Genomic DNA, 72,089 nt, shown 5'->3' with positions numbered 1-72,089 from the left:
GATTAAAAAAAGAGACTGGTTTAAAGTCTTACAATTGAGGCTGAATTTAAGTGTTTATTTGGAAAGAGTGGGTTTGGTATTTTGTGGGTGTTGTTTTTGTTTTTTGGTGTGTGTGTGTGTGTGTGTGTGTGTTTATTCATGACTTGCAGTTCAGGTTGTTAAGTTTCCAAGCAGGAATCAGCTTAAAATGCATGGATTCTATTATATGTACAATTTAATCACAAGGTATTTAAAATAGACATTTCCATCTAACATCCAATCAGAAATCAACACAATTCCTCCAGGCATTAGATGATCATCTCAATTTTGCATTTGTAAACTGGGAGAAATAAATGTGACTTGTGGATACCAAGAGGTCAAGTACGGCTGCTCAAATATTTTTCTTACAAAATGACGGATTTATTAGACAAATAAGTAGCCGGGCTGATGCAAAACCCCCAGTGATTGAATTTTGACGTTAAGTCAACAACAACTCGAACTACAGCAGTGCTTCAAGATTTAGTTATGATGGTAGAGATTACTGAACAAATAAGAGCCAGAAATGAATACAGATTTCTGAGGATCTGCCCCTGGCACCCTCTTCTTGACATTCTCCTCCATATGCTCCCCCTATTCACACTGCATTATAATTAAAGATTTGCCTATGCCTCACGATTGGAAAAGAACTTTAAAATAATTAGGCATATTTTTCTCTGTGTGTTTCTGTAATCTTTTTTTTCTTTTAAGGACAGGCTCAGGGAAAAAAGCCAATTGAGTTTCATTATAAATTCCTTCGTGGCCTGAAAGTCAAGTCATCCACCATTAAGGGAGGGAGCCTACAGTGGGTGTTTAGTTTAGTTTTGTTTTTTAAAGATCTTACTTTCATTAAGAGTTTTTGATAACTTACTTTCCTACCTTTCCCCTCTTTCCTTTAAAGGAAAGATTTGAGGACTTTGTAAAAGATTTGAGGACTTTTGGCCAACTTAGGATCCCACTCGCGATGCGGATCCACTGCTAAATAATTAAAGCTCACATAAGATTTCAGAAGTATTTAGATTTCACCTTTCCTGAGTCACAGGCTACCCTCCTCCCACTGGCAACCCCATCCACCCTCTGCGGAGCTGGCCGTGGTGCTGAAAACCCAGCGTGATCTTTTGGGAAGGGAGGGCACCACTCATGGAGACTTTGGCTCCTCATAAATGGGGGCTTAAATAATTGAGATTACACTTAAGCACAAAGCAGTTCGTTTCTCATCTTTGCATGGATAAAGGGGAGAACCTGCTCCTAGTGTGCCTTTATTTATGCTGTGTGACTTCCTTATTGTAGTGGAATTGGTGACTCAGTTTCCATTTGTCTTTTTGAACCAGCCAAGAACTCATTCTTTCCACGTTCGTCTCTTAGTCCTTATTTTCAGCTTTAGTTCAGTTGCCCCTAGTCTATGAAAATATTTATTTTGCAAGGACAAATCTATATTTGATTTTAAGGCTTTATCTGTTCAAGGGCTTGACACAGTTTCTCTTTGTAGCTAGAAATTTACTTTCTGGGTTTCCAGGCACAGACCACTAGAGGCAATAAACTGGTACTAGATTTTCATCCCAGATTTTATTTAAATGTAGTATAATTGCACTCTGTAAATTAAGTTGCCCATCCCGGCTTCTCTCCCAATTTCTCATATTCCCATCTCATGTATGCATATACCCATAATTTCTATAGATGTTTTCAACATGCTGGCTTTTAAATCATCCGTTGTATTAGTTGTTTTCCTGAGTAAATAAACCTGAAAATACAAAACTGCTAATCTTAAAATAAATAATATAACTGATAAGTAGAAAGGGATGTTTCATAATTTTTGCCACTCCCCAGGATTAAATAGTAAGTTGTGCAATTGAAGCCCTTCTACCAGGGACAGGGGTGTAGTCCTCTATTCCTTTTCCTTTTAAAATATTGAACAGTACTCTCAGTCCAACAATGCATCTGTTTACAGTTTGCCTAAATTTGTTTCTGGATTTATATTTCAGTGTGCTCTTTAGGATGCAAAATTCCTGTCAAATTAAAGAGTGTTCAGGTCTTGCCCGCTTCCAGCAAATCACTCGCAGCACCTAATAAATCCAGCTGGGGTTCCTTCCATAGCCCGATGCTGCTGAAATCATTATTGTCCTGCCTTGTTTCATGTCAGAGGCCTCTTCGCCTCATCTGTCATGAAACCAATTTCACTTTATTTACATCCATTTGCTAGTTTAATTACTGTGCTGATGAATAGCCTGAAGGAATTAAGTTACGAGTCTTTGGAAACCCAAAGCGACAGATATATGGGCTACCTTTTAACTACAGGGGAAGAAATGAAGGCCAGTGTGTGGCATGCACAAAAATTTAAAGATAATAAGTGTTTCTCTTTACCCAGCTACTCTTGAAATTCAGGATGATCCTATCTTTATGCATTCATCATCTCCTGGATGAAATATAGTGCATTAGGACCCCTCATATTTACAGATTGACTGCAGTTCTCTACAATACAATATAGTTCTCCATTTTTAAAAAGCATTTTGCATTACTAAAAGAGTGCCTGATGATCTTCTAGCCAAACCAAATAATCTAATGTACTGATGTTTTTAATGACAGGCACCTATAAATGTTAACCTTTCCTTGTAACTGAGAACTATATACACACAAATAGATGTTTTTGTGAAATGAAAGAATATCTAATACAACTAATCTAATATACAGTACAAAGTACTCCACTTATATACTATAAATAATGTAACAAAAGTCAGTTATATAAATTTTGTTTATCATTGAGCACAGTTTCACAATGATCTCTTTTTAATATATTTTTTTTTTTATTATTGATAGTATTACAGATGTCTCCCCTTCCCTCCCCGCTTTACCCCCCTCCTCCCACCTGCTACCCACCCACCCCCAGGTCTTCACCCCATTCCTGCATCCATGGGCTATGCATATAAGTATATAAGATCTTTGGTTTATCTTCTTTAATGTATTTTTAAAACATAAACAAGAACATTCTGAAGCCTCTTCTACAAGTCCAACATAACAGAGTACTGTGAATCCATGTTAATGACAGAGGGTTTGTGGTGTGTTTGAATAATCTGTGCTCTCAAATATACATAAGTAGTCAATCATTTGCATATATTTTTAAAAACCTAACATTAATAAACTTCAGTCATTCCTTTATTCTATAAATTAGCTACTGTGGTGTAAGCCTATTAGTCATGACACTATTAAAATCATGCCTAATATACTATCATTTTCAAATTTCCTAAATGTTATCATTAATGTTAGACTTTAAACTGAACATTGATAATCCAGAAATTAAGTCTTTATATGGTTCATCATCACTGAGTGCCGATTAAAACAACAATAAACCTAACTTGACATTAATTTCATATTTTCTCTCTCCCCAGGTAGCATCACACAAGAAAAGAATGCAACTTTAAAATCTAATGCCTATATATTTTCCTTTCTTTGCTCTGTTTCTGAGAGTTTTGACATTTTAAAATCAGTACTTTCATTTTATTTCTCTAAAAATGATTATTTTAAGGCACATAACAAATACATTCAGCATTTCAAGAAAGAATCTAAATTTTTTTTTCTTGTAGACTTAACATACTTACTTATACCATCTCCATATTGTGCACATAATTACTTCTAAGGTTGTGCAAACTTTCTAAACTATTATATATTGGAATATTTTTAAACATTCATGGAATGGCAAGAAATACTTCTAAACAAAACAGAAATGAGGAAAATGAAGGTTTTTAATGTTTTCTCATTTCCTCTCCTCCTAAAAGAATTAAAAATTTTGTGCCCGTAGACTCTGCAGTGTGGTTTATTACAAAGCCAGCTTTAAGAAAAGGATATGAATATAAGCACTTTACATTTACTATCAGAAGATCTGAAAGTGCTGAAAACTCTACTATCTATGTACCTATATTAATAAATTATATATTCATTACAAATCCTCCAGCCCCCCTTATATCCTCTAAAAATACGCTTGCCCCATTCTTCCTCTCCCACGACTTTTAATAAAGCTCACTGACAAACAACCTACATTACCAAAACTAGTTTTTTGTGTATCAAAGAATCTTGCTTATAAAAGTTTTGCAATAAAGGAACCCTAAACAGGACCCTACAGGTAAAATTTTCCTCTATTTTAACAGAACCAGATATTATTCCATTTTTTAGTAGAGATTTATGAACAGTCTTCAACTTGACAGAATGGAAACCTGTATTGGTTGAGTCTCTTTACCTATTTTTCTTCATTTTTTAAATAAAAAAAGTGAGAATGGTGGGGATTTAAAATGCTTTTTCTTTCTCCCTCCTCCTCCCCCATCACTCTCCTTCTCCCCCTTTCTAAGACCTCCTTCTCCCTCTCCAGCTCTTTTTGATTAATAGATCCATGTGGCTAACGGCCTGACATATGGTGTGCGAAGCAGCTTGAGATGGTACCTTAGGCATCCCCTACGGCCATTAACATATTAGGGGCTTATGTGCAGTCAGACAGACCTCATCCAGAGCCTGCATTTTCAGAAAGGCTGCACCCCAGAGCTGTTTGATAGAGGGTTTCAATAATGCACCACTCTTCAATTTTAAGGGAGTTGCTTCTGGTACTGAAACACTGAAACAGAACCGGAATAGAGTTTAAAAAGACTCAGTTACATGGGCAATGGTAAACATTGTGCTCACATCTATTTGTATATGGAGGCACACCTTCAAACTCACAAACATGCACCAGCTTCTAAGTATTATTGGTAAACAGCCTAATGTCAGCTGCCTAGATTTTGTTTAAAATTGTATTTTGTTTTAAAGTCCTCTTTATGCAGGGAATACTAGCAGTAAAGTTACTAATAAAGATTATTCAAAAGCAAAAACAAAATACAGCATAACATTTAAGAAACTACTCTGAGTCATATTGCTTTTCCCTAATAAAAGAAAGTAAGTGAATGTTTACGTCTGTAGCCTAAAAATAAGGGGGAAAAGAGGAAGAAAAGTTTAACTTTAAAAGATTGTATCACATTTTAGATACATTGACAGATCAAATCCCTGGAGAGGTAACTATTCTTGTTCTGCAGAACCTGAAAGTTTACAAACAAATAAAAGTCTGACAACAACTCAGAACGGTGGGGAAAGCCTCTAGTGTACGTGCATATATGTCTATATATACATGTAACATATACATGTATGTATGTATAAAATTTTGGAGAGAGAAATAATAATTCAAAATCAAAGCAGACATTCCACTTGAAGCTTATTTAGTTCACTTTAACGTCGTGACTGAAGCTTGAAATCCTTTTTGCCCTACGTCCTTCTCTTCCAGCCTCCTGCTGATAAACCACTGTACCTCCTTTTGAACTGTACTCTGGCTGTTTGCTTGGCAAATAAATGCTGTTCCGCCCTATTAAACCTTTTAGGTAGTTTCATCTTCGGATTTCTCAAATACAGAGCTAATAAGGAGGTGCTTTGATGCTGTTTTACTTTCAAACTATAGCCTCCAGGCGTTAAAACGCGCAAAAGGTAAGCGAAAAAGTAAACTGCCGCGAGCAAGGCGCACCCTCCCTTTCAAAATCCGCCCGACCCTCTGTGGTGCACGGCGTGGCAGCCGAAAATCGCCTGTTCCCTGCGCAGCCTCTCGGGTGCTGAGCCGGTGCCACGTTACCAGGGGGAGGAGGAGAGAGGAGGCACTTTTAAGTTTAAAGCCCTGGGATCCCTTGGGGAAGTGTAAAGATGGAAGCCAGAAAAGGCGAAGGTTCCAAAAAGTTCATTCTAGGCAAACAAACATCAGATGGGAAGTGAAGATTAAGAAATGGCAACTTGTTTAAGCAGCCAGTAATAAAACTTTTGCATAAGGCGTGGCGGCGGTAGGAGAGAGCCTGCTCCCAAACTCAAGGCTGGTTTTAAACCTCAGGCTCAGGTTACACCTTTGGAGGGAAGACCCTGGCGGGCACTCCTGCCTCCCGCACACGGGAAACCCCGGCCCACCCTCCCACCCTCAGTTGAATATAAGCAAATGGAACTATTGAAACATAACTGTTTTCTTTAAAATTGGGATGAGTCTCCCGCTCAAAGGCGTCCAGGCTCCTCTCATGTAGGTATATTTTCAGAAGAAATGGAAGACCCGGGGAGATACCTCTGCTAGCATCAAATGGATCCTACCTGCTTTTTAAAAATGCCCGTATTGCCATTGCTAACTCATAAAACGCTTTTTAAGTAGGCTAGTTGAGCTCCAAGCTCAGCCTCGGAGCTCCTTGTCACATTCTGCTTCTCTTTCTTTCCCTTTCCATCAGAACGCTTTGGGAAAGTCGCATAAGTGATCAAAATTAACATAAATCATTATTAGTTATTAGGATTTGCTCTAAATTACACTGTGAATATCGCACCAGCCCCATCTGCCGCCCCAGCTCTCGCAGCAATAGATTGCAGATAAAATAAATGTCCTTACCCCATTAGAAGGTTCCTGTCTCTGTAGCCAAAAGCCAAACAAAAGCAATAAATACCGGGCTTTTCCTCTCCACCATTCAGCTGTGACTCTTTTCATCAGCTCTTCCTCTAGAAAAGCTCCATAGCTGCCTGAAAATATTGCATTTTATATCACCAAAGGGCGATTAATATTGCATTAACTGTATTTAACATTTTTAAGCGCGAATAATCTACAATGAGTTTGTTTCTGTTATTAAGATCAGGGGGTAGGAGAACTGCTGCGGACCACTTAAGATAGCTGTATAACCCTATTATTTGTCTCACACTTTGTATTTTTTATATAATGTTGGCGTTAGCGCGCGCGCTGTGTTTGAAGTGGAACAAGTATTCTGGCACTGACTGGAGACGTCCAGGTCCCTGCCTTCATTAAATGTTTATTGTCAACACTGGGGGAGAGGGATGGCGGGGGTAGAGACTGGTGTAAGTGAATTTCCACGGCTAGAAACTGTCAACACTTCGTTTAATTCAAATCCGTGCCCACAAAAGTTTGTTTACGTTATGCTGCCTTGAAGTCAGGAGTCGCTTATCAAACTTTTGTTTGCAATTCGTTTTGCCTAATCAATGCAAGGAATCTGTTTCTCTTCCTCCCCCACCCCCCTTTTTTTCCGCTGCTCTTTCCAAGCACTCTTTCAGCTTCCCTTCTCCTCTTCCTAGCCCCTTTCTTTGCAACCTCCAGTGCCTTCGGGTTTGGGGCAGGGAATGGAGGCGGGCGCTTTTCTCCCACCCTTGGGTTTGCTGGTCTCACTACCTCTGCTTTTCTAGCTTCTCTCCGACCCACATTTTCAGTCTGGGTTTTGCGACCCAGCATTCTATGGACTTCTTCGGGAGGAAAGCCCTGTGGTCAGCCCTCCTCTCGTCCCGAGTAAAAACCCTTGCCTAATAAATTCAAATCCGTAACAGGGCTTTGGTGGTGAGCACCTTAACAACAAAACAAAAGCCAAGGTATTATTGCTCCCAATTCTTTTTGAGAAAAAAAAAATGTAAACCAGTTTTGAAAGTTTTGTGGTGTTTGGGGCGTCTGTTTGCTTAGGCAAACTGTGGGGAGGGGGGTGTTTTTAACCTCTGTGCGACCCTGGTCCCTTCCCTTTCAGGACGGACTCCGAGGCGCTTGCAGAAAGGGCGAGGACCTCCGGGAGCGCCTCGTTAGCGGCCGCCGAACCCCGCTCACCTCTCCGACGGACTCGGCGCACCTAACGCGCATGCGCGGGCTCGGCGCGCTCCCCGCTCTCCGTGCGCGCCCCCTCCGCCCCGCGCGCCCCGCGCGCCCCGCGGCCCACGCCCCGCCCGCCACACCTGCGCACGCGCCCGGAAAGCCGGGCCTCGGGCTGTTGCCCAGCTCAGGTCCTCCCGGGCCTGGTCAGGTCCCGGCCGGAGCCCGCACGCCTGTGGCCGTCTCGCCAACTGTGAGGAGCTGCGGTGGCAGCGGCAGCTCTAAGCCTCGGCGGGGCCGCGAATCTCGGGGCGACGGCGGAGAGGCGCACCCCGAGCACCCCGCTGTCGCTCGGCCAAGGCTCGAGCTCTTGGGATCTGGGATTTCCTGCGTGGACGGCCCCGAATGGGTGGGTGTTCCCACGGCAGAGAAATCACCCTGTACGGGTTGAGGGAGGGCGGGTCCCCCTCCTGGCTGCAAATTTTGACCCAATCAGCTCTGCCGGTGGTTTGAAAAGGCACCCGCCAACCCAACCGCCCCAGAGTCCGAAGTCGCGCTGGGGAGAGGGGCGATCTACGGACGGCGGCGGCTAGAGGGAAAGCAGCAGCCCCCCGAGGCTGCACCCGCAATAGCTCCGGGAGTCTGAGTTTCCCAGACCCTTCCCAGCCAGAGCCCGGCCCTGCAGGTCCACCAGATTTCTGGGAGGCGGGGAGGGAGGGCTGCCTGTGCCCCATCAAGCTGACTTGGAAACAATTAGGAAAGTTTTTAATTAGCTCCTTGTTATCATTCATTATATTAATTTCCAGAAGTCTCAGGCCATGAATTATTCAAAAGCAAACCAGCGCCAGGGCTGCGGCCGCGCGCGCCCCCGCTGCGGATGCCCGGCCGGCCCGGGCCGCCGCCTGCCCGCTGCCCCGAGGGGTGAGCCAGCCCCGCGCGCCAGCCACGGTGGCGCTAAGGTTTGATCAAATATTAAATAACGTAATTATTGAGACAAGGCTTATCTCGCAGGTGGAAACAGTGCCCAACTCCCGTGAGAATAAGAATTTGACTGCTATTTTTAAAAAATCAATTAAGCTTGCGGGCTCTTTTGAAACCGCCCTCGAGGACCGAGTGGCTCCCATCGTGGGGCTGAGTCCGCTGCAGCAATAATAACACAGACAAGCAGAACCAGACGGGGTAATCATTGTCGGCATCACCTTTACCACCCCGCTGGCCACCACGGCCCTTTGAATGGGGTGGGGAACGCTGCATTAGTCAGGGTCAGAAGTCACAATTCCAGCTTCACAGCCCAGATTATAAAAACCGGTCCACGTGAAAGATGGAGCAGGAATGCTTCGCTGCAGGGTTGGCGGGAGAGGCCCGGGCGACAGAGCCTGGGGCCAAGGGCGGGAGCTGCTCAGGTGAGTCCTACGGTGAGGGCGGCGCCCTGTCCTCTCTAGGCATAGCCACTTGTAGGAACAGGACCAGAATAGTTTTTCTCAAGAAAGTAAAAAAAAAAAAAATCAATACAATCACGGCAGCGGTTGCCTACGGTTTAATTATGAGAGTGTAATAGAAATTGAGAGCAATTTCAGAACACGCATTAAACAAAAATGTATCCAGAAGTTAGTTAGTGTGTCTTGAGGACATTTCTCAGACCTACAGAAGGAAAGGAGCAGGACCCGGACCTAGGACTGGGGAAGAGAGAAAATTCCAAACCGAAGGGTTGGCACAAACATGGCAGGTGCATTTTATGCTTATTTTTCTTTTGCCTTTCCTACTCCTCCACCACCTGGATTTCCTGAGAAGCCCAACGGAGAACAATTCCCCACTCTCTCCAACTTATTTAGAGATTGTTCTTTAAAAGAACCGAAGTATTTCCACCTGACTGGTGCCTTTAATGCGTTTAGAGTAAAATTCCGCTCTTCAGAACCAGAAAACTTTGAAAGGCCAACTATTGCTGCCTGCCAAACCTTTGCATTTCCTTCAGGCGGACATTTGTTTGTTTGTTTGTTTCTTCACGAACTGACAGTTAAACTTGTCTTATTATTCCTGCCGGCGGTACACAGAATCACTCGCCAGATAGCAAAGCATATCTTGTTTTGCACAGTTTCCTACTACAGAAAATAGGAAACTCTGCAAAGCATGTATTTTCATAATCTGTTTTATTAACATAATATTGTCTTCTTTTCATTTGGTGAGGGTTTTACTTAATACAAAACAAATGCTTAAGTTCTTATTACATACATTGGTCATCATTATATAATACAAATGTATTTGCAACATTTCGTTTGGGGCAGATTTTTTTAAAGCAGCCTTTGTAAATCTTTTCATCTGTTCATTCCTGGTTCTCCAACAATGAAATCGGTCATACTTTTCTATAAAATAACATGTTTTCTTTACAAATGCATTTTATTAAAAACTTTGATGACATTTCAAGTCAATAACAGAAAAAGATCAGTTTTGATGGAAGAGATCTATTTTTAAAAATACCTCTAAGTGCTTTTTTAAAACATTAGCAACTTTAAAATCACAGCTTTTTCAATGTACTATTCTTTGTTGAACATCAAATGCTTTGTTTCACAGATTTGCCGGTGAAATTAAAAAGATTTGGCTAAAGTAGGATGACTTCAGAAGATATAACCCCAGCTATTAAGAAACTTTGTACATTTGGCATCTGATCTAGTCCCAGGTCACCAAAAAATAAAGAATCTCTGGTTCCTCTGGAGCAGTAGGTGGCACACTAAATGTTCCAAATGAACAGAGGCATTTGTCATGAGGGTGGGACAGATCACTGGATGGTTTTTGTATTAACTTCCTAAAAAGGTCATTTAGTTACAATACCTTTAAAGAAATGTTTTTAGGCTAGAACAAAACATATAAACCTCCAAATGCCTCTGTCCCTGAACCTTGATTTAAATATTTTGGGGGTGTTTGGATATTTATTAGCTTCCACCACTCTGAAGGGGGGCGGGCTGTGGTTTAAGAATTTCTGTAAAGAAAACTTTGATAAACACAGGCAACTAATATAGAATTCATTTTATTCAGAGCACCACTTTTCACATGAGTTGTCTGAAAGTGAATTCTGATTCAGCAGAAAAATACATCATTCTCACCCTTTCCCCTGTATTTTTGGTTGAATTGAGTTTCATTTGCTGACCGGCTCTACCAGGATTTGGCCTAGTATAGACACAAAAATGCACCCAAATCATAAAACTGCTCTTCTTTCAGTTATGTTTTATTTGTAAGTGTACTGGGACACATCCCCCTGTTGTATTTTGGCGCACATAAATGGTTCTGATAGAAGTGGGAAGGAGAAACGGTAAGAGAGCAGACATAACCAAGGAGAAAGCTCAGCAGACATACATGGACAGGTATAACACTGGCAGTCTGTAACCACGGTGTGAGTGTGTGCATTAAAGAAAATATTTACAATAATCTTCCTGTTTTACCTTTTTTTCTAAATACAAGAATACGACAAGAATGCTGTGTTTTCGGTGAAAACAGGCAGTAGACTGTGAAATCACACTATCCACAAAACGGTCTATCAGAAAGCTAGCCCAGTTTAGTGCTCAGTTTCAAATGCATAGAATGTTTGCGCTGCAAACAATGATATACAATGTAATTAAATAAATAATGCCTAACCAGAGTGAGACCTAATTGTGTTTCTTTCTGCACTTTTCAGGTCATGCATGATTTCAGTCTTGTTAAATGGCAGGGTTTTTTGTTTTTTTTTTTCCTTTTCTTTCCACATTTGTTTTCAATTTTTTAAGTTCTTGTTAAAGGATGGTCATAAACCATCCCCACATGAGATCAAAAGAGTATCTTGTGCACCAAGCAAGCATTTTACCTAACCACCTTCAACTGTCTTTCTCATTTTTTAATCCATCAGCAGTTCATAAAGTACCTTGATTATAACTATGAAATACTATACACGGTTTTCTATTTGGGAGACTGGTAGTGCAAATTAAAGTTCTTGCTACCCAACATTTATCCCCAGCAATAAATTACTTTTGAATAATAATAATAATGAAACACAGTTGTTCTGCTTCCCCCCCTCCCAACATGCAGACCCTTTTGAAACAAATGGAGGACTTTAACTCTGTCTTCCTCTGGGATTTAGTTGATTTTTCCCCACAGCCAAGTCCTGCTCCAACCGAAAGCAAAAACTTCTCAATATTTCAACCATTTCATGTTCTCCAAGAGAGAAGAAAAGGGTACCTAGAAGAGCTAGATGAGTCTTGTTCTGTGGAGTAAAAGGGACACAATATCTCTCCTATTGTTTTCCATCCCATTAATCTATTTGAATCAATAGGAAATAAAATTCAGTAGGTAGTTTTAAATAAACTACACTCAGAAAAATAAGTGAAAGTGAAAGGGCAAGCAAGCAAGTTCTATGGAGGGGGGTGGCACTGATTTTGAAATAATCTGTTTCTAGATCTTAGATATAAGAGCAAAAATGAAAAGGAAAAGAACTTGTCAAAATTGTTTTATTCTTCTAGAACAAAATATTTCTTTCGGAGCTCCATAAATTCTGCCTTTTAGTCAGCTCAAATACTGCCTCTCTCTCCCTAAACACCCCCACCCGAATGGGCCCAGGCCACAGGAATACAGGCTAAGTCAGTGGAAAACTTGGACTCCACCTAAACAGGCCATAATCCCCCCCCCCCCCCCGCCCCCTTTAGCTGTTCCCCCTCTCACTTTCTGGCAATGGAGAGCAGCCATCCAGTCTCTTTGGAACGCAAAAAATAATCAAAGAGAACGTGGGTGGGGTAGAGGTGAGACTGAGAGGGGAAAATTAAATTAAATACACAGAACAACTCGCTTAGCTACCCGCAGTCTCACCTTCCAGTGCATCTGGCTTTCGCTTTGCAGTTCATTTGTGAGGGTGGGTCAGTGGTAATAATGGTGGTGCTCTTGTTTTCTCTTCCTTAGGGGGGTTGAAGCTGCAGAGTATGGCTCCCTGGAGCTAAATTTCTAACGCATATTTTATTTGCTTTTGTTCTGCTTTGTTTTAGTTTGCTTTTATTTGTTTAGGTGTTTTTGTTTTTTGATTTTTTTTTTTTTGGTGGTTGGTAGGTTTGTTTTTGTACATAGTTCCTTGGTCCCCAGGAGATTTTGATAAATGTCTCTGGTCCGAAACAGTCCATTTCTCTACCCTTCCAGTCTCCCCCCACCCTAACCCCCAGAACCATCCTGCTCCTCAAAACCCCTCCTCCAGGCTCCGCTTTCTTTCCCCCTCAGCTACCAGCTCACCCCAATGCTCCCTCTCCGACGTCCACACCCAGCACCCCAGTGCTCGGGGCTGGGGGAGGGGGAGGGCCAGGAGAGCATGAGGGAAGGAGGGGGCGAAAGAGAGCGCTGGAGGACGGATTCGCCAAACGCAGGCAGGATAACGGACACGCCAGATCCGGGGGGAAGAGGCCCGGCCCGGGGAAAGCCCGAAAGGCCCCTTCAGCTCCCTGCTCGGCCCCTCCTCCCGCGCCCACCCGCCCCACCCCCCTCAGTAAGTGGCGGAGAATTTCATCCGCTTCTGCTTCTGTCTCTGGTTGCAAAACCACACCCGCACCACGTTCTTTTTGAGGTCCAGTTTCTCGGCGATGGCGGCGATCTTCTCCGAGGAGGGCCGCGGCTGCACGGCGAAGTAGGCCTCGAGGGAGCGCTTCTCGGGCGCGGCGATGGAAGTCCGCTTGCGCTTCTTCTCGCCTCCGTTGAAGAGCTCGGGCTTGTTCATTTTCTCGCGCTGCGCGCCCTCGGCCTCCTCGAGCCACGCCTGGAGGATGGGCTTGAGCGCGATCATGTTGTTGTGGGAGAGCGTGAGCGACTCGAACCTGCAGATGGTGCTCTGGCTGAGCGAGCCCACGCCCGGGATCTTGAGGTTGGCCAGCGCCGAGCCCACGTCGGCCTGCGTCACGCCCAGCTTGATGCGCCGCTGCTTGAAGCGCTCCGCGAACGCCTCGAGCTCGCGCGGGTCCGTGTCCGAGTCGCAGATGGACGCCAGGCCGGCCGCGCCCACCACGGCCGCCGCCGCGGACGCCGCCGCCACCTGCCCCGCCGCCGCCGCCGCTGCCGCCGCCGCGGCGCCGTGGTGCGCCGCCGCCGCCACCAGCCCGGGGTGCGGCAGCCCCGACGGCATGTTCATGGCGGCCGCAGCCGCCGGGTGCGACAGGTGGCCCAGGCCGTGCATGTGCGGGTGCGGGTGTGCGGAGCCGCCCAACAGCCCGCCGCCCGGGCCGCCGCCTCCGCCCCCCGGGCCGCCGCCGCCGCCGCCCCCGGGGCCGCCGCCGCCGGGGCCGCCGCCGCCCCCCGGACCGCCGCCCCCCGGACCGTCGTGGGCGCCACCACCGCCGCCCGCAGAGCCCGCGCCGCCCGCGCCGGCCATGAGCGCAAGCGACGGGGAGGAGATGTGGTCCAGCAGGTCCCCGGGCTCGAGCGCCTGGTGGTGGTGGTGGTGGTGGTGGTGGTGCGCCAGCGGCACGGTGGACGTGGACGTGCATGGCACGCTGTTCATCGTGTGGTACGTGGCGTCCGGCTTGAACGGGTGGCTCTTGCCCTGGGACACGGCGATGTCCACAGCCGCCAGCGCCTCGGCCCGCGCCAGCAGCGTTTCGTCGAGGCTGGCGAAGAGGTTGCTCTGCAGCTGCAGGCGACACAAACCAAACCAAAAAAACCACAAAACCAAAAAAGCAAAACAAAACAAAACCACACACAAACCAGACGGCACAACAAGCAAAGAACAAACACAAAGCAACCAAAATAACAACAACAGGGGCGGGGAGAGTGGAGACCGGGGAAAACGGAATGGGGACGTGTTGGAGATGGGACCGGGGACGGAGGAGAAGGGTTGAGAGTGTCGGGAGGAGAACAGATGTAGGGAGAGGAGAACACAGGAGCACATTGCGGGAAAGAGAGTGAGAGACGAAAAAGGAGAGGGGAAAGAAGAAGAAACGGAGATGTAACTCGCAGCTGGGACCCGTGTCGCGCACCGAACACGCAGAGATCGCCTTTCCGAGGCGTGACATTAACAGCGACAGTGGAGCAAAGTCGAGAGTGCTGGCCCCACCGATCCCCACTCTGATCGCAAGCGCCCGACATGAAGGCAGGGGCGACAGAAACATGACATTAAGTGCCACTGTACAAAATGTACCAAGCAACGGGATTTCTCTTTAAAAAGAATCCCTGCCCTCAAATCCCCGCACCGGGACCTTTGCACACACCAGCACCCGACATGCAGCGTCTCGGAGACCGGGAGGGGACGAGTGCGCGGGCTGGGACCGCGGGCGTGGGGCGCTTACCGGCGGCGTGGGCAGGCAGGCCCGCCGGATGGCCTCGGAGCTGGAGTGCAGCGATGGGTACTTGTGCTCAGGGAGGGTGGGATGCATGGCAAAGTGAGGCTGCTTGCTGTTCATGGACATCATCTTGATGGCTGGGCATGTAAATCCACAAACACTCCGAAAGTCCGCGGGAAAGTCCGCACCCCGGTTCCCCTGGCCTCCCTTCGGAGGCTGCAGCCTTGGCGGCTGGCGGCGCGGAGGCGGCGGCCACGCGGGGGGCTGCTGCTGCTGCTCCTGCGGCCGCCGCTGCCGCCCGGCGCTCCCTGGGACCGCGCAGAGCGCCGCGCACCGAGCCCACTTCTCCAAGAGCTCTAGCCCCGCGCGCGGACGGGATGCACTCCTCTTACACCTGAGTCCCACTTCTCGCGGCCGGCCCGGGGAGCTCTCGCGAGAGCTCGCGGCCCCGCCGCGCTGACAGTCATCAGCTGTCTCGGTCTGTCTGACGCGCGCACTCCTACTCCGAGGCGCCTTGCGACTGCGCGCGCGCGCGCGCTCGCCGGGCAGCGACCGGCGCGTGGGAGCCACTCTTATAGTGACCACCAGCAAGGACAGCGCAGGTGTTGTACCTGTAGCTGACCAGGCATGCGCACTGCACACCTCACCTTTCCCACCTCGGGTCTGAAAAGATCAAAAGGGCCAGCTATTGTCTGAGGGTAGGCACCTTTTAAGCAGAGAAAACCACGGTGTTCATTCGCTGCCCACGGTTTCCCCTCTTCTCTCAACCCCCGCCCCAGCGCAAGCCCAGAATATATGCGCATTACTTAGGCACACCTCCTCGCTGGGATGTCTAACAAGCTGTTATATAATGTATAGAGCTGGGCATTTGTATGTTAAATTATGCCCGCGCATTCCTCTGTATACAGTATAAATAACAACACAGAAATGCAGAAGGTGCTGTCCTGTGCTGCAAGAACCTGTTTCTTTCAAGGTTTATAAATAGCTTCCTGGAGAATAATCGCGGTGACAGACATTCGTTTGAAGCAGTCAGACGCTATTGATTTCCTTATAATTTAATTTCCTCCGCATACTTTTGTTGTTGTTTTTGTGAATATAACTGTGTCAGGCACCAACAGTGACAGCCACTTAGAAGCCACAAGGAGCGTGTGCTTTCTACTCCGGGAATGGCTGTTGAAATGAAATTGTGCCTTTCTCTTATTGTTTGTCTCCTTTAACTGTGTACAAACCCACATTTCAAACGAGCTCCGGGTGATCTGAGGCTTCTAGTAAACAAAAGGAAAGATAGTTAACAGGGTGTAGTTGGGATCCTTTCCTTCCCTCAGCGCGCGCACGCGCGCGCGCGCGCACACACACACACACACACACACACACACACACACTTTATCCTGGAAACTCCAGGAAAAGGAAATCACCTCGGAGAAAAGGGAATAAGATGTTGGAAAGAGAACTTTCTTTTCCTCCCATCGTGTTGGCTTCTTCACCATGTATATTTTTTTCTTCCATAGGAGACAGGATTAAGCCAGTTTATTAAAAAATGTAATTAAAATATTAACCCAAACCAATTTGAAAGAACGGGCCCAAGCTCTGACCTGGCTTTTACAATATTTATTTTTGTTACTGTAAAATCTAAACCTAAAAAGAAGAATAAATCAATTACCCGACCTATTGTATGGCCCTTTTCTGGAGGGCAAATCCAGGGCCTCACAGGGGACCACAGTTCAGGTGCCTGAGTCCCCAAGGAGCAGCGCTAGCCCGGAGTGATAATAGCCCAGATGTTATCACATCTGGGACGAGAGAGCTGGAGAGCCGCAAAGGGCTGCTTATGGGAGGCAGAGATCAGATAAATAATTTTCCTGGTCTCTCCCACACCAAAGGGATCTGCATTTCCACCAATGAGCAGATCTCATTTCTACAAACCTACATTTGCATTCGCGTTTGATTTTATCTTTTCTTTGGACAATCGCCTGTGTATTTAGCATACTCAGTCACTACTCAAATTCTAAGAGGAGCCCACAGGCATCACCGTAGCTTTCCTTTCTTTCTTTTATTTTCTCTCTGCCCCCACCCCCACCTCCAACCCGCCCCTTGCAGCCAAGAAGGGAGTAAGAGGAATGTTCATTTGCTGGTGCGAGAAGGAGCCGCGTTTCCATCCATTACACGGTCCCCTGGGAGTGCTAAATGTAACTTTATCTCTACGAGAAATGGACGATGAGCAGGACAGCGCTGGAGGGAGCGAGAGTCCCACGCAGTGGTCGCAGCGGGTGTCCAGGTTTAACCTAATCCCTTCTGTTACCCTTCGCGGCGTTCTCTGAGCTCTTCCTCGAGGGAAAGAAGGGCCCCGCTGCGGGCGAGCGCTGGGATACTAGCACCCACCCAAGCAAAACGCTGACATTTAGGGGCCGTGAAGGGTTCAGGGAGACAGAAACGCAAACAGCGAGCAAGGCTAACCCTAGAGTACCCAAAGCTTGGAGGGCACCAGTACGCCCAGTGAGTGGAGAGGCACCTGGATTAAGGTCAGGAATTCAATGCCTTACCTCTTTGGACACCGGATCCCTTCTTACCTGGAGGGGGCAGGGGTCAGACCTTTGCCCAGAATATCTTGCTTTTCCAGGGGCTAGAAATATGAGGACTGTGGGCACAGTTCTCAACCCACTCCCCAACCAATTGATTGGAAGTCCATTTAAGGCACATCTTTGTCCACGGTGGCGCTTAGCAAGGTGCTTGAACAGAGTAAAAATGCCCCATACAACAATACCCGTGAATAGGAGGGAAGAGGAGGCAGATGGGGAGGGCCAGGATTAAAGCCGGAGAGGCTTCACCAAGCCAGGGCTACTGGGGGGCAAGCAGGAGGATCACAGACAGGTCTCTTTTTTCCCTAAAAAGGAGATGGAGACTGGCCAGAGGGGTGTGCTGTCCTCACACAGAGCTGTACATCTTGACTTTAGACGTTCTATTTCCAAAATCAATTATTTCATCCCTCTCTCATTTATTTTCTACCTTACCTTCCTTCCTCAGATGCTTGCTGGGCACCAGTCTGGGCCAAGGCAAGACACTGGAGATCAACTGAGTTGTAAAATATGGGTATCTGACCTCCAGGAGGTGGCAATCTCTGACAGCGAGGCAGCTACAGGTGAAGGAAGAGGTGTTTATGGTACAGGTGTGACAGGTGCAATGTGAGGTAGAGAAATACGGGGTGTGGGGTGTGGGTGATGGTTGGAGAATGACCCTGCCATATCCCTGCTGGGCATTAGCCCCAGGCTAGCGAGTGGGGCACAGTGGTGGATCTAGAAGCAGGTGTGCCTTAGACCTTATCAAGCCTTCCCCTACTTACCCCAAGGCAGTGAAAGGAAAGGGTGATGGACCAGAGCTCAGCCCAGGGATATGTCACTGTTTTCCCAGTTTGGCAAGTGCAGTAACTAGTTGCCCCCTGCCTGTACTACAGATGCCCACGTGGGGCTGAGCCTTGGCATAGATTCCTGAGCAGGTCCCCACCACCACCCCCTCCTCCTTTTTTAAAGACCAACACAGACTACCCCTCCCCCATCTCATAGCTTTGCATTTTATCAAGGGGCGGATAATGAATGCACAGCTATTGATTTCCAAGGAATTTCCGCCCCCGGGGAAAGGGAGTCTATCATCTGGATCAGAGACACATTTCTTTCCCTCATTAATTAATTTTCTCCTCCTCCTTTGGCAGGCCCCACTTAACATTTCCTTTGGCAGAGCCTCTTTCCCAAGCTCAGGGAGCAGACATTCCTTGGTTCCAGTGAGGACCCGCGACAGAGGCGCTGGGTGGGAGCCCGCACTGTTGGGGGTGACTTCTCCTCGCCTTTGACTGTCCTACGCGCCCGTTTCCCTCTCGCCCCCCACCCCCCTCACCCAACACACACGCACACCAACTTCAGGAGAGCGTGCCTGACAGCTGCGGCTGCCTTTCTCCTTCCAAAGGGGCTTGGGGGACGTTAGCGCTAGCCTCAGGAACCGCTACCTGCATACTCCCTCTCCCTCCATTCGTTGCAGTTATTTGTCCAGATTCAGACAGTTTTTTGGCCGTTTGAAATGTTCACTTAAGTGCGCGGAGGTTGTGTGGGCACAGGAGAAGGGGATAGGGACCCACGTTCTTGCCCAAACCCGGGGATCGGGCCCTACCCACAGGCGGGGCCACCTCAGGTTCCGGTGGCCCAAGGGGGAGCTCTGCTCCCAGACTCGGGACCCCAGGTGTCCCTCCGGCAGTTGTACAGGTTGAAACTGGGCATTCACCGCGTGCAGGGGAAGCCCCCAGAGTCCAGGGTCAGCCCGTTTCAGATGAGGCTTGGGTTGTATTGGGCAGTGGGAAGAGGCAGGCATAGAGAAGCCGGCCTGTGGTCGTGGTGGTGGTGGTGGGGGGGGGGTGTTTCTCGGAAGAGGGGTTGCACTAGGGCGGTCCTCACACGCCCCAGCTCGGACACTGTCCCAAGGGTGAGCTAGAGGAGGGACTGACAAGGTGCTTTCCACTTCGACTCCGGTTCGCCTCCTCAGGGCCACGCCTGGGCTGTTTTGATCCTTTGATCCTTCGGCTCTCAGCGCTACCCTCCCGCATTCCGACTCGGTCCCTACCCAGGCAAGAAGTCTGGGCTCCTCGCCGGCCCTGCCAAAGGCCCTCGGACCGACCACCACAGCCCGCAAGGCCTGGGCGCCCACCTCTGCCACCTGCAGGGCCCAGCTCAGCCCCAGGCGCGCGACCAGAAAGAGTCGCGTTCTTGCAGGCTGGGGCTTGGAGGCTTCCAGGAGGCCTCTGTCCTTCCTTTCTACCCCTCCCGGTCCGCACCCGGGGCCGCTGGTCTCGGTCCGCCCCAAGGTCAGGGGCGAGGGCATGAGTTATTGGCACCGGTGGTGATCTCTAGTAAGGCTCTCAGCCCCGCATCCAGACTGGGTTCCAGCTGGGATTCGCGGAATATTTTTTGGAGTAATCCAGTGGAAAATCCACTATTTTGTTTCTTCTGTCCGTTTAATTCAAATGCAACTTCCCCTTGGAAACATTTTCGTGGATGTTGACTCCTCCTCCCCCCACCCCCTCCAGATGTCCATGATGCTCTTGCAGCAGGAGTGATGATGCGTCCCAGTAAACTTCACTGCGGGTCATTATCACTCTCGGCGCTACCTAAGTAGGGATCTATGTGCAGGGCTGGGCAAATGTAGGTTTACAGTTGTGAGTATGCGAAACAGAGTTTATCCGTGTATTTTTATTTATTAATTATTGTATTCTTTTTATATGAACAACTGTAAAACAGTTTGCCCACCCCTGTATATATCTCCAGCCTAATCTCTCAGTGGACTTAAAAGCCACCCACCTTGTGAAAGCCCTAGGGGTGACACAAGACAACTACATCTCCGACCCAACAGGGGCACGCCTTCCCCGCCCGCTAGTTGCCAGAACCAGTTTGGTTGCCCAAGTGAGCAATGCGGTAGCACTAAGTATGGCCACAGGCCCCTGTGGGTTAGGCCCCAAGAGACGCAGAGCCGCCCCTGCCTCGACCAGGCAGCTTCAACACTGCAAGAGCGCGCTGGTTAGAGCCAGGGTTTCAAGTTCCCCAGGATAAAAACAACGAACAAACCAGCTCTGCCACGGACACGCCCGCCCAGGACCCCACGCGACGAGATCTTGCCCGGCGCTTGCCCGGCGCCTCGCCCGCAGCGGCGACCCGGACGCACGCGCGCCCTGGTTGGAGGGACTCCGCTGGCGCAGATCCACAGCAGCGGACTCCCTGCCCAGCCGCTAGCGCGGTTCCCGGGACCGGGAGGCGGGCTCCGTTGCCCTCCGCAGGCACAGCTCTGTCTGCAGGAGCGGGATCCCCGAAAGGTTCAGAAGCGGCGGCGGAAAGCGCGAAGCCGCGGGTCCCCACGCCGGAGTGAGAGCAGCTGGGTCCCGTCGCCCGGCTCCGACGCTCGCCGGCGCCGCCGCCCCTCCTCCCCGCCGCCCGCACAAATCAAAGCCCCTTGCGAGGGGCTGGGAAATAGTTGCCTTGTCATGTAACACATTGCCCTGATTTATTATAAAATTTTAACGAAATCATGCATATTTTAACAGCCTTTAATCACTGCATGAAAATTTAATTCATGGACTGTAGCGCGTTTAAATAAATGAAGTGTTAATTCATTAGGATTAATTAATTTGTTAAAGGATTGTGTGCAAGGTTAAGGTGGAAAGAAAACTCTTTGTTGGTTTGGCGTCTTAATCGCCAGGTTCGTGAGTGGCCATAAAATTAAAGGAAACCGCAGAGCCAGTCATTTCTGCGGGTGGGGACGGGGCGGGACCAACTGAGAGCGCCCTCCAAAGCGCTGGAAACTCCGGCCTGAGGGCCACCGGGCGTGTCCGCGCTCCCGGTAGACTCGTTCGGAGGAGGGGGGGGGGGGGAAGAGGTACTGGATGCGGGAATCCGGGAAGGCTGGGCTCGCTGGGACCACGGGGAGGAAAGGCGGCTCAGGGCCCGGTCGGCGGGCCAGCTCTCACCCGCCCCCAGCCACCCCCACCCCAGCACAAAGATGACCCTGTGAGTGAAGCGAGGTCGCGCCTTCCTGCCTTCGGAGCGCCAAGCCTCGGCTTAATGGACAGATGATGGGCCAGTCCAGCCACCTCCTGAGCCTTGCAGCGCCCAGGGAGTCACTGTCTCGCCATCAGGCGGCCGCCGGCCCTCGCGGGGGGCCGCGGGGGGGGGGGGGAGTCTCCGGGGGATGCTCCGAGGGAGAAGGCGGGGCAAAGACAAACTTGCAAGCTCAGGCTGGAGCATCTGGAAGCCTTTTTCAATCGGGAACCCTGACCTTAGAGAATGGTTCCTTCTGCACCTCTTCTAGGAGTAGGCTAAATAGGCGTCCCATCCAGCATAGTGGCCACGCAGGAAATGCCCTCTTCCACACTTAACTATTATTCATCCTTAAAGACCCAGTACAAATAGTACCAACGCGAAGCCATCTGGTTTCCTCTCTGCTCCACGCTCTCTCCAACAGGAGCACTTTTCCATTCACCCATGGATATGTTGTAAGAATGATAATGGAGAACTAGGTCCTCCCTCGTCACAGAAAGTCTCAGTAAACGCCTATGTAAAATTATTGTCCTTAGGGATTGGACCTTTCCACCCCCAAATTATGTGTCACGGATGGCCCATGATTCTACACACTTGCCTAATCCAACTAACATTTACTAGAGGAGGTCTGCTCCCTGTTAAAACACAGCAGACCCAGGAACCTACCATCTTTCAAGAAGTGTAGCTTCAATTCAGGGTATTCTAGCCTGCCTGTCATATAAAACAAAATCACCCTAGCCTGAGTTCCAGATGAGTTCTCAAAAGAAATCTGCATTTAACAGATGCTTCCTCGCTCAGAGCAGGGTTCCGAGAATTAGGCAATAAATGTTCACTGTGCACTCTGAGATCATTGCTTAAAAGGTTTTCTCTCTGCCAAGTATTATAAGGATCAGGTTACATCGTGATGGGCAAAGACTATGTTGTAGGACTCCCACAAATAGGAATGAAAGACCTTCTTAGGAGGCTTTGGGAAACCCCTCTAATCTAATAGGCTACGTTCAATAAAGTTAAACTGTTAATCTGATGTTCTCAAATATTCACCGGGTCAAAAGCAAAGGGAAAAAAAAAAAAATCTAGTGCATATATTTGAAAAACTGAAAGCACTGAGGTATTACAGAAACGAGTTCCTGAAACACCTTAGGGTTCAAGATCCAAGTTCTACCCCTTTTCAGTGTTACCTATAGTTGTTTCAAACCAAGGTAAATGAAAAAGAGATTAGAGGAAAACAAAGATTTGAAATTAAGGGTCTACCATTTTGAGTTTTGGTCTCAGTTGATCCATTAAAACAGGAAAAAGACTTGCTTTGGATGGGATGTAGATTTCTAAAGTTAAATGATGAAAGCTAAAGGTCATGTAAAAAAAAATCTAGCATGCATAGCATTTTAGAAAGATGAGCAGTCAACAGATGCTGTTTTTATAAAGACATGAACTAATAAGTGTCTGCTTCCTTTATCACTAGTGCATCTTTTTCTAACATAGCCTTAATGCTATCTTTAAATTCATAAAAGTGTCAGAGTTAATGTGAATGTTTATAAACTTAAAAGTAGCACATACACACTCCCATCATTGAGCTTCCACTTAGTAGTAGAGTCAGATCCAGGAACATAGGCAGGAATTAAATTTTATTTGAAAAAGAAACACACTAATACTTCCAAAACATGTTTAAAAGAATCCTTGGAAATTTCATCTCCATTCATTCTTTGGCCTAGAAATGCGAACTCCCATGCAGAAGGGAGGAAGAGTGCAAGCTCTGGAGTTAGAGGTTCAGCTGCAAAACAGTTCTATCCCATTCCAGATGCATTTGACCACTAATCCTCAATTCACGTATTTGTGAACTGGAGATAATAGTTGGCTCACAGAATGTGAAAAGAGGATTATGAGATAGGTTAGCAAATTACTTTGATTCAATAAAAGATGGTGGCTGTTTTTTAGTCTGTGTACATAACAAATATAGTAAAAAATATGAGACCACCATATTTGTCATGACGTAGATTATGGTAAAGAGGACAAATGAGACTGTATTTAAAATAAAACTCTTCAACTGAGAAATTTACAGATTTGATTAACTTAATATATGAAATGTTGTTTTGGGGAGACTGGAGCAGTGTTTCTAAAGTGGCTGGGAAATACTCTGGCCCAATATAGACACTCTCACTGTCGGTAGGCATTAATAAATCAGGTTACACACTGGATTCCATTGCACAGTGTCAGTATATATTTGAATTGAAAACTGATACATTCATGACACAGAAAAGTTACAGACAGAATAAGAGGCTCACCCCCAAATTTATTCTATTCAGAAAAAAATTAGATTTCTACATTTAATAAAATTTCAAATGTATAACCACATTGTCAAAGGTACTTAAAATGCTAATATCTCTGAAAGTATCCATTAGCTTTTAACATATCAGAAAGATAAAATGACACATAAATACTTTTTGGAAAATATGTATGATAAAACAAAAAAAAATGCTTTATATTAGCTCTTTAAAAATTTTATTTTGGCTTATTAGTTCTAAAAGTGGAGGGCATGATTCTCCAAATCATAAAAGCGATTTGTTTTACTTTTATGGTTTTGTTGAATCCTGAGTCTGACAGGGTCAGCACATTTTTCTGTATTTTAGGCTTTGTGAGACATATGGCCTCTGTTACAACTATTCAACTCTGCCACTGCAGTGCAAAAGCAGCCACAGATAATATGTAAGCAAATAAGTAGTTGTATTCTAATAAGACTGTATACAGAAACACTGGAATTCAAATTACTTATCACTTTCCTGTGTTATGGAATATTCCTTGCATTTAAAAAAACATTAAAAAATATATAAACTCGTTTTAGTTCATAGGCCTTTCACAAAAACAGGTGCAGGCCAGATTTGGTCCATGGGTCATAGTTTGTCAATGTTTATATTGTAAGATCCATTAAAAATGATAAGTTTGACTGATCTTTATAGGCTTTATAGATATCTGAGACAATATCAAGGATTATGGTGCTATGGCATCCTTTATTCAATTCACATAGAAAAGCATGCAGTATTAACATAAAATAGTAAGATATCAATGTAAAATGTTCAGTGCACATTAGCTAAGCAAGTCACTAGCATAGTAAACCACTTTTTAAAAGCCTATATAGCTATACCAAACATGTTGAGAGCAAACTTTTTCAGAGCCTAAATTATAAATTGTGCTTTAGCTCACCTATTCTCACCCTAACACTCTTCATTAAAAAAAAAAAAAGTCCTACTTAGAAGATATTCCATTAGCCAATTGAAACGTCTTTTTCTTAAGAAAAACAGTGCAAGCAAGAAAGCTATCATGCATAGAGTTTTTACAAAGAACAGTAACATGCAAACAAGAACTTGATCATTCCAAAAAAGCTTCCCTGGCAGATCCACATGAGTGGATCAAGAACTCGTTAGTGAGTGCTTTTGCACCTGTCTATCTGGAACAATGAGGCTACCATGTTTAGGCTCCTCCAAACCCAACTGTTCCATGCCTTCTTTCCAAAGTAGGCTCAATTTTTGATTTTTCACTACACACAAAGAGATGAACAAAGGAAAGTTATCTGACATAAAACAAATATTTTCATGTAGAAATGTATTCTTTCATACTAGCAAAATGTTTTTACAAAAACTGAACAAAACACAATATTAAAAATCCATACACATAAAATCGAAAAAAAAAGTAATTTAATATTGGTCTAAGGTTAGAGTGCTATTTCTCCATGATGGCCTTGCATAAAAGGCCACTACTAGACATAAATAAAAGGGGGCAAAATAATGTCCACCCTAGGAAAATCTTTTAAAGAAACTCAAGTGTCATGAGCAGTGTGTAGAGAACACTTACAGTTTTATTTAAGAAATCCTAGTTCTGAAGATAACTGAGGCTCATTAATAGGCCATTGTATCTAATAGTTAAATCAAGATTCAAAACAAAATATAGCAGGGGTGGGCAAACTTTTTGACTCGAGGGCCACAATGGGTTCTTAAACTGGACCGGAGGGCCGGAACAAAAGCATGGATGGAGTGTTTGTGTGAACTAATATAAATTCAAAGTAAACATCATTACATAAAAGGGTACGGTCTTTTTTTTCAATAGTTTTATTCATTTCAAACGGGCCAGATCCGGCCCGCGGGCCGTAGTTTGCCCATGGCTGAAATATACCCAAACCAGATACATATAATATTCATTTAAAAGAAACCTCTGCCTACCTTCTGGTCAAAAAATATTCCCATTTGAAAATGAAGAAACTCTTCAAAATGAACGAAAGTACTCTGGGTATAGGCTAATCTACCATTCTGACTTGACAGTTGACTAAAGATTACCAATTCAAAATTGTACAGAACTTTTATGAGGGGGAAAAAGGTAACTTTAAAAACTTGTATTCCTCTCTGGACAAAAACATAAATGGCACCTTCCTAATGAGTCAACTTTTAGTTGCTTTTGATGGGCTAGCATTGGAAAGGCTGCTCTGGATTTTTCTTTTTGTTGATTGATTCACATTTTTATTCTTTTTTTCAGGCACAAAAGAAGTAGACCAAGGAGACTGAAGGTGGTTAGGAAGACCATGCATCTCTGAGGACATCTTAAACAAAGATGACCCAAACCTTTGATCTTCAAACAGCCTATGTGAACTGCTTAACAAAACACCTTCGGAAAACTCCGTCTGAAATAAACAGCTTGGGGGTTTGAGTTCATTAGTTCCTGAGTTAGAACTGGGATGGAGTGAAAATTCTTCACTCATTTCTTGGTCAGATGGAGAGAGGAGGAAAAAAGAAGACGGTTTCCATTCATTTCCATTTTCTAACTGATCAGAAGTTAGAGAACCTTTGGAAAGGTTTGGCTTAGTTCTTTCTTCCAATTTATCTGGTTCCTCAAGAAATTCACTCCCTTGAGACGACTTTGATAACCCATCCAAATCCACTGACTTAAAACCGTTATTACAAGGGCTCTTACTGTTGTCTGACTCAGACATCATTGAATCCAGCTCAGAGATTTTGTCAAGGTAAGCTGCGTCCATTGAGGCTTCGCTGGATGTTCTTGTCCGATTCATTTCAAAAGAGCGAATAGAATTCAACCTCTTAGATAAACATGAGCCTGATTTCTCACTCAGTTTTGAAGAAATCTCTCCCACAGAATTTGCTATCGTGTTCCCCTCTGCGCTTTCAAAATCCAAGCTTTGGGCATAGCTTGTGGAACAACAATCCCAAAACCCAGTCTTTGGGGAAGTAAAACATTCTGATTTCTTTTCATTTTCACTTTTATCATCTTCTGAAGAATCTTTATTACAAACATTTGTAGAATTACAAAAATCATCAAACACCAATTTTCTGAGATGGTTTGAGTGCTTTTTGGAACTTCCTGCTTTGGCCATAGAACTCTCTCTATTTTCTGGAGTACTGAGCTGAAGGCAACTAAGGGACAAAGGAGTGCAAGGAGCTGGAAGATCATAAAGTTCATCTTTGTAGGAAGTACTATCACTTGGCTTATTACCCCATTCTCTTTCCAAATAAGTATCCATACTGGCATCAGTTACACCTAACATTATTTCCACCTGTTTTTGATATACGTCTTTGTTCTTGGAACAATTTAGTTCTGTTTTGCTGGTGCTTTCCTGACGAGCAGAACTGTTAGAAGGCTGTGTCAGGTGAGAACTTGGGGTCGAAGAGCCAAGCTGCTTTCTGGCACCATCACCTTGATTCGTTGATGCCATATCCTCCTCACTGCCTTTGCACCCCTTGCCATCTGTAGAAAGTGCTCTCTGGCAAATGGAATTCATAGCCTCCTTCTCTTCACTTGAATTTTTTAGCTGTGCAACTTGAGATTCTAGTTCCTCTATATACTTATCACTTCGTTCCAGGGCTTTCTTGAGGCGATTGGTTTCACGTTCATACTGTTCTACTTTGGATTGAAGAGCAGCTACTGTAAACCTTCCAAACCTGCAAGGAATAGAAGGACAGTTAGCCTTACTTTTCAAAGTTTAATAGTGCCAACTGTCTCAGCCCATTCTAATTTCACATGTGATATTTCAGCCACTCAATGAAGAGGACAAAGCAATGCCAGATGTAGTGTAAAAAAAAAAAAAAGGGGGGGTTTCCCCACTTATTTAACAATAAGCATATAATAACATGGCAAAGATTTAAAGAGTACTTTTGTGATAAAATCAGACTAGTGGTAGAAGAGGCAGAAACTCGCTGAAGATTTCCCTTCTAAGAACTAGCTCTATCAATGCATCTCATATATGCATGAAGAGTTATCCCCTAAAACAATGGCAAAGATTTATGATAACATTTGAACAGTGGTCCACATCTTGAAATATTTACATTCAATCATTTTCCTATCGTACAGCAGTGTTTTATAATACATTTCTTATACAATGTCACCTTGTCAAACATAAAATGCCAATTTGAAATTCAGAAATCCTAGCAGTCCCAGCAGGGATGGTTTTAAATACTTATTTGGATCCTTTCAATTATAGCCACCGTTGATCTGAAGCTTTTACTTGGCCGTTCTGAACACTGGGCTTTAACTCATTTCAGTTCTACTTATTTTTGGCATTTTACAATTATGTGAAACATCAATCTCATTTCCTCCAACTCTGAAATATAAAGTCAGTGCTCGTGGTTACAATATATTACGCATAAAAACATTTTCACACTTTCTGAAAAGGAACACTTTGGAGAGTAACTGAAAAAGAACACATCAAAAATTCACTCCTTTTACTTGGGATTATCTTATTTTCAATTGCCTTAAGAATGGGTATTGATTGGGTCTTTGCCGGTTTGGCTCAGTGCATAGAGCACTGACCCTTGGACTGAAAGGTCCCAGGTTCGATTCTGGTCAAGGGCACATACCTCAGTTGCAGGCTCAATGGCTCAATCCCCAGCCTGGTCAGGGCACCCGCGGGAGGCAACCAGTCGGTGTGTCTCTCTCACATCGATGTTTTTCTTTCTCTCCCTCTCCCTTCCACTCTCTTTGAGAATCAATGGAAAAGATAGGAACTGATAAATTAATCCATGTAATTAATTTGTGTTCTGTCTCTCTCTTCCCCTTTAGAGTATAAGCTCCAGGAAAGCAATGGAAAAGTTAGGAAGTTATTTAATCCTCTGGTGGAGGTGGAGATGGAAGTGAAGGTGGAGGAGGAGGAAGACAATGGGTATTGGGTTCAGCCCAGTTTTGAGCACCTAGTAGTATGGGCTAGTGGTATATTTAGAGCTGAGGATATAAAAATCAATAGACTGCCCCACCTTAAAGGACATAAAATGTTTACCTTAAATTCCATCTGGCCACCAAGGAAAATTCTCTTTAAAAACAACAACAACAAATACTGCTTCTATGAGTCAATAAACATAAGCCTTATATTTTAACCCCATCAAAAAATAACTTCTCTCCACAAAAGTTCTTTTCTTAATCATTGCTTTAATTAATTATATATTGAAACATGAAGAATTCAGGGGTCATCTTCTTGGAGGAAGGTACTTAAGAAGGTGACTTTTTACAAATGCTTTTTGTTTGTGGGTTTATTTTTTCCCCCCCCCCCCCCATAATAAAAATAATTACAATGAATAAAATGTATGAAATATTTTTTAAAAACTATAAAAGAGAAGAAACCAACAGTAACTGCACCCCTTAGAGTCACCACTACATACTCGATCACGTCCTCCTACGCTAGCTCAATTCTCTCTCCAGTTTATCCCTGATATGATCCTGGCTCTTGTCATCAAGGGAAAAAAGCAGGGCAAAGGTAAATATAGATTCCTAAAATCTCAAGGTTAAAAAGGGCCTTAAAACCCTGGTTGCCGAATATTGATCAATTCACTGCAATTAACTGAACTCTCAGAAAGAGCATACTCCCTTCAACCTCTAAAAAGAAAAGCAAAAAAAACATAGGTATAACGAAAACAAAAGCAACTAAAATAACAAGCCTCACTGTTTTAAAGACCAAGCTTACCACGATGAGTATTTGGTTAAGTGAAAAAAATGGAAGTGTTTCCTTCTTTGTTAAAAAAAAAATTTTGGTTTCTAAATGTTGTATTTGACAAAGCTGTAGTTTCTGTAAGATAATTTTAAAAAGTGGACAAAGATCTTTAATGCCTTCAGCAATAATGTGAGTTCTTGACTGTAAGCACTCTGACATAATCAAATAATCCACATATTTTTAAATGGAAAAATTGTGTAGCATGTTTATTTAATGCACACAGCAAAGTGACATCCTTAAATTTGTGTGCCAAGATAAAGTTTGCTTTTTCTTAAGTGTAATTTTTGTGATAAAGCTATCCTCAAATGAAAAATACCAAACGATTTTAAATCAAATCAAATATTGTTACTAAATAGTCTCTGTTACAAAAGGGATGTCCTTGGGAACTCAGATATTTCTCAAAATACCATAAGCTTCTTATTCCAGGTTTTGTTTGACATCTTCACACAAAATGTCATTGTAAGATGCTATAGTTGCACCATGTGGTTTTTTAATTTATTGATTTTTTTTTTTTTTTTGAGAGAGGAAGGGAGGAAAAGTGAGAGAGGGAGGGAGAGAAAGAGAGAAACATTAATTTGTTGTTCTACTTATTTATGCATTCATTGGTTGATTCTTGTATGTGCCCTGACTGGGGATCGAACTTGCAAACCTTGGTGTATCTGGACAACACTCTGACCAACTGAGCTACCTGGCCAGAGGTGCCCCTACATGTTTTTAAAAGAACTTAAAAAATGGTTTGGAGTTGAAGTCAAAATGATAGCCCTAACCATATTTTTTTGTGTTACTTCTAAAAGAAAGCTGAAGTGCCATGAGAACAAACAACAAAGGCCAGCAAGGGAGCATGCATAGGAGAAGAACAAGCAAGCAGACGTCACTGATAGAGCTGACTGTTTTCTAAAAGGTCACTGCCCTCAATTCCATTTCAATGCTTTACAAGTCTGTAATACTTGGAGTGGTCAGACCATTTGACCATGTTACTGAGGGACCTATGCTGATGGACAAATGAACAGAAATGCATAATGAAAGCCATGGAACTGATAATTAATCTATGTAATTTACTTGTTTTCTGTCTCTCTCTTCCCCATTAGAATCCAGGAAAGCGAGGAGTTTGACCATCTTATATTTACTGCTAGCTCCCTAGAATAATTCCTGGTATAGAAGTAATTCTCTATTAAATATTTCTTGAATGAATGTTATTTTATTATTTTAAGACACATTAATGTCTTACATCAAGATAGGGCCAATACCACAGGATAAGCCAAAGGTCCTTAGGCCTCTTTTACATGTAAGATTTATGAGTCACCATATTACCAAACTAGATGTTTCATATAAGACTACTGTTTTTTCACTGACACCAAGAAAAGCAACAGAGCATGACATATAACAGTATAGTTTTTTTTTGTTTTGTTTTTTCCTTTCCACTACAGGCTTGCCGATCTACAATGCTCCATCAAAAAAAAAAAAAAAAAAACCCAAAACACTTCCACTTTCACCTTAGCTAAACAGATGAGACTTTTGACATAGGTGTTTTTAGCTTACCCTAGATACCTATATTAAATTTGGCAAAGAGCAATTTACTTGATCACATAGAAATATCAATTAGGAATGCATATATGATGCTAAACTTCCAAGGAAGAAAACAATGAGGATAAGAGCTTATTTACCTTTGGGTTTTAATACTCTTATTCACACTAATTCCAGATATTTCCAGAGTACATCTCATTAAATGAATCAATGCCAAGGCAAGCCAGAGGGATTTCTAACATCATTTACCATACTTCCTTTTCCTGAGCAAATTTCAAAATGGAGTATTTTCATAAACATTCCATTAGAGACCAAAAGGCTTTGATTTTCAAAGTAGCAGTGATGGCCAAAGGCTTCATTATGTTAGAGAAAACATCGAAGAGCAGAATGGGAACTGCAACTGATATCGGAAGTGCGTTCTGCTAGAATCCAGGAGAAGCTCAAAGGATTTCTCATCTTGCAATGCTAAATGATGTGTATGTACGTTCTGGTTGAGGGCTCCCCTTGTCCAAAAAGCTACAGAAATATAAGATTATTCCTGTCCCTACTCGAAAAGAAATTAAAGTCCTATTGGTTTCACCTTTGAGGTATTATAACTATTTCAAGGGCACCTCCAACAAAGAAAAGTTCCCATGACCACATTTACTTATAGACCATCACCCAGGAAGATCAGGTTATGTTTGAAGGAGGTTAGAAGAAAGCAAATGTAGTAAAAGAACAAATGCCAGAATTTATTTTGCCTCTCTAGTTCTCAAAGGCATCTCCAACAAAAGGAAAATACAGCAAGCATAGCCGGTACTGAGACCACCAAACTTTAGAAACATCATCTTGAGGGACAAAAGGGACACCGGCAAAGTGAGCTACCCGCCTCCATGCATCTTTGATTTTATATCTTTCCCTCACTCGCTAGCTAAAGTAATTGTGAAACAAAGTGAAAGAAACCTTTGGGTCTGGACCAGTTTTGTGATCCAGCCTGGTAGATTTTCAATGCTGATGTCCTTGCTGTACACGGTTCTGATATGCACAAATCTCAGCTGGCACAGTTTAATTAAATAACACCAGTCACTTAACAACATGGTTCAAATTAAAGTAAATTTTTCACTGCTAGCTTTCAGTTTACAAAACACTAATAAAATAGCAGATGTGTATTATGATAAATCACCAATCAGATCATTGTTTTCAAAGTCTGAAAGTGACCGGTCACTGATCTGTTATTCAGTTCACACACAAACAGCAAACCATGTAGTTGTGCTGCCACATGACATTTTACAGAAATGGATAATCAAAAGACAGAATTAGCCTACAAAGTTGAAGGAGCAGTAAAGAAATGAAAGGTGATTAACTCTAGAAGTGAAATTAGAATTAAATGTAAATATAAGTATAGAAGAATAGCTGATCATGGGAATGTTGAGCCTGTCACCATTCGAGAGCCCCTAGATATGCTCAAGGAACTTGGGAGAGGCAAACTTATTGACATAAATGAGAAAAGCGGTTGTGATGAAAAGAATAAAGATTCCTAGAGGAAGTAACAGGCTAGCAAAAAACTTCACATTAAAGCAAAATGGAAATACTTCATGACATTGAAAGCACAAAGGATAAAGTGCTGGAAGCTGATGCAAACTTAGGAGTAGGACAGTTCGTTAAGGTGTTAGAAAAGATGCTTCATATATAAGTTATTCCATAAGGTGGAAAGCACTATTGATTATTTTCCGAAAGTTTTTTCCAAAGAAATAAACATTAGCTTCCTAAATATTAGTTTTACTATTTTTTTTCATTTCTATATACATTTATAACTAATAATAAGAGATGTAATGTTTTGACAAAAATTGTTAAAGGTTATAGAACACTGAGATCTTCCCCATTAATTATTATTGCTTTGCATAATTTTAGCTTGAAATACCATTTTTATGGTCCTTTATGAGGATGTAAAGTGAGGATTACCAATATTAGTATATGTGCTGCTAAAACAAGCACAGGATTACCTAAAGTAATGGTTAGTATGTGAGAAAACCAAGTAGAGTTATGTGACTCTCAAATATTTTTTTAAAGAATTGCCACACTTACCCTAAGAAAGAATGACTCATTCACAGAGTGGGATTTTATTGTAGAGTTGCCTGTCTACATAGCTGTAGATGGCTAGCTTCTCATTCCCCGACTTTCAGAGATATTAGGGAAGCATCTTCTTTATTTTAAACATGGAAGAGAGGTAGAGTTTCAGAGGGAAGGGAAATTTCCACTGTTCCTTTCACTTTCCTAAGAATTTTCTCAAGTAAAATCCACCAGTTAGAGATTCCTTAAATGTACAAACTCGTCTTCTTAATTATACCTTTCTTAAGTGAGTAGCTTGTAATGAGCTCTTCAGGACAGGAGTGGGAAGAAAAGGGAGAAGTCCCAGTGCTGTGCTCTGCCTTGTGCATTGTGTATAGGGTGAACAGGGGGTCATATTTTAGGGAAAGAGGACAGAGAGGACCAGGACTGTAGGGAGCTCAAAACTGTATTTGGTGGTGGAGGCCTTTTCCTCTCACCTGAACTCAAAGAGTTGTTTGTACATTACCTACATCTATTTCATCCTTGCACATTTGTTGGAGAAGGGGGGGCATCTGTCTTTATACTAGGGAACTTTAAGAAGTGGCCTATACATTTTTATCCACTGCTGACCTATATGACTTGCCAGTGCTTCTTCAAGAGGGTTTTCTCTTTTTTAAAAATTAGGAATTCAGTTATGAAAATGCTACATTTCTAGAGAATTTTTAAATCATAAATGTACTGTCTATGACCAAGCCTAGTCACATAAGTTGGTTCCACAAAAATATCTATCTATATATATAAAAGCCTAAGCGACTATTACGATAAGTCGCCTGAACGACCAGTTGGCTGGCCAGTAGCTATGATGTGCACTGACCACCAGGGGGCAGATGCTCAACACAGGAGTTGTTCCCTGGTGGTTAGTGCACTCCCACAGCCAACCTCCCGTGGTCTTTTCCCCCTGGCTGGCCAAACTCTCGCAGTCCCTCCCCCCCAGACTGGGCAAGATGGCCCTGATCGGCCCTGATCACCAGCCAGGTCAAGGGATTCCATCTGTGCACGAATTTGTGCACCGGGCCTCTAGTATAGATATATATATATATATTAAAGCCTAAGTGACTGAATGACTGAATGACCGGTCGCTATGATGCACACTGACCACCAGGGGGCAGATGCTCAACACAGGAGCTGCCTCCTGGTGGTCAGTGTGCTCCCACAGTGGGAGTGCCGCTTAGCCGTCCCTGTGGCCCACCAGCCCGGCAGCAGCGATTCACTCCCTCAGTAGTCCTGCAGGTTCAATCTCCAGAGAACGAGCCAGGCACCAATGGACCAGTGCCACCAGTACGATCCCAACAGTGCCACGGGCCTCCTGGAAGTCGGCCTCAGGCACTGCGGCCGCTTCCCTCCTTAGATGCTCCACAAGGAAGAAACGATATAAAAGTGGCCACCAGGTGGCTCCAGACAAACAATGTGAACATCAGCAGGATGGATTCTGATCCAAGGGCCATCACATCCAGGCCCTCCCCGACCCCCTTCGGGATGGGCGCCAGAGGCAGGGCTCATGGCTGGCGAGCACTGCTATGGCAGCGCAAGCCTCTCCCGATCAGGACCAACTGGGTGTGAGCCCGCAACAGGCACAGCGGGACCGGGATAAGCAGGAGAGGCATAAGCGGGAACAGCAGGCAGGAGCGGCAGGTGGCGTTAGACTGACAGTTTCGGCCCAATCCCTGCAGGCCACACCAAGGGACCCCACCTGTGCACGAATTTGTGCACTGGGCCTCTTGTATTAAATAATATGAGGCATACTGAAAGAGAACAGGAAGACTTTCTTATAGTCTTCCCTCCTGAAGATGCAAGACAAAGTTTTTATTCCCTGGCCTATAATGAAAAGAAAAAGAAAAAGGAAAGTGAACTTTTGGGATGGAACCAAGAGTATGTGTAAAGATAAACCTTTAACAGCAGTGAAGCAACTATTGACAATGATGATGACAGTAACAACAGCAGCAGCCACAACTTATTGACTTATATCAAATATACTGCCATATGCTTGACATATATCTTACTTAATTTTATTATCATGTCAACTTTATGAAGCAAAATTTGCTCTTATTTAAAAAAATATTTTTTCATTAATTTCAGAGAGGAAGGGGGAGATAGAGAGAGAGAAACATCAATAAGGACAATCATTGATCAGCTGTCTCCTGCACACCCCCTATTGGGGATCAAGCCCACAACCCAGGCTTGTGCCCTGTCTGGGAATGGAACCATGACCTCCTGGTTCATAGGTTGATGTTCAACCACTAAGCCACACCAACTGGGCAAAATCTGTTATTTTAAAGATGAGAAATGAGAAGTTTTAAAGGTTGTCTCTTGTTCAAGGTTATGCAGTATGAACAGGAGATCCTTTCTTAAGTAATATCAGTACCTATTTATACTGTGGAATAGTGTAGAATGCAAGCTAGGTTTATTGAGCACAAAGTCTGTTTAAACAGTCAAGGGACTAGCATTGTTGTGATATTTATTAATACATACATTTGCTAAGAGAAACATGGAGAGAAAATTAAAAAAAAACAAGATGTGGGAAAATAAGATATGAATACACAAAATGGATATTTATCAAACGCCAACTAGTATGTTTTAGACACAAGCTCAAGAGTATTTTGAAACTTCCAAAGATCATTTTTCAAGGTAAAGTAGCCTTGCAGGAAACTACAGACCAGACAGATCCTCCAGGCAAATGACAACCAAAGAGAGTGTCTGTTTTAACCACACATATGAAAACTAAATTTGAACCAGAACTTTGAACCAAAAGCTCCATTTTTAGTGTACTAAATATAAAAAGTATATATGATCATCTCGTCTAACTCATGCACAAATCAACAGGCATCTTCAACTAAAAGGAAACAATGCTACTTATGTGAAATAAGGAAAAATTTAAATATGAAATTTTAGTGCTTAAACATCACATAGGTACTTGTTTCGGGGTCTAATATTGAGGAATAGAAAAAATACAAGCTATGTTATGTTTCATCTTGGTTTATTCACAAAATATAAAGTGCTTCAATATTTATAAGAATTTTAAAAAGCCACAATTTCCCCCTTATAGACAAAGATCACATGGACAATGGAACTAGAAAAGAATTGAGGCCCTTGGAGACATTTTTCTTCTACCTCCCAAAAATTCTATTTAAAAATTAAGGTAGAGCCTAACTGGTGTGGCACAGTGGTTGAGTGTTGACCCCATGATCCAAGAGGTTACTGGTTCAATTTCCCACCAGGGCACATGCCTGGGTTGCAGGCTCCATCCTCAGTAGAGGGTGCACAGGAGGCAGCTGATTGACGTTTCTCTCTTCGATCTTTCTGTCTCTCTATCCCTCTCCCTTCCCCTCTCTCCAAATCAATAAAAACATATTTAAAAAAAATTAAGGTAGAATTTGCTTTTGTAGCAAATGGAGAGCAGGGTTTTAAAATAGCTCATATTATTAACACAATTTTAAGGGAAGATTTGTGTGTGTATTTTATTTAACTAGGCATTTGTAGTCAAAAATTGCAGTGTTGAAAATTCTTGCTGAGATATCTAGAAATTCTTAACAGAAACAACTGGAGTGTTGGGCAGCATATGTAAATTGAAGAGGAAAAGATTCCCCTTTGGGGTAAATCTCCAAAAAGAGCTGACCCATTTAAACATACTCATTGCCTATGAGGGTGGATTCCTCTTTTACTATGGAATAAATTTCATTCTATTTGATAAATATATATCATTACAATTCCATGCAGAAATGCCCTAATTTTCTGCCCAAGAAGATCCGCCTTGAAGTTTACATGACATCAGTGGGAATACTAATCATTCATGGAAGGAGAAAATGTTAAGACATGCTATTTCATATTTTTTTTTTATAATTCTAAGATGAATACTTTTTCTCAAAACAAAAATATCCTTAACAACAAACTACTAATATTATAAAAGAGTACAACTATTATTGAATGAAAAAAGCAAACTTTAAAATCTCTGGACTAATAACTATCTATACATTTTTCCCTATAGTTAAAACAGTCTCTCTCAGCAAGAGGAATAATCTGAAACAAAATAAAACAAAACAAAAAACTGTGATCCAGCCATCCTGTAATTATTACTGAGATGACAGTTATTGAGGATAAGGTATGCTGAGGGGCTATGAGGAAGGAAAACAAAAGGAGTAGAAGACATTATCCTTGTTCTCCTGCAGTTCATAATCTTTCTGACAAGCTTATTGCGTAGTCATTAGCATGCATTGCAGGCTCCTAAAATATCTTATCAATACAATAAAGACAAGTTGACAGAAAGCTGCAGTAACTGTCCATCCCCAATTAGCTGAATATCCAGAGAAGGGCCCCTCAGGCGGCTGAGGGGCCTGAGCACACCTGGCTGTCACAGTCTGGCCCCAGGGTATCATCAGGCTCCCCTGACAGTCTACAAGTTCCCCTTCCGGGAAAACCAAAGGGCAAGAAGAATCACTCATTGGATCAGGCTGGGGTCAAATACCAGGAATCATGGCGTTTGTCAGAGCAGAATCATGAGCAACAAAAAAGGCCAGCGTAGGTCAAGAAGGGACAATAGCCAAGGCCAGCAAGACCAGAAGTGCTGCTGAAAAAAACAAGAGCCAGGAGTAGTGACAGTGATACAAGCATGTTTTAAAACACAGTTTAGGAAGAACAGACCTGCGAACGGGAAGGGGCCACAGCTCAGAGTCAGCATGGACACAGGTAAGTGCAGGAAAACCTGATTCAAGAAAGGAGACTCAGACAAGAAACCTTATCTAGGAGCCAGGGGAGCTCTTAGGTTGCCTCCTCTTTTCCCTTTGTAACTCCCAATCTTTAGTACAGTGTATGAAAATTTCAGGAAATCCTTCTGCTCTCCTCCTGTGGAGAAAATGCCAGAAATCCGATTCACTGCCCTCTTAAACCCTTTACACTTTAACTTTCAAGAAAGCTCAAAATCTTAATTCTTGGTCAGTTCCTCCAAGTAGCAATATAGAGTATTGGAATATAAGGACACCTTCCCTTTGCAAGGATCCAGAGAAGACACATGCATGCACACACCTGTAATATGTATATATGTACACACACACACACACACACACACACACATGATTTTTAAAAATGTCTTAGCTCCAAGGAGCTGATAGATTAACTGGGTGTTACAGCCATGGAACTGGTCAGTATACAATGTGATCTTTAAAACAATACGATAGAAGAACAATGGGAAGAACATGAGGAAAGTGTTTCCTCTAAGAAAATCTTGGAGGGTCTTACAGATCTCAAAGGATGGGTAGGAAATAACCAGGCAGAATAAAAAGGAGAAGCTAATGGGGAGGACCAGGGAAGGCTAAGGAAAAGGCATGAGCAAATTTACAAAGACATGTCACCACATGGCAAGTCTGGGGCAAGCGAGAAATTCAGCATGGCCAAAGCAGAGTACAGAAGGGGGAGGAAGGAGAGGAGACTAGAAGGCTAAGCTGAGGACATGTAGGTAAGGAGTCTCACATAGTATACCAAGAAATTTGGGTTTTTATTTGTGGGCAATTAGGAATCACAAAAGTTTATTAAGCAGGGGAGTGAGATAATCAAATTTATATTCTAGAATTCAGGCAACAATAATGCTCAAAGGTCCAGAGTGGAAAAGAAGAGCAAGCAGTGGAAAGGTTGTTAAAATGGGGAAAGCAAGCCCGGCTAGTATGGTTCAGTGGTTGAGCATCCACCTATGAACCAGAAAGTCACAGTTCGATTCCCTGTCAGGGAAACTGGAATTTTTATCTTAGGCAAACAGATGAGTAGTCAAGTCATTAAAGAGAATAGGAACAAAGCAAGAGGATAAACAATCTTGGGTGGAATGGATGATGGGTACAATTATTTACACACACACACTGCTACCAGTTCTTTGTGCTACATATTATGCCAAAGATCCTATATAATAAAGAGGTAATATGCAAATTAACCTTCATGCCCTCACAAGATGGCTGCCTATGACCAGGCTGGCAGGGGGGTTAGTGAGGGATGACCAAACGACTGAACAGCAGGCTGCGTGGGGCAACCAGGCTGGCGGGGGGGCTGTGAGGGGCAACCAGGTTGGCAGGGGGGGCAGTTGGGGGTGACCAGGTCGGCGGGGGGGGGGGGCAGTTAGGGGTGACCAGGCTGGCAGAGGGGGGCAGTTGGGGGTGATTAGGCTGGCGGGGGGGGGCAGTGAGGGGTGACTAGGCTGGCGGGGTGGGCAGTTGGGGGCGACCAGGCTGGCAGGGGGGGCAGTTGGGGGTGACCAGGTCGGCGGGGGGGGGGGCAGTTAGGGGTGACCAGGCTGGCAGAGGGGGGCAGTTGGGGGTGATTAGGCTGGCAGGGGGGGCAGTGAGGGGTGACTAGGCTGGCGGGGTGGGCAGTTGGGGAGTGACCAGGCCAGCAGAGGGGTGCAGTTGGGGGCAACCAGGCCAGCAGGGGGGCAGTAAGGGGTGACCAGGCCAGGGGGGGAGGGAGTTAGGAGCGACCTGGCCAGCAGCAGGGAGCAGTGAGGGACAATCAGGCCAGCAGGGGTTGGGGGCAGTTAGGGGCGACCAGGCAGGCAGGCAGGCAGGTGAGCTATTAGGAGCCAGTGGTCCAGGATTGTGAGAGGGATGTCAGACTGCAGGGATGTCCGGCAGTCAGACATCCCCCAAGGGGTCCTGGATTGGAGAGGGTGCAGGCTGGACTGAGGGGACCCCCCTCCCCGTGTGCATGAATTTTATGCACCGGGCCTCTAGTAATACTATAACACTGGTTGAGCATTAATCATGGACTCTAAGTGCATTTCAATTTTAAATTCATTTAACTCTCATTACAACTAGGACGTTACTGTCCTCATTTCACATAAGATAAAAACTGAAGTACAGAAAGGTTAAATATCTTCCCCTACATCCCAGAGCTACTAAGTAAACAAAACCTGAGTTCATTCCTAGGGAGCCTGCTCCAGAGTTCATAATCACACACTATACTGCGACCCTACGCCATGATTATTGCTATTATCAATATAAGACTGAGTAAGGAAATAGAAGGTGCTGAAGCAGAGGGCTGCTTTTGACTGAATGATCAGGAAAGGCCTCTGAATCTGATAACAGAAGAGAGGGCCACATACATAAAGATCTGGAAGCCGAACATTCTAAGCAGAAAAAAAAAGTCCAGCATGTTTTAGAAACAGAAGGCCATTATGGCTGGAGCAGGATGAGTAGGAGAAATGAAAATAAGATGAAGTGAAACAGTAAGTACAGACTAGCTTGTACAGGATCTGAATTTTTATTTTAGGAAAGCACTGAATAGCTTTAGGTAGGAGATTTAAATAATTTGATTTATACTTTATAAAAAGACAATTTTGAGTATGGTGAAAATGAAGTGGGTAGGGGAAGAAGGGGCAGAGTGAAAGCAAAAAAATGAATATAGGTAGTCCGTTTCCAGTGCTAAACATTTACACTAGTACCTCCTTTATCCATGAGGGATAGGTTCTAAGACCCCTGGTGGAGGTCTGAAACCGAGGATAGTACCAAACCCTATATATACACTATTTTTTTCCATACATACTTACTTATGATAAAGTTTAATTTATAAATTAGGCACAGTAAGAGATAAACAATAACTACTAATAAAATGAAACCGTTATAACAATATACTGTAAGAAAATGTATGTGAATGGCTTTGGGGCCACTATCAAATAAAATAAGGGTTACTTGAATGCAAGCATTGTTACTAGTACACTGCCACTGTTGATCTGATAATTGAGATGACTAAATGAGTAAAGGGCAGGTAGCATATGCAGCATGGATACACTGGACCAAAGGATGATTCACATCCTGGGTAGGAGGAAGCAGACAGCATGAGATTTCATCATGCTACTAAGAACAGTGCCCAATTTAAAACTTATGAATTGTTTATTTCTGGAACTTTCCACTTATATTTTTTGATTGCTGCTGACCATAGGAGCAACTAAAACTGTGAAAGTGAAACCACAGAAAGTAAAACCGTGAATAAGAGGGGACTACCAAAGTGTCATTTGCTACTTAATGATGAATATATGCTCTGAGAAATGCATCATCAGGTGCACTTACACAAACCTAGATGGTATAGTCCACTACTGTAATTGTATGTGCTATACTTTTATACAACTGACAGCACAGGTTTATTTATACTAGTATCACCACAAACATGAGTAATGTGTTACCACTACAATGTTACAATAGCTACAACATCATTAGGCAATAGGAATTTTTCAGCTCCATTATAATCTTACGGAACCACTGCTGTATATGCAGTCCAACATTGACTGAAATGTTATGTAGCACATGACTGTATTTAACCTCTTTGCTCTAAACATAAGGTATAGGAATTCAGGTGAAAGTATAAAGTAGACAGATAGAAACAAGAATCCACAGTTCAGAAGAATGGGCAAGGCCAAAGATATAAATTTTACTTTGTAACCTCTCACATACAGGTAGATATTATTATTAAAGCCATGGGAATAGATGAGATTACACAAGGAACATAAATACAGCAAACATAAATACAGCATGAATGGAAGAAAAGCACAGACTGTAATCTGTGAAGTCTATTCATTCCTCTTTAGAGCACTTCTTTCATATACTAAAAACAGGAAATAGTGCTCACTGTCCAGAGGGTACCTGTAGCCTTTATCTTCCCTCAGGAGCTGGGTGAAGAAGATTGGTTCATAATGACAGTCTTGGGGTTGCTGTGCAATAAAAGAGCTGCTGCACGTAAGGAGTCGTTATCAAGTCCATAGATCTCACTAAAGACACAATTATAAGAACATAACATTCCTGAATCCATATTTATAGAAAGTAAGCCATTAATCCAATTATAACCAAGTTTGATATAAATGACCTGTGAAGTTTTATATATGGATCTTTATACCCTATGCTATTAAGGTGAGTTAATAGCTGACAGCAAAAATAGCTGCTCTGCTAAAGCCTCATAATAGCTGGCAAGATGGCACAAACCCTGCTTAGCACACCTAGAACATAAAAATGGCACAACTAAACAGAGAGAACACAGAGAGAGGGCATGGAACTTTTAAATACTTTACAAGTCAATTCCTCATACCTCTTCAAGCTAAAAAGTCACCAAGGAACTTCTAACTCTATCAAGGACAAATATATCCCATTTCCTGGCATAGTTTAGGAATAGTAATTGAAAGCCAAGAGAACTCAGTGGTATAAGAAATGCAATACTTTTAGTCTCCCTTCAACTTCCTCTCATCATTCTTGTTGTTTCTTGCCATGTGGAGTTGTGACACTCCTGGCACTCCACACAAAATAAGAGGCTGAGACCAGGCCTTTCTGCCTAGAGCACAGAGTGGCGGATGCAGAAGGGTCGTGCTAATCAGTTATTCACTAGGATGGTGACGGTCACAATGGACAGATGTGTGAATTACATAAAGGACTTCTGCTCTAGTGACTTCGAGAGGGAGGCTACCATTTTTCTTGAGCATGATGTTTGGCTGCTACTGGAGAGAAGGGTCTGGAGTTGAAGGGACCACATAAAGCTTCTCTCAGCTCAAGCTGTTTTTTCTGGCCCAGAAGGTTCTCCTCCTCACTGAAATCTCCATTCTTCAAAGCTTGGCTCAAGTCCTGCTTCTTTGATAAAGACGCTCATTACTATAACCCACCCGACATTTTCTAAATTTATACTGGCATCTAACCACGTAGACAAGAGAAAAATAACTGGTCAAGGTGCTTCATAATCAAGGGAACAAAATGGAATGGATGGTGTTTATTTGCTTGCATGTAGTTTTAAACTCTTGAATTTTCATATTATTTTTAATATAAACAGAAGCTCTCCTCAGGTGAACCAGATCTGGATATTTTCAGCTGTGGTCAGCTTCCTCTGAATCCCACTAGGGTTTGGTGATGCAGAGTAAACAAGGCTATAAATCAAATGCAATGCATTTAATACCTCAATGCATTGTAAATTGATCTGGAATGGGGGTTAGTTCAAATCATTTTTAAAGTGGAAGTGGCCCCTTACCCTGAAGGGAAGGAATGGAAGTTAAAGATAGCAAATCCAGAATTATATGGGATTCAGAAGTATGGCTGCTTATTAGAATTGAGTCCAGGTTTCTTCAGGTGAGATTCTTCAGTTACTTATCAGGATGGAGCCATGGATATTTAAAAACACACATCTTGGTGGCTGGCATTAAATCTGAAATCTGGTGGGCAACCTTTCAAGAAATAAAAGCTACAAACAAAATAGCTTTAGTTCCATTCAGCACGCTGTGGGAAATGGCTAATGGACAAGAATTACTATGACTGGCAAGGCGAGCTGCCAATAAATGAGAAGAGCAGAGACTCAAAACCACCACATAACAGCAACGCTTCCTAAGCTTATTCCACTAATTTGTCATTATCTGAAATGAAAGCAAAGTGAGGTTGCAGAGCACAGGGGAAGGAACTATTTAAAAGTAAAAGCTATGCTTCTTTTCTATTGGTTAGTTATCTCTGTTTTGAGCAATTATGGTTTACTTCTACCATTTCCTGATATTACATTTTGTTTTACTGAAGGCAACATTTTCTCCTTTTCAAAAGACAAGCAGAGAGCTATTTCTGGTAGGAAAAATTATCATTCTGCCTTGTCTTTTTCCACTAGGAAGAAAGGAAGTCTAGTGGTTAGACGGAAAGAAAGTATGGAGTTCTGATATGCCATACCTCAGAGAGGGATGGGGACCATATTCTCTTCTCACTTGTCTTTTTTCTTTTTTTCTAGAAGAAGAAAACCTAAGTGCTGTATCCCCCATCTTTTCTCCATCTTTAACTCTTAAGTCTCAACTCTTCCTTATCATTTTAAACAGACAAACTAAGGGTTAAGTGGATCAACACTTTATAATCTCTGAGATTGTGGAATGGAATGAAAATTATCCCATCACAAAGGAAGAATGAAATCACTTAATTGTTTAGTTCAAATCAGTCCAAAATCCAACTATTAATACCTTAAATTCTATTTTGGATAGATTTTGTAGTGTAATGGGTAATGTAAAAGTGTAATGGTTTTCAAGTAATGGAACAGAGCACGGACTCTGGGGCTGGACTACCTGGGTTCAAATTCTGTTTACATAACATACTAGCTGTGCAGGTTTAGATAAATTAATTTACCCTCTCTATGCCTCTGTTTCTTCATCCGTAAATGGAGAATAATATCAGTTGTACATCATAGGTTATTGTACCTCGCAAAGAGAAAGCGCTATACAAATATTTACTATTAAGAACATTTCAGAAAACTTCTAAAGGACATTATGTTAATCTCCCTATTCTTTGTTAGTTCTATTAAACAGTTACATGTGAAACCAAGTATAAGTTCATCGGTTTTAGGTCACAAAACAACCCTTTTGCTAATCACATAAGGAAAAAGGATAAAAATGAAATCCTTCATTCAAAATTAGCTTTAACTGAAACTAAGATTTTACCAATCACATAACCATACACTTGACTTTTAGAGGCAAGACATTCTACTTAAACCTATATGCTTCAATGAAAAACACATGTGACAGACAATAACAGCTTATTCTAAAACATTTACATAATTTGAAACATTGCTCTATGAACAAAATACATACTTCTGTGGTGATCTGTTATCAACTTCAGCCTTCAGTCGTAAATTCTCCCTCACTAGGCCACCATTTTCCAATTTTAGTTTTTTATTTGCCTTAAAAAAATTAAAAATAATTAAGTATAAGCTAAAGTAAAAATGCCTTGTAAAATTTATAACATGAGCCACCAGTATTTTTTAGAGTGATAATAGCAGAAAACTGAATGCTGGAACATGGCCTTCGGAAACTTAAAATCACCACTGGGAATGACTTATGAAATTGTGAATACAACCAAGCATTTTAAATCCATATTCCCCAAGCAAATCTCCTATCCAGGGAAATAAACGGAGCTATGTTAGTTACGAGTCATTAAAGGACTATACTAATGGTGATTTTTTTTCCTTTTTCACATAAGTGAATATTCTAAGCATGGTAACATTATACGATATGCAATTATTCACAAAACTAATGCTAAGAGTTAATTCTTGAGCTATAATATTGATTTTTGGTTGCTACTTAACAATAGTTTTTTAGTGGTAACAAATCTAATCTGATTAGATTTGCTTTCTTTCTTCAAAAGGCTTCCCCAAATGCTCTGGCTCACAACTTCTGAGACTCTCAAAATTGAGTTAATATTTTCTAATCAATTCTATGGATCTCTTGATTAAACAATAAAAAACCAAAGTATGGTTTTCTTTTTTAAATTCTGATACCTAAAAACTGCTTAACAAAACATTAATTGCTAGAAAATCTAGAGCAAGCATGTCAAACTCAAGGCCCATGGGCCACATTCAGACCGCAATGAATATTTTTGTGACCCAGCCAATATAGTGGTATGTAAGAAACATTTTAATAAAAATGTCATAACTTAATATTTACAATATCCTGTTATACATAATTATTAATAATGAACTACAATGTTCGCTAATGACTGGTTACTATTATCGTGTTGCATTCATTTCCCTTACACGCCTTACCACACAGGCGCATCATTTCTCTCCACTAATACTAGCAGCAAATATTTTAGCAGCTAATTACCACGTCATTACTCTTACACTGACTTGTTTGGTGTGCGCAACAGGAAATACTTCGCTTTCGGAGAACAAGAAAAATAGCTTTATTTGTGTTACGGTTATTAATTTGTGCAGTTACTCAGTTTCTGGTAAGTTAATGTTCAAGAAAAAAATATTAATTTTTATTAAAATGTTCTATTATTTTATGTTAACGATTACTCATTTATTTCAGCCCTTTGTATTCAGCATGTCTCTATCGAAATAACCCTACGTTTCTATGAAAATTGAAGCTTTTGTTTTTTTGCGGCCCACATAAACTTAAACCTTGTTTATTTGGCCTATGTTAGCCTTTGAGTTTGACATGCTTGACCTAGAGACCCAATATTGATTCTGGACAGCCTAAAAAGAAGTGTGCTAGATTGTAGAGGTTTCTTAAAAGTTACTCCCCTTAAATTCCCTAGTCATTGCATTTATTAATTTCATAGAAAAATAAGACTCCCTGGAGTAGAAATCAACCTCATGAACCTACAGGAGAAATTCTTTGTTAGACTAGAACATTCACATTCAAAGTGAACAGGTCACAAGAACTGTTGTCAACAAAAAGGTTTAAACTAAGAAGACTTAAAAACAGATTTCAAAAATTTGACCAATGTTTTTGACCAATTTCCAGAAGTTCTGACTATATTACTTGCCTACCCACATACAAATACCCTAAGAGAATGACAAGAGAAGCAAGGCAGAGAACATTCTGTTGGGCACAAGCCTAACTCTCTTAGATTCATCCAGGTTCCTTTTGGGCTCTGAGTAACTGCTTGTCTTTATGGTTGTAAAACAACAAGGATTGTGGAGGGTTAATTCTTTAAGTTACTGATAAACACCATTACTGCCTCTCTAAAGATATAAGGAAAGTCATTTACTTCCTCAGAGACACAGACAATGAATGAAGCTCTCAAGCACAGCACCATAAGAGGAGGAGGCACTTAGTGAATGCTTTTTGATGATGTTGATAAGCTTAAATTAGAAACTCATTTGAGATTTCTTTTCTCCATCCCCTCCGTATTGTATCATTTTATATTAAGGTCTCTCGCCAGCCTATGGCTCTCTTTATAAGCTGGCTAGTTCCTCAAATATCAGGAGATATTTTCAAATTGAGAAGGGTTAGGAGGGTAAAGATTACACAGGGTAAAGTTCTGCCTATTTTTTGCATCTAAGAGAGTAATGAAGTCTTCAGCTATTTTGTATTCTCAACACTGACTGGGTAATGAAACTAGCCTCATAAAGGTTCAAAACTCATTCTGTCCTGAAAACATCAAAAAAAAAAAAAAAAAAAAAGGCCATTTCACTCATTCTAAATAGTCCTTTATTCTGAATTTTTTGTACTCATTTTGATTTATAGTATATAATTTTATACTTCACATTTAAGTTTTTCCCCTGTAGTCCATGTTTTTAAATTCATTTATGCCCCAGTTTATTGCCTAGTACTTCTAATACCATCACTAGGCATCCAAAAATGGGCTTACTAAATATCCCACATAATTCTGAGGTCTCAGGATAGCTTTGAGTATTGAATTAACATGTGGCCTTTAAAAAGCAAAGAAAAACTGTGTTTTATGTAAATTTCTTTTACATACATCCCCTACACCACTCTTAGGAGCCCAGAGTGAAGTTTTCATACCAAGCCTCATGATCTAAGAAACGCTGATTGCCAAAAACTTAAATAAAGTTTAATAACTATAAATGAGATCATATAGAACTTACTGATCACTCAAGAAGAGGAAGGGAAGTTAAAGGAGACATGGTAGATTGATAACAGTCTAACTTCCCAGTTGTCTGTCCTTTTTGTGTCCTCTTAGACAAATGAACATGCTAATAACGTTAGCTCTCAATTCCAAAGAACTTCACACTTCCCCTAAGCCTGTAATAAATTCAGTGCCATTATGTAGTAGTTTTGTTTATTTTTTTCTCTCTAAAAGCATAAAGTTCCCTTCTTTCTCTTATCTGGGCCTTTGCTGAGCCCAAATAACATTTCGTGTGTGTGTGTGTGTGTGTGTGTGTGTGTGTGTGTGTGTGTGTGAAAATAGTTTAGTATTTACACTAAGCTGCAGATATTTTTCTGCTACTTAACCTTACTAAGGATCTGAGGACGAGTATGTGGTACTACTTTAAAATATCATAGAGAGCCCATTAATGATTTTAGGAGGTGGGATTTGGTAATTCAGCACAGTAATAGTGTTTTAAGGGAATGTAGATACTTTAAATGGGTGGCTATGGATCTGGATATCACAAAACCATCTCTATTCAGCACAAAGGACTCCATTGTGGATAAACTTGAAGTCAAACTAAAGGATGGTCCCTTTGGCCAACAAAGCTCAACAGGACTTGATTATAATCTCTAGTGATGATTGCATGCATCTCATCTCCTTTCCTAGACTGGAAAATCCTAGAGGTTTGGCTCTTTCTCTACTTGTTGGGTGGATGGAATAATAATTTGAAAAAAAATGAACCTACCTCATAAGGCACAATATTCTTTTGCATAAAGTAGTCTAAAGAGGCTACTTATAGCTCTCTTGATATTAGTCATTATGCCTTTAACTATTTACAATATTAAATATCAGAGAGTGGTAGTGCTAGAAAAGATATAATCCAAGTCTTTCATTTTTAGGTAGGGAAATGGATATGTGTTTGTTTTTATGCATACAGGGCAGTCACTGACATAAGCTTTAAAAAAGTTAAGGTAAACCACAAAGAGGGGAAATAGAAACACATCCTTTAAATTGATGTCACTCTCCTACAAGAAGATGCAAACTCATATAAAAGCACTAAGGTCTCCAATTATAGTCACAAATGGAACCACCTTATATTTCTTGGCAGCTAATGACATTTAAGGAGAAAAAGTTTTCCTATTCCTTATTAATGCTCATTCAGGGATTTTTGTCCTTTCCTCACAAACCATCTAATGATGAATCAAGATAATATGGCTATTTATACTTCTGAAGGTACTTACAATATTATAGAATTTAAACAAAAACTATAATAGAAATTTAAAAGCTACATATATTAAAATTTTTAAAAGATCACAACTTACCTCCTTTAACTTATCCACATCATCTTTCACTTTTTCATAGATTTCATTAGCTGTTCTAAGTTTTTTCTTCCACTCTGCTACAGTTTCTGGGTCAATTTTACTTGAATTATCTGCAACTGAATGTTTATCTTCATTTTGATTGCCCTGCATCAAGGTTAAAGGATCTAGAATAGTCTTGATCTGTGACTCCAAGCTGAGATTTTTATTCTTAAGCTCTTCTACCTCTTTCTGCAGACAATCTATTTCATCCTGAAAAGCATTGCATAGCCATTAGGTAGATACAAACACTAAGCACATACATATACTAACCTGAGGCCAATGGGTTTTTAAATTTTATACTCAGAATTCTGTAGATACACAAATTCTTTATTGATACATAATTTATCTGATACGAATAGTTTTGGATGCAGAAAATCACAGTTGAAATTCTAAAAATGTATTTCGACTTAGATAAAAACTGGCATTCCAGTAAAAAACAATTGGCATTTCCACTGATTTCATTTAGATCCAATGATAATTTGTGGTTTTAGAAAATAAAAATGTCAAATCTTTTATTCTATTTAAGATATCCAGGAAACAAGAGTCACATGAATTCAACAAGGAAATAGATTCCTCAGAAGAAAATTCTAAGGCATGTTTAATTGCTTTACTAAAGGAAATTAAAAAAATACAGTCTTGATGAAGGTGATCTATAGTTTTGTTTGATGTTTATATTTTTGCTTCTGTATTTGAAGTAGGAGTTGAAATTATAAGCTATTTCCTCCCACTTTCCATTTCAGAATAATACCTGTAGTTAATTTTTATTTTCTACATTCTGGTTCTTCAATAACCACTGTGACTATTCTAAGTATTAGATTTCACCATCTGGAACTGCTTATAATCTTAAATCCAACTGCTAAACATTTGGACTAGAACTCTTCTCTGTAATACCAGTTATTCATCTAAAACAGGTATTACTTCTTAAACTAAGACCATGAGAAATTCTGCTGTTAGAAAATAAACTACAAGTAGCTCAATATGCCAGGGATCTCCTAAAGGATTAATTTGATGAGTACCTAAGTATGATAAATATTCATTAAGTATGTGAGAATACATTTCAGAATTAACACAGTACTATTTACTATTTCAAATCACAATACATTTCATGTTAAATAGCATTATAAAATAAGAAAATCACTTTATTTGAATTAATATATTAATGAATAAACAAATATAAGCAGAAACACACATATATGAATAAACATACCAGTGAATTTATCAGAAGAAACAAAAACAGAATGAGGACTACAGTCACCGATTATCAGAGCATTCATAATGCCTTGTGGGGGCTGGAAGATTGACTTTCATAAGAGGGTTTCTTTTATCTCCCAACTTCTTGAGAGAGCAAATACTTACAAAATTATGTGTCTGTTGAGGACAGATTTTAAATTAAAACAAAGTTAAAAAAGGAAATGCTTCTATCTATTCCTTTCCTCCATTTGAAATAGAAAAGGAAAAAAGAACTCATCAAATAGGATATTTTGAAATTGACATTTAAGTAAGATTTCATTGGCTGTTTACTCTAAGAAGTCCAAGGCCCGAGATAGCTCAGTTTTACCTTGAATTCAATGCTGTGATCATTTTAAATTTTAATTATTATTTACCTCATATTCTTTGTGGAGTAACTCAAGTCTAGTTTTCCGAAGGTGCTTCCGGACTGTATGGCTTAGCATAGGTTCACTTTCACTTGTCCCTCCTATGTGGAAAAAAACAAAACCTAACTTTTCACTCTAATTTGGGCAGAATGAAAATGAACCTTTTTCTTACTGTTTTATATCGTGTCCTAGCTTAATTTTTACTTATAGACATACTTGGAGCTGCCATCTTGGCCTTTTCTCTATCTCAAACTGGAGAAAAGATAAGTGTCAAATAACACCATAAGAGAGAAACAAGATGGCAGTGTAGGTAAACACGGGTACTTGCCACCTCCCACAACAAAATGAAAATTACAACTAAAATACAGAACAACCATCATTCAGAACTGCCTGAAATCTGGCTGAATGGAAGTCCTACAACTAGAGAAGTAAAAAAAGTATATTGAGACTACCAAGTCCAGGAGACATACCAGATCCACCTAATACATAGAAATAAACACAGGAAAGTAGCCAAAATGTGGAGACAAAGAAACATGTCACAAATGAAAGAAACGGAAGCAAGCAAACTACTGGATACAGAGTTCAAAAAAATGGTTACAAGGTTGCTCAAGGATCTTAAAGAGATCTTCAAGGGGCTTAGTGAAACTTACAAGAATCTTTATGAGAATTTCAAAGACTTGAAAAAAAACCAGTCAGAAATTAAGCATAAACTAACTGAAATAAAGAATAACTTAAAGGGATTCAACAGTAAAGCTGAGAATCAAATCAAGGATTTGGAATATGAGGAAACAAAAAACACCCAATCAGAAAAGCAAAAAGAAAAAAGAATCCAAAAATATGAAGATAGTATAAGGAGCCTCTGGGACAACTTCAAGCCATGTATACCAACATACACATCATGGGGGTGCCAGAAGGAGAAGAAAGAGAGCAAGATATTGAAAACCTGTTTGAAGAAATAATGACAGAAAACTTTCCCTACCTGGTGAAAGAACAGACTTACAAGTCCAGGCAGTGTAGAGTCCCAAACAGGAGGAACCCAAAGGGTGCCACACCAAGACACATCATAATTAAAATGCCAAAAGTTAAAGACAAAGAAAATTTTAAAAGTAGTTAGTTACCTCCAAGGGAGTGCTCTGTTGACTGTCAGCTGATTTCTCAACAGAAACTTTGCAGGCCAGAAAAGAGTGGCAAAAAATATTCAAAGTGATGAACAGCAAGGATCTACAATCAAGATTATTCTTCCCAGCAAAGCTATCATTTAGAATTGAAGGCCAGACAAAGAGCTGCACAGACAGGAAAAAGCTAAAGGAGTTCAGCACCACCAAACCAGCATTATATGAAATGTTGAAGGGTATTCTTTAAGAAGAGGAAGAAGAAGAAGAAAAGGAAGAGGAAGAGGAAGAAGGAGAAGAAGAGATAAAAATATGAACAATAAAATGGCAATAAGTTCATATCTATCAACAATTGAATCTAAAAATCAAAATAAACAAACAAGAAATATAATGAACAAAATAAACTAATTAATAAAATGGAAACATGGAACAGACTGAAGAATCTCAGAGAAAGGGGGGGGGGGAGAGATCAATCCAAGATCTTATATGCATATATGCATTACCTATGGACATAGAAAATAGGGTGGTGATGACCTGGGGTGGGGGTGGGAACTGGGTGGAGGGGGGCAATGGGATAAAAAGGGGGACATCTGTAATACTCTCAACAATAAAGATTTTTTTTAAAAAAGTTAAATGCAAAAAAAACACAAAAAAACCCCCATAAGAAATACTTCAGTTGAGTTCACTTATCTGTGTACCTTATTATAGTAAACTCATTAAAGGTAAATGCTATATTTTATTAATTATCACATTTGGACTACCAGACAATTCTTAAATAATGATAAAATCAATGATTATACTTATATTTAACCAATAGATTATATAAATAATGTTATCTATATACTTCATATATAATTATACATATATTATCCATATATCATAATATATAATACACATACATTGTAATATATATTATTATAATCAATTTATTCATTCCAACATACCTAATCACTGATAACACCCTAAAAAGATTACAGTGCCATTTCACTGATTTTAGCAACCTAGTTACAATGTATTATAAATAAATCATAGCATTATTGTATGCCAATAATGACTCATTACAAATACATTCTAAATGAATTCTTCCCAAGAGCTCTTCACTTAAGCTGTGGTTACCTTCTTTGTTCTTCTTAGCATCATGATAGCAAAGGCATTTTACAGGTGTTCTTTTTCAGGACATTCTATTCAAATGCTATAGATGAACTATTTTACTTGAAAGAACTTATGAAATATTTCTTAGATATGAATGAAAGAAGCCATGAGAAGAGACATGAAGAGAAGCTGCTAGAAAAAACATTTAAATTATTTTAATAATCTAACCTCATATTTTGCAAGAAAAGACTTGACTCATTGGTGAAGTTTAGTACAGGTAAAAAACTAGAGGCAGAGAGGTTAATACTACAGTATGCAGCACAGCAGAGAAATATTCCTCTACCAGTCCTCACCCAGGTACCCACGGAAGAAACCTTGAAGCCATCTCTGATTCCTCTTTCAGATCTCTTGGTTCCAAAGTCCTACTGGTTTTTATATTCTAGCTTATATCTTCCATTTCCACTGCAAAAATCTTATTTAAGTCTATTTCCACTACATTAGGACTAACACAATGACTTCTTAAGGTTTCTGAAAGGTGTTTCCTACACATAGCTAATGATATATTCACTTTCAATTTTTCCTGGAGCAAAATCAAATAAAAATCATTTTAGTTTCTACAATCTAAGAGAAATAACTTATATGAGCAGAATAAAAATCCAACTCTTTAAATGTTTTATTTTTCAAGGGTGTTCTAGTTCAAGTTTTATCCTCCCTCTTACCTGCACTAGTACAGAACTGAATGTTCTTTTTTACCCTTAATCCAGATTCACATTCTCCCTCACCTGGGCAAGAACCTCCTACCTGACCGTCTCACATCCTGTCTCTCCCGTACAGCCTAACCTACATGATCACCTGAGTGATTTTCCTCAAGCACTTGGATCATGCAACTTCCTTGCTCAAAACAATCATATGCACCTCACCCTTCTTCTTACCCAGAGAGCAAGTTCCTAACTTGTCACTAAAGTCTCAATTTACCGTTTTAGTCTTATTTCAAGTAGTCAATCCCAAACTACTGATAATTTTCAAAAACATGCCTTTTGTTTTCCTACCTTTAAACTTTAGTTCATGCTATTCCCTCTGCATAAAATACCCTCCCTAATCTTTACCAGGTGAAATTTTATCAATCCTTAAATCCCAACATAAAGGCCACCTGCTTCTTGAAACCTTTCTCAATGTTGCTAGGTGATCTTTCTTGCCTGAACACTCCAGGCCTTTTCCTGGCCTTTTATGTGCTGCTTCCAACTATTAATATTGTGGCCCATGTGCACAACCCCTATCAGAATGTAAGTTCCATGAAGCTCTAAGACTTCTCACAATGCCTTGTGCACCTCAGTTGCTCCACGTATAGATTATACAAATGACCAATCCATCCAGTATGATATTGGCAACATAACATCATTGAAAGTTGTCTATGTTGGTCTTCCTCCAAATAGACACTATTTAGAGATTGTTTTAAATCCATTTCTTTGTGCTCAGAAAATAGGCCCTTACCGATAATCTCTTTGCAAGGATTTTCAGGAGTGATGGGGACTCTGCAAGCTGGACACTGGCTATTATTCTTCAACCACAAATCGATACAAATTGAACAAAATACATGGTTGTTGATGCATATGACAGGCTGGCGTACCTTTGAAAAAAAAGAAACGTTACTTTTAGTACAGGGCAATAGTCATAACTAGAATCCCTATAGATTTAGTTAAGAGCAAACAAATTGCTTCTCTAGCGCACAGCAGAGTAGCTACTTCTGTTACCACATTGTTTCTTATCTATGTTTAACAGAGATACTAGCTGAGATCTTTGAAACTTCTGACATACAGGGTGGGGCAAAAGTATGTTTACAGTTGTTCATTTGGAAATTACAATAATTAATAAGTAATAATATAAGAATAAACTGTGATTCTCGTACTCACAATTGTAAGCCTACTTTTGTCCTATTCTGTATTATGAAATAGTTTTATTTTGTTCCAAATCACACTCAAGTCCAAAAAGAAAATGAATTTTGTTCTACTAAGGCTGTGACAATTTTCCTTCAACTATTTTAGAATTATGAAATGAGGAATAGAAGGTTCTTAAAAGATCATTTAGTCCAAACACCCATCTGATACTTGAATACTTCCCTCAATTGATTCTACTATATTAGAGAGCAACAGCAACCAACAATTGAGCATTGGCATCTTACTGAAAAGTCTCCCAAACCAGAGGCATGAAAGCTAAAACAACCCTAAAAGACACGAGTACCACTCTCAGGTGGCTTATAATCTAAACAGCAAACAATAATGACAGATATTGGCATACATATAATACACAAATCTCTGACTTCATTTAAACAAGTACATATAATAATTCTTTACATTTATATAGTCATATATTTTACAAAGGGCTTTCACATACATTTTCTCTTTCTTCTTCTTTTTGTTTTGCTTTGTTTTTAAATAACCCAGTGAGGTTATTTAAAGAGTAAATATAATTTTTTTTTTTACCCAGTAAAGAGTAAATATAATTTACAAATAAGGAAACCCATGTGGTTTGCTCAGGGTTAAGTAGGTGTTTTGACTGTGTTTAATTGTTTTATCAGAGGGAAAATAAAGAGAAGTTGCTTTAGTTGTACCTGACATCATGCATTGGTTATTCACATATTTATTATCTATCTCCCTAGAGGGAAGATAAAAGAGAGAAATTGCTTTAGCTTTCTATCTGATATTACATATTTGTTTACATATTTATTGTCTATCTCCCCTTTTAGAATGGAGGCTCCATCAGAGCAAGAACTTCCCTTAGTTTCATTCGTTCCTAAATCCCTACTGCCTAAAAGACAGCCTAGTACACAGTAGGTACTCAACAAAGGTTTTGATGGATGAAGTAACTGCTATTAAGACAGTACTTAGCATTCAATTCAAGTTGGGGAACTTGACAGAGGGAATAATGACTTAATATTCTTCAACCAGCACAAATTTAACAATAAAGACAAAAAAGAAATGCTTAGATTTTCACTTGATTTACATGGCACTTTTACTGCAGGACTCAAAACACATTATAGCCATTGATAATATTTTCTTGTTCTAATAATATTAACAACTAGAAGCCCAGTGCACGAAATTTGTGCATGGGAGGGGGGGTTATCCCTCAGCCCGACCTGCACCCTCTGTAATCCAGGGTCCCTCTCGCAATCCGGGACCGCTGGCTCCTAACCACTCGCCTGCCTGCCAGCCTGATCCCCCTAACTGTTCTCCGCTGCCAGCCTGATCCCCCTAATTGCTCTCCCCTGCCGGCCTGATCCCCCTAACTGCTCTCCCCTGCCAGCCTGATCCTAACTGCTCTCCCCTGCTGGTGTGATCACCCCTAACTGCCTCTGCCTTGGCGCTGCCTCCATGGCTTTGTCTGGAAGAACGTCTGGTCTAAATAGCATATTGCCCTTTTATTAGTATAGAGGCCAGGTGCATGGGTGGGGGCTGGCTGGTCTGCCCTGAAGGGGGTCCTGGATCAGGGTGGGGGTCCCCTTGGGGGTTGGGGCCGGCCTGGGTGAGGGGCCTGGGGAAGTTTGCAGGCTGGCCACACACCAATTGGGGTGGCGGGGTCCCCACTGGGGGATGGGGCCAGCCTGGGTAAGGGGCCGCCGGGGGTTTGCAGGCCAGCCACGCCCCCATTGGGTAGGGGTTCCCCCTGGGGGCAGTGCCGGCCTGGGCGAGAGGCTGGGCAGTTTTCAGGCTGGCCATGCCCCCATTGGGGTCGGGGGACCTCTACTGGGGGTAGGGCCAGCCTGAGTGAAGGGCTGAGGGCCATCTGCATGCCCCCATTGGGGTGGAGGTCCCTGCTGCAGGGTGTGGCCAGCCTGGGTGAGGAGCTGAGAGCTGTTTGCAGGCTGGCCACACCCCCATCGGGGTGGGGGTGGGGGTTTCCGTTGGGGGGCGTGGCCGGCCTGGGTGAGGGGCTGAAGGCCATCTGCAGGCCACCCACACTCCCATTGGGGTGGGGGTCCCCGCTGGGGAGCGGGCGGTCTGGTCGAGGGGCCTGGGGCATTTTGCAGGCTGGCTAGCCCCCTGATGGGGTGAGGGTCCCTGCTGGGGGCAAGGTGGCCTGAGCCGGGGGCGCGGGGCATCCTGGGTGAGGGCCTGGGGGAGGTTTGCAGGCTGGCCAAGCCTCCAGCTCTGTCCGGAAGGTCTCCTGGTCTAATTAGCATATTACTCTTTTATTAGTATAGATACTATTGTAGAGTCCTTCAGCATTAGGGATGAGAGGATCAAGGAAAAACAGATGAAGTAGAGGAAGAAAGAAGAGACAGACCATCACAAACCACTTTCTGCAGAGAAATTGCTTGCCACCTCAATATATAAATATTCAGAATATGTGTGTTAATTTTAAAGGGGTCCCTATCTTAAGAGAATTCACAGGATGTATGGTGATCCGTGTCAGGCAGTAAATCAATTGAAGTCTCATTACAAAGTGCTTTCTGGTTCTAGTTTGGCTTCTAAAATTTAGATGCTCCCTTAATTATGAACACTAGCATAGAAAACTAAATAGAGAAGATCTTCAGCATGGATTTAAGCTTCCTCTTGGAGAAACCAATTCTAATTCATTCAGTTCAACTGATTTGATCGGACTAATTAAAATAAATAAATAAATGACCATGAAGCACTCAAACTCTTCTTTCAAAATACTCTACCACCAGCAGGGAGTAAATGCTTATCTGGGAGTGAGTGTGGTGTTGTGATTTATTAGAAGTATATATTTTTGGTCATTCAGATAACCTAAATATATTTCTCAGATATTTGGTCTTCATCCATGGCTCCTGACCCACAGCTTCCAAACCCCTAAGAATTTTCTAAGTGATGAGAGCAACAAAGGTGCTTCTTATTATGTTAATGAGGTGATTTTTGAACCAAAGGTGGGGCCTGGTTGCTGGTAGGAGGAGCCAACTTTGAGGACAGAGGAATGGAACTTTTAGTCCTATCCCCTATTTTCCAGAGAGGGGAAAGGGCTTGAGGCTGGTAAGTCAACAATGGCCACTGACTCAGTCAATCATGACTAGTAATTAAGCCTCCATAAAAACCCAAAAGGACAGATGGAAGGAGACTTGACTTGAGGTGGTGAACACACTATACAATATACAAAAGATGTGTTACAGAATTGTACACCTGAAACCTATATAATTTTATAACTTTATTAACCAATGTCACCCCAATAAATTCAATTAAAATACCCAAAAGAACAGCCTGGCAGCTCCTTTTCAGAGAACGAGCCACCATGACAGGCCCCAAGCTCCCAGAGGACAGACAGAAGCTCCTTTTGTTTCAGACCTCAGCCTATATCTCTCTTCATCTGGCCATTGATTTGTATCCTTTAATATCCCTTGTAATAAATCGATAATCTAGCAGGGAAAAGGGTTTTCTTGAGTTCTGTGAGCTGTTCTAGCAGATTAATCAAATCCATGGAGGGGGTCCTGGGAAGCCCTGATTTATAGTCTGTCAGTCCGAAGTACTGGTAACATTCTGTACCCGTGACTGATTGGCTTGTGAAGAAGTGTGGAGGGCAGTCTTTGTGGGACTAAGCCCTTTCTTTACCCATGGGAGAGGAATCTGAGCCAGAGATAGCAAAAGTTCCTAAAAAGTATGAAGAATGGGACCCAAAGCACAAGGGGGAGATTTTGGCTTATATAGGAGAGAGAATCTGTCTTCCATTGTAAGAAAAGGGAAGAACTAACACAAAGCATTTGGAAAATCTATTGATAGAAGATTACAGAACTCATGTTGCAACTGTTCTAATTGCTTATACTCTGTCAGTAAATATGAGGTGAGATTACCTGCTGAAAGTGAGAAACGGAGGAGGACATCAAGTTGAGAAAATAAAAAAATAAAGCAGTTATTTTTAAAAGTGAGAAAGTAACTTTACTAGGTACATGTAGCAGGATTGCCAAACACTACTGAGTTCCTATTTGTGGTTTTAACTGTAAAGATGAATTAACATAGGTGTGTATTTTCTTGCCAACTTTTAGCTACTCAGGTTCAGGCAGGAAGTAAATGAGTTGAAGTTTTGCCAAGGAGAAAGAGAGAGACAAGGGACTGATGATAATAAATGACCATGGTTAATAAGGGAAATGAGTTCTTGAACGGTAAAGACAGTGAAAAAGTGGGAGAATTATAGAGTCAATGGATGGGTCTGGGTAAAGCTGAAGTACTGCTAGAGAGTAGGTATGATAGAAAGAGGACAGAGACTGGAATGCTTATCGTCAAAATACTAGAGGAGGTACAGCTGCGTTCTCTGTTTTGTCTTGAACCATCTTATCTGACATAGTCTTATTTCTCCCTTAATCTCATGTATCACGTGGTGTTAACATATTTTCTATGGTGACAACTTCTGAGAATCCTCTGTAACTAGACCCCAGTAAAGTGACAGAGCTTGAGAAATAAACCTGGGCTGACTCCAGTTCTGTCTCTGAGCTATTTGACCTTGGGTAAGCCCTTCAGTTAAAAGGGGCATCTTTCTGCCTCTGAAACTGTAGTTTAACCTAGTACACTTTTCATTCAGGTGTTAGCAATACCTCAAACAAACAAAACAAACAAACAAAAAAGAAGGAATGAAAAGGTAACAATATTGCTATATCCATTTGCCCAGAAGACAACTCCAGGTAAGGTTCTTGTAGCTGCCTCAACCATAACATGTCCAAAACCAAACTTGGCCTCCTCATATTCTCTCCTCCTACACTCCTATCTAAAAGGTGAGAAAATCAAATGTTATCTCTTCTGCAAGGCCTTCACTAATCGCTCCTCTTACATTCCCTCTTGTCTAAGTTAAGGGCACCACTCCCCCCTCTCCGCCCAGCCCCCCCCCCACCCCCCTCTCCCCCGGCCTCTGCTACCACCACTTGGGCTAGAATACTCTCTGACTCACCCTTTTTACTTCTCCTCAACATCCATTCTGTCACCAAATCCTGGTATCAGTTATCAAGTCTAAGAAGCCAGAGCTTTTAAGATGTACCAATAAGCAAAATAAATGAAAAATGCTAATTACTATGAGATGGCATCACTTGTAAGATACAATCAGGTGAATAAAAGTACATCTCAGAATAGTTAAAATATACTAAATCTGCTTGTAAATGTTATGTGCCTATCATCTATCCCTTCTTCCCATCATCACCTTAATAATGAGTTCAGGTTCTCATTCTTTGCCCTGATCTATTGTAGTAACCCCTTCCCAAGCTTCCAAATGTTCACTTCTGGCCACCTTTCATACTGATGCCAGAGCTACCTTCCTCATATAGGGATCAGCAACTTTCATTGTACTTTTGCAAAACAGCAATGGATTTTTTTCTGCTCGTAGTTTTAAGTACAGCATTCAAGAGCAACATAATCTGCCTGGTTCTTTAACAGCTATTTCCCTTGATCTGCTATTTTAATATTTGATAACCTACAATTCAATCACACGGTCTACTTAATGTTCACCAAAAAGAATACCAATAGTGGAGGCTCCCTACTTATTTTGCTTTCATTTCTTATTTTGATTTGTCCTGTTGGTCTTCAGTTTCCCCAATCAAAATGAAATCCCTCCCATCTTTGAATATAAAAATCAACTGCTATTTCTTCTGCAAGTCCTTCATTAATCCTTTTTAGAAGTGCCTGGGTCTTTCTTTCTCTGATCCTCATAAGGGTCCTCCTTATGCATTGATTTAATGTTCACTTCTTTCTGTGTTGTGCTGTACTTAGAAAATTGTTTACATCCTGCATTCCTTATTAGATTTGAGGATCTTTGGGGGTAGTGGCAATGTCCTTCTCATCCTTGTATTCACCTTCAGCATCTGATACAATGCCTCAAATAATCTAAAATAAACATAAATTTTTATATATTAAAATGAAAGGCTGAGATAATGCCCCTAAAAGCATTTCAACAAGCAAAGGTCAATGGCCACTGTGAAACTATGAAAAAGCAAAATTTTACTCTTTCCATTTAATTTATCAAAATACACACAAGAACAACCAGTCAAACTACCTGACTATCTGCGAAGAGTCTTTAGCAATGTCACCTACAGGAGAATCATTTTCACTGTTCAATATCTGGTACCATTACAGAATAGTAAGAAGCCAGGAAAATTTCAGGACAAGTGGAATAGGGAAACTAAGACAGATAGCTAAATAGCAGCTTGCAGCCACCTCGTAAATCCTACTTTTCCTAAACACAGGACACTTAAGAGTAAATGGTCTGCACTTCTCCCCAACCAGAAGGTAAATAGTTTAAATTACACTACTGAGGGAGACAAATCACAGAAATCCAATTAGGTGCCATTTGCCAACCACACCCAAGGACAGAAAAATTAAGAGAATAAATCTCATTTTGGTACATAGCATAAAGCTGATGAATATTCTATTGATTCTCTCCTAGCACCTCCCCTAAACACCCAGCCTTTAAAACCCCTGAGAGTGAAAGTCCCAGGGTGCTCTCCCTCCAAGAGCAAGGCCCAGCGCCATTCATTCCCTTCCTTTTGTCCCAGTATCCTTCCCCACAGGCACATATCCCCTAACCTCTAAAGGACCATTTGAGATATGCAACCAGGGGAGCAATGGTCCTTGTTTCACTGTCCTAGTATGTTCTTACTGTGGTCAGTAAATTCTTGCTTGTTTTTCTACACTTTGTCTTTTGATTGAAATCTTTCCTCGTCTCACTGGTAACAGCACTGTCACTGTCATTGTGTTGGATTTTTAAACAGTTGACTAATTCATTTCTTTGACTACATAATTATTAGATGATGACTTCTAGATTTAAATTTACCTTAGAAGTATAGAAACCTGTATAGGAGAAAGAATTACTAAATCAAATTCTAGTACTGCTTACTTGACTATAACCTACAGGAGCAAAATACAAAGAATCTACCCCTCCCTCAACTCCTGTCCACCCATCTTCCTCAGTCCAGATTCTGCTATATACAACACCAAAACACACGATAATGTTCTTTAATAAGATCTTCCCAAGATACATAAATAGTCATAATTTGCCTATGTTATTAAAGTTTATATCTAACTTAATCTCAAACGAGGTCTCTGGCAATAAAACAGTACTCTTATGAAATAAAAATGCAAGATGACAATGGCAAGGGTAAGTGACAATGCACAATCCAAACACGTGTACAGTAAGCATGTTGAAGTGATATCCGAGGGTAATGCCCCTGAGGCTAGTGAGGAGGAGAAGGAAGAGAAGATAAACCAAGGTGAGAGTGGGCTCTTCCACCAGAATGGGCCTGAAGGGAGACAGTCCTAGGTGCAGAATGATTAACCCTATAAAGCTGTAACTTTTCACTTTTTACTAAAACAACTGTGGGCCACACACATTTGGCTGTCACTGGTGGCAAAACACAGAGTCGGTCAATAAAAATATTTCATGCAACAACAATTTGGCTTCACAGCTTGAATTCTAATTGAAGAGATAAATATCTGGAATTATCTAGAGATAATCTCGTCTTAGCATTCTGGTAGCAGTATCAAGACATCACTTAACAGATATCCTGGGCTAGATCATTCCTATATTTCTGCTGGTCCACTAGTCCAAGGCATAGTAAAAAATTAAGGAGAAATGGGCAAGAAAATACGTTATACATAAATAATCGCACAGGATGTGTACCTAACTTCCTCAGGACACATAGAGCTCTTACTTACAATATTGGCAGGGTTGCTAACATTATTGGGCAGAAAGAATTCACCTTTAAGACTAAGGTAGAGACAGAAGTAGTAAATGCAAAATGTCTAAACTTTCCAATTTTGAGTACTTACATTGCCCACCTGCACACTTAGGCTATCTCCACTGCTGCTTTCCAGGATATTCTTCCCCACCCCCATCCCAATCAGCATCTATATTATCTCTTAGATTTAAGGTCTCCCGCACCCCCATCTCCTTTAAGGTAATATACACCTCCCTCACCTCCCGCCAAGTGACACTCCAAAAATAATGGCCCCTTAATTCTATTGAACAATCAAAAGAGAAGGTTGCGGATGGCAAGATTTTGGGACAAATGGTGAGGGTAGCACAAGGCTTATATGGAAGACGGCTGGGAAAGACAGACCTGCAGGCAGATCTCAGAGGCAGCTGGAGATGCTGTGTCAGGGAAGGAGTGACATTGGGAATAAGGTGCTACTCCAGGCCAGGTCGTCTCCAGTAACCCACAAGTAGAGGCGTGAATGGGAGGGTGAGTAGCAAAAGCAGATCAGATTTGCTTCAACTATACAAAAGGCTAGGGAACCAGTTAAAACGCTGAACATCCCATGGCAATTTCCAGAACAAACAGGTACCACTCTGTTGGGAATGTAAATCATCTAGTGAGTGCTAGCATCACAAAGCAACTGGGAAGAACCAGTTACTAGAAAAGGCTGGTTTCCTTAGTTTGCTGGCCTGCCTCTGTGTCATAGTAAAGATTAACGTTTATTGAATATTAATTACTATGTGCCAGACTCTATGCTAAGCACTGCATATGAATTACTACATGTAATCCTCCAATAACCACAAGCATGAGTATTGATATTGTTACCATTCCCATTTTACAGATAAGGTAACAGCTCTGAAAGAGAGTAAGCAACTTGTCCTATATAAGATCACATAACTAGTAAGTGGAAGAGCCTAGATTAGAACTCAAGCAATCTGAACATAGAACTCAGGCCCTCAATCCCTGCACTTTTTGCCTCCATAGTAGACAGGAAAAAAATGCCTGTTTACAAATCGTGAATCTTTTATTATCAAACTAGAGTCCCAGTGCACAAATTCGTGCATGGGTGGGGTCCCCCCTCTACTTGGCCAGCAATGAGGCTGATCAGGGCTGCGGGAGGTTGGCTGTCCAGCCCCCATCAGGGTCATCGGGGGCCAGTTGGCCAGGGGGAGGGGCCGTGGGAGGTTGGCCGGCTGGCCCTCATCGGGGTCATCAGGCGGCCGGCCAGGAGGGAGAGACCACGGGAGGTTGGCTGTGGGAGCACACTGACCACCAGGGGGCAGCTCCTGCATTGAGCATCTGCCCCCCTGGTGGTCAGTGCATGTCACAGCGACTGGTCAACCGGTCATGCCGTAGCTTTGGCTTTTATTCTATAGGTGTAATTTTAGGATACAGCTTAACTAATACAGGGAAATAAGAGGCACCAAAAGTTTCTGTTGTCATGAATGAGCTACAGTGAGTTTTTAGGAAGCAATCTACTCAAGACAAATGGCAGTTGCCCTAACCGGTTTGGCTCAGTGGATAGAGCATCGGCCTGCGGACTCAAGGGTCCCAGGTTCGATTCTGGTCAAGGGCATGTACCTTGGTTGCGGGCACATCCCCACTAGCGGGTGTGCAGGAGGCAGCTGAATTGATGTTTCTCTCTCATCGATGTTTCTAACTCTCTATCCTTCTCACTTCCTCTCTGTAAAAAAATCAATAAAATATATTTTTAAAAAAATGGCAGCAACAGAGGTTCAAATCCCAAAGACTCTAAGCCTTAGTTTTCTTATTTCAAAAAATGGGGAAACCAGTCTACTCTAGCTCACAGCCCCCGTGAGAGGAGTAAGTGAAATAATTAAACACATGCAAAAGCAACCTGTAATCTGCAAATCACTATGTTCTAGTAGGCATAGTTTTTGTTAAACATGGAAAGCATAGGGAAAATCAGCCAGGCAGAACCCGTTTTCAACACAAGTGCAAAAGACAGCCTATTAACTAATGGAAACTCGCTATAACTATACAACTAAGACCAAGTAAAACTTATTTCCCAAGGATATTTTTTATCAGCCTTTAAGACTACTGTTGGAGGAAATCCACTCAGAATTTAGCACGTACTTGTGGGAACTTCATGTCAAGGCCCAATGTAGACTTACCAAATTAGAGACACCATCTCCTCCTCCTCCTCCCAGTCATGTACGAGGCACTGGTAGCAAATACCAATTCAAATACCACCCTCCAAGACAGCACCCTTCATCTCTCCAATCAGAAGTGATGGAGACATCCCCTCTATGCTCCCACAGCACAGTTGCTACTTTGTTGGCATTTCATCCTGATGGGCATCAAGAGTTACCAGTTGCTTCCCAGACTGACTTCCTACTCTCCTTGAACTCAGTAAATTCACACGGAACCCCAAACACCTAAAGCAGTTGATCCACATTGGCCAGCCCTCAAATATTCGCTCTATGAGATTATACTTCTCAATGCTAACCCTGCACCTGTAGGTTCAGTCTGCACTTGGGGGTAAACACACACATGCACATACACACACCACAGACGTGACAACCGGTGGGGAAAGAAATCTAAGTCTTCACAGTATCCTCCCCCTTCTGGATCTATCGACGAGGTGACGAGAGGCTCTTTTAAAAACAGAAAACGAGGCACAAACGGAAATAGATGGATGCATCAGAACATTCAAAACCCAATGTCGAATTCAGATTTACTCTCTCCACCTTGCTTTGTAAACGCTCCAGGCACCTCTTGCATCACAAAGAGTGGGGATTGCATGTGCTGGCGAACCCCTTCTTGGAACGGAAGGCCGAGCCTCTCATTCCAAGCACCACGCGGGGCACGTGCTAGTTACTGTTCAAGTGCTGAACCCGGAGCGAAGGGCGCTGCAGGCCGGTTAAGCCAAAGGACCCGGGAAACGGGGCTCCCCGAGGAGCACCGCGGGCCGGGGGCATGGACACTGCGGCTGTGCAGGGGACGGAGGAGCCTAAGGGAGGGCTCCAGGAATGTGCTTTCTCGGACTTCACCAAGCGCTCCACCGGCCGGGCTGCCAGGGGCGCAGAGCACTGCAGCGCCCCGTGTCCGACCCAGCCTCCTTCCAGCCGGCGCTGGCCTGGGAGGCCGCCGGCGGCGGTGGAGCCCTCGCCGCCCTCCTTCCCGACCCCAGGCCGCTGCCATCCTCCTCCTCCTCCTCCGAAAGGCGCACGGATGAACCCGTCCGTCACCGCGCGCTCCCTGGGTCCCCGGGAGGCGGCCCCCGGGCGCCGGCGGAGGAGGCGGGTGGGCGCCCGCACCCAGCTCAGCGCCTCACGCCCCGTCCCCGCTGCACTCGGAGCCCGCACCCGGCTCCCGCGAGCGACTGCAGCCCCGATCCCGTCTCGGAGCCGTGCCCGGAATCGCCCATTACCTTCCCCAAGCAAATGTGGCACGTGATGGGCAGAGTGAGGGACAGTGTAACGTTCTGCACGGTCTGAGCCATGGCAGCGTTCAGAATCCCGCCAACACGGAAGTCCCGCCGACCGCGGAGCCCGGCGGCGGCGGGGGCGGTGCGAGGCCGCTACGGCAGCCGGGCAGGGCCACAGCCAGCCGGGGAGGAGGCAGAGAAAACGCGCTTTCCAAACGCTGGCCGCCGAGGCTTTCCCCTTCCTTCTTTCCTTCCTTCCTTCCATTAAAAATATATCTACCTATAATAAAAACTTTCTCCTGTGCGGGAACTGCTAGATTCCCGAGAATGGAAGGGAAGTCGTTTTACGATCCGGATGGAGGATCTTGAAAGTTTAAGTGAAAGAGTAATCGTGGTGAGAGGAGAGGAAGAGAAATAAAAGCTATTTGATGCCCCAATCTTCACCGAAGAGTGGGGTAGGGGGGAGAGTTTTCCATCTAAAGAAAAACCCTAACCAGTCTGCAGGTGCACCGGGCAGTCAAAACAGGAAGAGAAAAGGCGAGCTCTACGTTTTAATGGTTCAAAACAACTTTCTGCCACGCTCAGCTGTCTTTGTAAATCGTAAATGATGCGATGTCACTTGAAAACAACCAACTGTGATTGCCTCTTTATTCATTTCTGTGGCTGTTGTGGAGACATTGAATCGCAGCTTTCCCTGAAGATACGCTGTCACTGTGGACCCCTGGTTATCATCTAAAATGAAGTTTAAAGGTCAGAGCCAAAGACAAGTTGGAAGATCTTGCCTGGGAAGTATTAACCCGCCCGCCATATTCACCAGACCTTGCTCCTTCAAATTACCACCTGTTCCCATCGAGGGCACACGCACTTTCTGAGCAGCACTTCAAAACATACAAAGAAGTGGGAAATTGGGTCTCTGAATGGTCTGCCTCAAAACAAGAAAAGTTCTGTTGGGACGTATCCACAAATTACCTGAAAGATGGGGAAATGTGTAACTAGCGATGGACATTACTTTGAATAAAGCACTTTCGACGTTTCTCTTGAAATTATCGTGTTTTCTTTGATTACAAAATCCGCATTATTAATCGGTTAATAGTTAATCCGCATTTTTAACCAGTTAATAGTTATTACGCATTATCAACCGGTTAATAATTAATCTGCATTATTAACCGGTTAATGATTAATCCGCATTACTAACTGGTTAATAGTTAATCCGCATTATTAACCGGTTAGTAATTAATCTGCAATACATTCACAGACCCAATTTTCCACTTCTTTGTATGTTTTGAAGTGCTGCTCAGAAAGTGTGTGTGCCATCGATTGGAACAAGTGGTAATCTGAAGGAGCAAGGTCTGGTGAATACGGCGGGTGGGTTAATACTTCCCAGGCAAGATCTTTTAACTGGTTTTGAAGTGTGATGGTGCATCATCATGAAGCAAAATTACTTTGCCATGTCTTCTGGCCCATTCTGGCCATTTTACAATCAACGCGTGGTTCAAATTGATTATTTGTTGCGGTAGTGATCAGTATTAACGGTTTCACCTGGTTTTAGAAGCTCATAATACACCACACCTTCCTGATCCCACCAAATGCAGAGCATTGTCTCCTTTCTGAAGTGATTTGGTCTTGCAGTCAATGTTGATGGTTGACCTGGCTCAACCCATGATTTTGTGCGTTTGGGATTCTCAAAATAAATCCACTTTTCACCACCAGTCACAATTCAATGCAAAAAAGACTTTCTTTCGTGCTGTTGAAGCAACATGTTACTGATGACTTTTCGGTTTTCCATTTGTCTTTCGTTCAGTTGATGTGGCACCCATTTTCCTTCCTTTAAAATCATTCCCATTGCTTGTAAACAATTGGAAATTGTTTGCTGAGCAACATTTAATATTTCTGCAAGTTGTTTTTGAGTTTGACACATATTCATCCAATAATGCTTGTAATTGTTGGTCTTCAAACTTTTTCAGTTGCCCTGGACATTCTTTGTCTTTCACATCGAAATCATCACTTTTAAAGAGTTTAAACCAGCGTTCACAAGTATCTTGAGATGGAGCATGTTCACCATAAAGTAATGAATTAAAACTTCCTGCAAATGCTCTTTTTTTGGGGGCACGAAATTAAACATTTTTAAGCATAAAAATATCTATGATGTTAACACCTTCAGAAAATTTGACATATGAAGTTTTGAAGCTTGTTGTCAGTACAACAAAATAGCATACATATCAAGTCGCACATATATCAACATATGTGTAACTCCATCTAGTGAAAAAGTCCGCATTATTAACGGGGACACCTAGTACATCCGCAAGGTGAGAAGGGTGCAAAGCGTGTGTGCCATCCACACTCCCCAAAAGCACTTGTTTAAAGACTTCATTTCAGGTGCACAGTTGGAAATAAAAGGTGCTGTTGAACTACAAACGAGATTGTGTGAGGTTATACGTCCCCATTTCCTTCCAATGAAAAAGAAAAAGTCTGAATGTTCCCACATGTATCGTGAATATAACAGATTTGGAATTTAACTGCAACTTTAAGTGAGGAAGAGCCAATGTGATCAATTTATGCAAACAAAAGCAATCCATGAGTAGAGAGATTTAGAAACAAATCCAATGGAATATCTTTGACTAATATTCCTGAAAAAGACAGTGTAAGTTACAAGAAGCAGCCTAGTGGTTAAAAGAAAGAGGCTCTGGATCTGGACTGTGAGGGTATAAATCCTTGCAGGAACATTTTCCTGGCTCTACCAGCTTCAGAGAATTTATTTAACCTCTGCTTCTTAGCTTCCTCATTGGTAAAGTGTGTGTGTGTGTGTGTGTGTGTGTGTGTGTGTGTGTGTGTGAAATGATGTCAATATATCTTGCTCTCAGATCTATTAAAGAACAATAATGAGATTGAAGCAGCCAGTAATTCACTTGAAGCCCAAGTCCAGTTCAAAATAGGCTCACAGGTGACAGTGAGAATTCTTCCAAACAGCTCAGTAACGTCATTTTCTAGGAATTGGAGACTACCATGTACTTGGAATTGGGAAACTGGGCAAAATAGTCATATTGATTGTCTGTTTAATGGTCACTTTTTCAGAGTGCCTGGCACTGTTCGCCTATTTCCTGGCTGTTTGAAGTCATATTTATATGGGGACTGGAATTCACATGTTTGCTTATGCATCTTTCCCATTCCTGACTGCAGACCTCACGCTTCAGAATGAGAAAGCTGTAGATCAGTGATGGCGAACCTTTTGAGCTCGGTGTGTCAGCATTTTGAAAAACCCTAACTTAACTCTGGTGCCGTGTCACATATAGAAATTTTTTGATATTTGCAACCATAGTAAAACAAAGACATATTTTTGATGTTTATTTTATATATTTAAATGCCATTTAACAAAGAAAAATCAACCAAAAAAAAATGAGTTCACGTGTCACCTCTGACACGCGTGTCATAAGTTCGCCATCACTGCTGTAGATCATTACCCACTGTCATTCCAGTTTCCCCATCTTACTTAGTTCCCTTCCCCATATTACTGTGTTCTTCCATATTCTCATCTTGCCCATTCCCAGTTCTCACCTTTCTGATATCTAAGGTGGTATTTTAGGGCTTTCAATCCCATCCTCTGAGTGGGATGTAGGACTCAGAATGTTCTACCTCTGGTACCCATCCCTGGAAACAATGCAGCAGAAAGGCGTGTTGAACACAATTTTTTTAAAAAAAGACTTTTCCATTGCTACTGGGACAAGTTCACTTCTTGTTAGTCATCCTGGTGTTTACCCTCAGTCACAAAGATACATTTTAAAAATCATAACATACGTGTTAAGTAGAATGTTAGGATGGAGAATATTTCCAACATCTTTTTCCATGTTTACTATCATTGTTACAGCTTCTCAGTGCTGTTTCAGTGCTCGTCCATATATCTATTTTTGTGCTGGTCACATTGCATTATAGTTGGTTGTTTATGTGTTTGCCCTTACAATAGACTGTATCTTGAGGTCACAGATTGTATCTGATTTATCTAGTATCTGGTATTAAATGCCTATTCCACAAACCACATTTTCTTTAGCTACAAACTACCTTTTAAAAAATAGACCCACACTGTTTTAAATATTGTCTTTACTTGTTTTTCACTTCATAATGGAAGACTGTATTGCTTTTTGCTAAATATAAAAATAATAAGGCTCATTGTAAGAAAATTAAGCCATCTAAATATATATAAAATAATAAGAGGAAGTTCCTCTACACTCATGCCTCACCTCTCTATCCTGTGTAGTAATCACTGCTAACATTCTAAAGCATATTCTTCCAAACATTTTAAATCATATATTATTGTGTGCATAAGCACAAATAGGATCATAGTTCCTTTGTTCACTAATGCTTTGTGGATGAGTACACACACACACACACACACACACACACACACACGCATGCATGCCTCTAAATATTACTGTTAGCAATACCAGATGATTAGGACTCTCTCTCCAGATTGAAACCAAGCCAATTCCCAGGCTTTGCTTTTAATAATGTAGATGGTTAAGACCAGGAACTATGTCTTCCCTCTGCTCTATGAAAAACATTCCTGTTTTTCTTTTTCTTTCAAATACTGTTAGTCATCATTTCACCAAAATTGTTAAATAATGTTGCCAGGAAAACAAAGATTACATGGCTTATTGACTTTCTGCTTCATTTCTTTCTCAAATCTTAGTAGCATGAGGGCACAGTCCTGTGACATGAGGATTCTATCAGCCACAGCACCTGGGATGGGGTAAAATCTAAATCCTTAGCTCTAAACTTTTAGAACTAGAAAGGATCTTCAGTTTTTTTTTTTATGTAGTTCTTTCATTTCACAGATGAGGAAAATGAGGCACAAATAAAATAAACCAGCAGGTAATGGTAGAATTGGAGCTAAATCCTAGATCTCACTTGGACACTCTGAGATTGTTGGCCCACTGCCTTTGAGTAAGTGCAAAATGTATTTTTATTAATAAAGTAATTCAGTAATAAAAAGTCAGTCATAATTGAATTTCTTTCCTAAGAAAACCATCAAATAGCTCTGGAACACCTTTTACCCCTTGTTTAAATCAGAATCATTTTTATGATAAATTATTTAAAAGCAAGTTTAAAAAAATATAAAATCTTAAGTGCTATTAAAAATTGATTAGGAATGCATTATTCTTTCATTGACCCAGTTCAGATTGTTTTTTAATTTTTTTTGGTCAAAGCTAATAAATTTGAGTAGATGTTTCAGACAGACGTTTTGTAATCATTTGGTCATCAGTCAATTAATCACAACTTCATAAATATTGATTTCAGGTTACATTTATTTTTCATTCCTGAAAGACAATCTTTTCGTTTTGTTTTGTTTAAAATTTATACCCCCCCCCTCCACTTGGATTGTGGTTAACACTGAGAAAACTCATAAAAGTTGTATTAAAAATTAATCAGAGGTGCTGGCCCAGTTGCATGGATGTCTTCTTCACATGGTACCATTTTCTCACAGGCTGGAAATGAACTAAAATGTCTGCAAATGTGTTTGTTATTACAGCAGAGGAACTTGGCTTTTCTTTGCACATTTTTTAAGAATAGACTGCTGGAAGTTAACAGTCATTTATTTAATGTATTTTTATTAAAGACAGTAAGGAACAACTAACTCAAAGTTTTGTTTCATGCAGCTTACACTCTAGTAGAAAAGTTATTATGCTGCATTGGCTTGGAACCAAACCCTGACCGCTTAAGTAGCAGTTAAGATGGTTTGTTGTTGTTTGTTTATTTGTTTGTTTTAATGTTTTTATTGATTTTTAGAGAGAGAAGAAGGGAAAGGGAAAGAGAAACATTCATGTGAAAGTGGAAATCGATGGGGTACCTCCTACAGGCCTCTACTGGGATCAAGCCTGAAACCTGGGCATGTGCCCTTACCAGGAATTGAAACAGCAACCTTTTGGTGCACAGGCAGACACCCAACCAATTGAGGCACACTGGCCAGGGCAGCAGTTGAGGTTTTAATACTGATCTGCACATCAAGTTTATACAAAATGACAATGTAAGGGTTGCTGAAGAAACGAACACGATATAATGAGTTACTTATTATTCCACAGAAATATAAATGTTTTTTATGTGCCAGGCAATCGTCTAAAGGTTGAGTATACACCTGTAAATCTGACAAGGTCCCTGCCTGCCTTTGTTCATTCAACAAATATTTTATTGACTACCAATGATGTGCCAGTCTCTGTACGATTAATGAGCCACTTTATAAATGACCCAACTCTTCCAATCCACCATAAAATGCCTATTTCTACAGTAATTTCTCTTCTGGATGCTCTTACTGTTAGTTTTCCCTTGGGATTGTGACACAACAAGTTATAATTTTAAATATTAAAAAATGTTGCAAATTAGGTGATTGCTTTACATTAGGTAATTTTAAAAAGATATTTTAGTACCATCCAAGACTGTGGTACTTCACAAATATTTCTTGATTGCTAGAAAATGAATGAAGGAAATATCATCTCCAGGACTATCCTAATAGGAACCACAAAGACAA

The 72,089-nt window shown here is 41.8% G+C and overlaps 2 protein-coding genes across 2 annotated transcripts; both read right to left on the bottom strand.

The window, feature by feature from the left end:
* Positions 1 to 13,106: 13,106 nt before the first annotated feature.
* POU4F1 (POU class 4 homeobox 1) lies at positions 13,107 to 15,115 on the bottom strand. Its single transcript, XM_036301983.1, has 2 exons — positions 14,899 to 15,115; positions 13,107 to 14,243 (listed from the first exon to the last, which is right to left on the bottom strand). Exons 1-2 carry the CDS (start codon positions 15,019 to 15,021, stop codon positions 13,107 to 13,109), a joined length of 1,260 nt encoding a protein of 419 aa, XP_036157876.1. The 5' UTR covers positions 15,022 to 15,115.
* Positions 15,116 to 25,124: 10,009 nt separating this feature from the next.
* Positions 25,125 to 65,705, bottom strand: OBI1 (ORC ubiquitin ligase 1). The gene is made up of 6 exons (XM_036300655.1): positions 65,579 to 65,705; positions 53,997 to 54,132; positions 50,311 to 50,402; positions 48,668 to 48,916; positions 44,597 to 44,685; positions 25,125 to 27,391 (listed from the first exon to the last, which is right to left on the bottom strand). The coding sequence occupies exons 1-6, from the start codon at positions 65,648 to 65,650 to the stop codon at positions 25,879 to 25,881; spliced, it is 2,151 nt and encodes a 716-aa protein (XP_036156548.1). The 5' UTR covers positions 65,651 to 65,705; the 3' UTR covers positions 25,125 to 25,878.
* Positions 65,706 to 72,089: the final 6,384 nt, after the last annotated feature.

Source organism: Myotis myotis, unplaced genomic scaffold, assembly GCF_014108235.1.
Source record: "Myotis myotis isolate mMyoMyo1 unplaced genomic scaffold, mMyoMyo1.p scaffold_m19_p_3, whole genome shotgun sequence".
In the NCBI taxonomy this organism is placed as follows: Eukaryota; Metazoa; Chordata; class Mammalia; order Chiroptera; family Vespertilionidae; genus Myotis; species Myotis myotis.
This window is presented reverse-complemented; position numbering and strand designations above follow the sequence as displayed.

Bases quoted from the DNA above. Each gene is read 5' to 3' on its own strand.
- POU4F1 (XM_036301983.1), bottom strand. From the start codon at position 15,021: ATGATGTCCATGAACAGCAAGCAGCCTCACTTTGCCATGCATCCCACC. The intron at 14,244-14,898 runs GTAAGCGCCCCA...TGTCGCCTGCAG, and splicing joins CCTGCCTGCCCACGCCGCCG to CTGCAGAGCAACCTCTTCGC.
- OBI1 (XM_036300655.1), bottom strand. From the start codon at position 65,650: ATGGCTCAGACCGTGCAGAACGTTACACTGTCCCTCACTCTGCCCATC. The intron at 50,403-53,996 runs GTAAGGGCCTAT...TTTTCCACATAG, and splicing joins TCCTTGCAAAGAGATTATCG to GAGGGACAAGTGAAAGTGAA. The intron at 44,686-48,667 runs GTAAGTTGTGAT...AATTTTTTTAAG, and splicing joins ATGTGGATAAGTTAAAGGAG to GCAAATAAAAAACTAAAATT.